Source organism: Mauremys reevesii, linkage group 15, assembly GCF_016161935.1.
Source record: "Mauremys reevesii isolate NIE-2019 linkage group 15, ASM1616193v1, whole genome shotgun sequence".
Lineage (NCBI taxonomy): Eukaryota > Metazoa > Chordata > Testudines > Geoemydidae > Mauremys > Mauremys reevesii.
Window position 1 is genome coordinate 18117647 of NC_052637.1, and position 70711 is coordinate 18188357.

The 70711-nt window shown below is 48.3% G+C and overlaps 2 protein-coding genes and 1 long non-coding RNA gene across 11 annotated transcripts in view; 2 read left to right on the forward strand and 1 right to left on the reverse strand.

The window, feature by feature from the left end:
• LOC120383270 overlaps positions 1-635 on the forward strand; it is a 3500-nt gene extending 2865 nt beyond the window's left edge. The window contains exon 3 of the long non-coding RNA XR_005588393.1: positions 99-635. This is a non-coding gene — a long non-coding RNA (uncharacterized LOC120383270). The remainder of the gene's footprint in view (positions 1-98) is intronic.
• A 7594-nt stretch (positions 636-8229) lies between these two features.
• Positions 8230-22172, forward strand: LOC120383233 (zinc finger protein 665-like). 7 transcript variants are annotated; one of them, XM_039501078.1, is made up of 4 exons: positions 8230-8465; positions 11777-11903; positions 19454-19570; positions 19900-22172. In XM_039501078.1, exons 2-4 carry the CDS (start codon positions 11777-11779, stop codon positions 21612-21614), a joined length of 1959 nt encoding a protein of 652 aa, XP_039357012.1. In that variant the 5' UTR covers positions 8230-8465; the 3' UTR covers positions 21615-22172. The 7 variants fall into 7 exon arrangements, with proteins under 7 accessions (XP_039357012.1, XP_039357016.1, XP_039357015.1 ...); XM_039501082.1 differs by having other exon boundaries at positions 19903-22172; XM_039501081.1 differs by having other exon boundaries at positions 19457-19570.
• A 24015-nt stretch (positions 22173-46187) lies between these two features.
• On the reverse strand, positions 46188-50100 carry LOC120383250 (zinc finger protein 501-like). Of its 3 annotated transcripts, none has more exons than XM_039501118.1 (3): positions 50063-50100; positions 49331-49444; positions 46188-48965 (listed from the first exon to the last, which is right to left on the reverse strand). In XM_039501118.1, exons 1-3 carry the CDS (start codon positions 50094-50096, stop codon positions 47683-47685), a joined length of 1431 nt encoding a protein of 476 aa, XP_039357052.1. In that variant the 5' UTR covers positions 50097-50100; the 3' UTR covers positions 46188-47682. The 3 variants fall into 3 exon arrangements, with proteins under 3 accessions (XP_039357052.1, XP_039357051.1, XP_039357054.1); XM_039501117.1 differs by having other exon boundaries at positions 46188-48968; XM_039501120.1 differs by lacking the exon at positions 50063-50100 and having other exon boundaries at positions 46188-49009; positions 49331-49445.
• Positions 50101-70711: the final 20611 nt, after the last annotated feature.

Sequence of the window (70711 nt, forward strand, 5' to 3'; positions counted from 1 at the left end):
CTTCCCAGAGCTGTCCTATTTTTATGCTTCTGCTCCCACGAATAGTGGGATTGTGGCTGGGGCAGCAGGCACTGAGTGGGGCGCACCTGTTGTTTCAGATGCCGGTGACTTTCGAGGAGGTGGCTGTGTATTTCACCCAGGGGCAGGGGGCTCTACTGGATCCCGGTCAGAGAGCCCTCTACAGGGACGTCATGCAGGAGAATTATGAGACTGTGACCTCGCTGGGTAGGGATTTCTTTCCCCGAAGCTATTTGAAGACCAGGGGCCCTGTATTTCTGAATCTGGTCAGGTTCTTCCCCGGTCAGTGAGATTAGAGGGGAATGGATGACACAGTCCAAGTGCAAGAGAGCCATTTGCCTCCATACCCCCTCCAACTGGATAGGGAAGTCATGAACCTAATTGACATAGTAATTCATTCCCGTCCCTCCAGCTGTCGCGAGGGGCAGAAGCAGTGTATTATGCTATATGCATTAATACTCACTCACACACAGGATCTCTGTGCACCTCCCTTCATGCAACTAACTCTATGTGTGGGGAGGGCTCTGGTCTCTGTGGGTTCAGACATAGGCAGGGGTTTAACACTGTTGAGATGAGTTCCTGTCTGCATCCTGTAGAACTTGCCATACCAGTATTGCCCTGGCCTCTTCGTTTGTCATTCAGTGTTAAATACATTCTAAGACAATATGCATTTCCTCACCTTTTGGGGGGCGAAGCCAGACTTTAAGGCACCTGCTCCCCTACATGGTGTTAACTTCGCTTGTACCAATCAGAAACAAACACAAACAGGTTTTGGGCCCCGTCCCCTATGACACTTCTATGATGTCATTGTGGGTACTTTATGGCCTGCCTGCCATGTGCAGGCAGGGAGAGGAGAAAGAAAAACTAATCCTGTGTATACCTGTGTATCCTGTGTATACCCGTGTATCCTGTGTATGCCCGTAACCGAGCCGGATCACCTCGAAGCCTCTCTCTCAGCTCACGTGTTTCAAACAGAGCTTCTACGTTTGCCGGTCGTTATGCGTTGGTTTGTATTTGTAAGTATCAGTTATTACTAAATGCTGCATCTTTGTTTATAAATATTGTTAGTAGATATTTTAGTCATTGTGTGTTTTAAGTTTTATTAACTCTATTAGCTAATCATACACTGCTCCCTTACCCCTTGTAATTATCCCCAATAAAACTTTTAAATTGATTAAGTTTAGTGTGTGTGTGTGTGTGTGTGTGTGTGTCTGCAGTTTGCATCGTGACCCACACTTTCCTTGCATCCCTTACCAATATAGTCTGTTGCCACGTGCAGCCTGGTAAATAACAGGCCTGCATTTTCTTTCGCCCCTGCGAGTCTGTGGCAATCCACAAACACCAGAGCTGTGTGTGCCTCAGAAAGTCCCCCAGGGCACAGAGACCCTGAAAACTCCTAGTGAGTGTGTGACAAGTACCCCTCGCCAAGATATTGGCCTCTCCCAAGGGGACTCAGTGACCATATTCTCATCCCATAGCCCCCAAGAATGTCATGGGTTGAGTTTAAACTCAAGATATGCCCGTTGTGAGAAATACTGCCCCAGTCTTCAGTACACTCTGATCATGCCTGATTCACCCCCTGAGCAGGACTCCCCATTCCCAAACCTGACCTGATCACTCAGCTGGAAGGAGGAGAAGAGCTGTGGGTCCCGGATCTCCAAGCCTCCAAGGAAAGGAAGATCCCAAGAGGCAGCCGCACAGGTGAGGAGCCAGTGACACTGACACAGAAACTATATAGCAAATGAAGGAAAAAGTTTAAAATCCATAAAATGTGGTGTGGCCCCCTCAGTTCTGCCTCATCTCACCCAAGTTGGGCTGTGGTCAGCAGGTGTCATGTCATCATGTCAGATATTGCTCATGGCTTCACACCCACCCTGTTTGCTGTCAGGAGTTTTCTCCTCATCTTCACTTCCCTGTGAGTGTTTGGATGGGTTGTGGAGGCAGAATCCAATTTCTCATTCTTCCAATGGTTATTGAGTTGTGTTTTCTCTTTTCTGCCAGCCCAGGCAATGACTCCTGCCTGGATTTTCTCTCTCTTCCAGTAGGTGATGAGACAATGAGTGAGAACGAGGAGGGGAATCCACAGCAGGAAGATCCTGAGCAAGTGGAACTGCAGGGGACCTTTTTGAGAAAAGTAGATGGGAATTTTTCCCAGTGCTTGGAACAGAGAAAAGGCTGGAGTAATTGGTGGGGGTCAGAGAGGAAGCTGGGAAACTGCCGGAGGAAGAAAGTGGATGAATCAATTGAATGTGGAGGAGGAGGCAAGGATCCCAAAGAAATCACAGCCCAGCAGACAAGTCACAAGGAAAAGAAGCTCTGTAAATGCTTGGACTGTGGGAAAAGCTTCAATTACCCCTCAGTCCTTATTAACCACAAGATAATCCACACAGGAGACAGACTTTATAAATGCCTTGAGTGTGGGAAAAGCTACAGTCAACGCTCAGCCCTTATTACCCATGGGAGAATCCATATGGGGGAGAGACCCTATAAATGCTTGGACTGTGGGAAAAATTTCAGTGTGAGCTCACATCTTATTACCCGTCGGAGGATACACACGGGAGACAGACCATATAAATGCCTTGAGTGTGGGAAAAGCTTCAATCATAGCTCCCATCTTATTAAACATCGGAGAGTGCACACGGGAGAGAGACCGTATAAATGCCTTGAATGTTGGAAAAGCTTCAGTGATAAATCAAAACTCATTACACATCAGAGAATCCACATGGGAGAGAAACCACATAAATGCTTGGATGATGGGAAAAGTTTCAGTTCCAGTTCATATCTTCCTAAACATTGGCGAATCCACACGGGACAGAATCTATAAATGTCTTGACAGTGGAAAAAGTTTCAGTCAAAGATCAAACCTTGCTTCACGTCAGACAAACCACACAATGTAGAGAACCCATAAATGCTTGGATTGTGGGAAAAGCTTCAATAACTGCAGGAAAAGATACAGTCTCAGCTCACACATGACTCCTCATCGGGCAATTCACACAAGAAAGAGCTTAAATGTGGGGGAATCTGCATTTGTTGTTTGCGCAGCATCAAGCATCAGCAAATCCACACAGGGAAGAGCCTCTCAGATGTCCTTAGCATGGAAAATGCTTCAGTTGGTGCTAACACCACATTGGACATCAGAAACTCCTCCACAGAGGAGAGAAGTTCTCTGTGCCCTGACTAGGGCTGGCCATAGTAAAAACTCCATTTCCTAATTCCCATACACAGCAGTGGCATTTGGCTCCCAGGTATCCATCTGCCCATCTCTGGGGACAGGTTCCAGTAGCAGCTGACCCTGAGTTGATCAGTGACCCCATGGCTTTGCTTGGTCTAAGCTAACCCCGGGCAGAGGCGGAGGAGAAGTCCCGATCAGCCCCTCCTCCCTGCTGCAGCCCTGGCTGCTGAACTGATGGGCCTTCCTCCCTCCTGCTAACCTGCTGTGGGATGGGAGAGAGAATTTCATCCAGAAGCTCCCTCTGCCTGGAGTTCCACCCTCTCCAGTCCCTTCCCAGATGTGATGCCCCTTCCATGGAAAGGGATACTTAGGCCATAACCCACATTTACTCTGGACACCTGTCTCCATCTTTCAGCTGCCCCTGGACTAGGCTCCCCCACTTACCTGGAGCTGGTCCTTGCAGGGCGAGTGTTTCTGGAGCTGGCAAATTGTTCATTCCCTAAATCTTCTGAGGTGCTGGGTTACAGGGGATCAAATGTGGAGGGACCAGGAGGGATGGGTTATGGGGAGGAAACTGGGAAATTGAACAGTTGGGTCTGGTGGATGTGGGATGCAGAGGGTGCTGGGGAAATCAAGTGTTAGGGATCATGGGATAAGAGAGGAGAGTACAGGGAAGAGAGGTGCTGCCTCTTATCACTCACACCTTCTGCCCCTTTTCCCTGCCTCCTTTGCATTCAGAAAGCACCACTAAGAGGGACTGATTTCTACACAGTCTTTTGTGGGAAGTGTAAAGGCTTTGGGGTCCCACCTCTGCCTGTACAGCATCAGCTTTCGAGGGTCTCTCTGTGGTGGGAAAAGTGTTTGGGATTAGCTAGCAAATCTCCCCTGACCCCCCCCCCCCACTTTTCCTAGTCTAAACTGACCCCAACCATCTTACATATTCTGATTCCCCCCATTAGCAGAGTGATTATTAGTGTCACTGAGTTCCCCTTTGGGGAGAGAGTGTCTCATTCCCCCATAGTCTCACATTGCTCCAGGCTATGCCAAAACATTTATATTTTGTACACTGACTCCCTTTGAGACCAGAATTAAATAGATTTTAAATGTCCTGGAGCAGGGTTAGGAAAATGTGGTGTTGGGTTCTGTGTTATTTGAGGACGATGGAGTGAGTTGGAGGGATTCCATCCTCCCCCCCTTCATTGTCATGCTCCACCCCGATACAGCAACCTCTCTCTGAGCCTTGGAGAGTTTATCCTCTCCCCGTTCTACCCTCCACCTCCCAGCACGGCACTCCCAACAATGTTCTTTACTCTCCATGCTTAGGAATCACACTTTGATTTTTTTGAGCCTGACAGACTCCTGAGGGCTAGAGATGAAAGTGTGTCCTGTACTTGGAGTGGGAATTGAAATGAACCTGAAAGCTCTGTTTGAGCTTTCTGAGCTTAAATCCCTGTTTCCATCTATTGGTAAAGTGGCTTCTGGGTTTTTCCAGCCAAGTCCAGAATATTTGTAGATGGATAGATTTTACCTTTGGTTTGTTTTTTTTCTTTTTTGCATTAGGACAATAATAAAACTTTTGTAAATGACACAACCAAATAATGAGGAGGTGCTGAGTACAGCAGGTTTAGCCAGTTCAGAGGAAAATGGATACATTTGTTTTCCTTCTTTTGGGAGTTATGATTCTGTGGGACTTCACTTTATGAACCTGAAAGTGTTTTGTAGCCAATATTGTAGTGTTGGCTTTTCTCTCTTCCTGAGAGAGAACTCAGGAACTATCACATAGTTTGATATTAGTTTAGTTTGATAGGATATAGCGCAGTTTTATTGAGGACTTTACGAGACAAATGATCATTTGTGAGAAGAGTCTTTTTTATTTTAACCTTTCTTAACCCTTTGTCATGAGATTTTTGTGTGTTTGAACAATGAAAATTATCAATATATTTCAGCATGAATGCTGAGGGTGAGTGCTAGATTCACACTCGGAGAGGCCGAGACTGAATGGGGCATGGAGTTACTTCCTGATCCCTGCAGAGATGTGAGATGCAGTCAGGAGCAGGAGAGGGTGGGGAAACAGAGCTGGGAAACTGCAGACCTTTCTCTTGAGAGCCAATGCTGAGAACTGTGAACTTGCTGTGCCAATGCCAGAGAGACACAGGAATTGCCTTGTGAGTACTGGGTGAAGCCATCCCTGAAATCTAAAGGGCTACAAATTATGTCTCTAGATTAAATATGAGGGGATGGGACAGCATCTCCCGATTGCTGAGAGGATGAGCCTGGGCAGAGACAAGAAGGAAGTTGGGGAAGCCAACATGTCTGAGCCAGCCTTGAATTAAGGCTGACCCCCATTATAGAGGCCAGAGGGAGATGAGGAGCCTGACAGCCCAGCTGGTCATCCCTTCCCCATCTACAAGTGTCTTGCATGGGGATAACAAACAGTCTGCCCCACTCACCCCACACCGTACCCCTCTAATCTCAGCTCCTTGGATTCCCTGCTCTCGGAGTGTTTGCTTTGTACCTGGGTCCCAGCATCTTTCCTGCATTTTCTGCACTTTTCTACCAGTTTGTAACTGTTGCTCTGTTGCTGGTGTATGTGGGATTTGGGTGCTGCAATGTGCTGGGTTGGGGATGTAAAGTACCATGCTGAGCGGGCTGGGGGTGGGGAAAGGAAAGGAGTCTGTCTTTGTCCATCCTTTGGAATAATAAAGTAGAATTTAGTTTCTCATACTCCCAAGTGTAGTTTGTTTTGCATTAACTACCCAGCAGATTCAGAGTGGAGGTTAACAGTAAAAGCAACGCTAACATGGTCTGGTATGGAAATACACAGGGAGGTTTCCCATACAATCTCACCTCTGCCCTATCATAGCCTCAACTGCAGCCACTATACTCACAAATTTATGTATGTAAAATATGGCTACAGTGATTCTGGTCTCTGAGCTGAGTTTCAGCCCAAGATCCCCACTCTCTCAATCTTACCACCTGCTTATTTCTATCTGAGACCCATTTAAATCAATTAAACCTGTGAATAAGGTCTTGCCACACTGTGAGTTTAGATTGGTAGGTTTGGGAGTCTCTCTTTGTTGATACTCAGGCTGTTCCTCATATCACACTTTCATCCAAATTCATTCTTGTCTGATCACAGCGTAATTGTATCTCAGTTAATATCATGATTATTTGTAATACAACAGCAGCCAGGCGCTCCACAGAAGACTACGGCCGTATTGTGCTAGGTACTGCATATACATATCATGGGAGATAGCTCCTCAGGAAAAGAGTTTACAGTCTCAATATGCAGATCGGCCAATGTAATGATTTTGTAACTATCAGGAGCAATCCTGAAATCTAAAGGGCTACGAGTGACGTCCCAATAGGAATGATAAGGGGAGGGGGCAGCATCTCCTGATTGCTGAGAGAACGAGGCTCTGCACTTCATTCACCTTCTGTTATATGTAAAAAAACACAGATTGTTCTCCCCCATAATGACAGCACTTACCCCTAGAGTGCTGAACACATTTTCTGAGCAAAGTCAGTCTGTTACTGGCTTTAGCAATAATCATTAACAATGAGTCTGTTCAGACATTTAGCACCGACTGTCAGACCCTGCCTTGCAGTGATACCATTCAAAGCCCCATATTATTCCAATTAAGGTATTTTAGTGCTTGTGGGCCCAAATTATATTAAACCGATTTTTAAAGCCCATTAGCTTTTGGGTAAGTTTTTCAAAAGCATCTTTCCCAAAATGACTTAGGGTTGTATTTTTTAAGGTATTAGGTACCTGAGGATGCAGATAGGGGCTTACTGGCGTTACCAAAGAAGGTTAGGCACCAGGGGCTAGATGCACAAAAAGATTTAGGTCCCCAGCTGCTACTTTTACTTTAGGTACCTGCATCTGACATTTAGATGCCACCAATCCTCAACTGACAGCCCCCCCCCTCAACTATTGCCTAACTCTGATGGTGTCTAAAGATCCTGTGCACCTAAATTTCTGTCATTTAAATCATCCAAGAGCCTACAAATCTGGTTCTGGGCATGCTCCCAGCTGCCTCAGGTTAGGCACACAGATCCCTATTTCATACCTAAGCACCAGCACGCTCCTCACACTATGTTTTCCCTGGCCTGTCTCTAATGTGGCTGCCCCACTGCCCACTCTGGTTTGTCTCAGGCCCGTGCCCCATTATGGGCTGGGGGAGGCTAAATTTGGTGTTTCAACTCACATGGCACAATGCCACTAGCTCAATTTTGGCCCCAGATGCTCCCCTCCCTCCCCCTCGCGCAACCATGGTGGGACATTCCGGCCTATCCAGAGTGCTCAGAGCACCAGCCCCAGAACCAGACCAGCTGGTGCTTCACTGCCAACATTCAGGCACAGCATGGGGAGCTGCTGTCAGTGCTCACATGAGGGAGCCAGCCAGGAGAGGGGCAGAGGGGGACTGGCAGGGGGCAGACATGGTAGGGGTTGCCTAGAGCCCAGTAATGGGTTAATCCAGCCCTATGAATAACCAGAGGAACCTGATGGCAAAGCCCTGACAGCTCCATGGCCTGAGCTAGGGGAGCAGAGATTGAAACTCCAGCCCAGGGCTAGTAGCCAGTGAGCCTGGTGTGGAGACAAAAGACCATCTCTGAAAAACTGCTCCCTGTGCCAGTCTGTGATCAGAGTGACACTCACAGAGTCAGTGTCACCAAGAAACCTGTCTCCTGCTGTTCCCGGTTCTGGGCAGCCTGTCTAGGACCAGGACCTCCATGTGTCCCTGTTAATACTGGGGACTCTGTGGAACAATGCCCAGTTTCCATGGAAATGCCCCTTCTCCCCTCATTCTGGGATCTGGACGTCTCCTTCCTGCCCATTGACAGAGTGGCTCCTATGTATGATGCTCCCTTAATGCTGAGAGAAGCTGCCTATGCCCAGGGGAACTGGGGCCCTGGGAGGCAGGCTCTGTGGTAGGGGGTTGCAGTGCAATCCCTTGATCGCTAGGACCCAGGAGCAGCTGGGATGCGGCTCTGGGAGCGATCGCTGGGGTCACTCAGTCTAGGCAGCAGGAAGTGAATCGCACTCCCTGCAGTGACTCTGGGGCGCTGCCACGCGTCTTGCAAGATCCCTGAGTCCCGGCGGCTGCTGGGACCCCGGAGCCCTGGCTGCAGCCGGGAGAGGTGAATCTCGAGCAGTAACATTCCGGCTGCTCCCAGGAGCCTCTCCCAGGGCAGAGCCCCCAGCCCGGCCAGGACCCCCATTCCCGGGCCCCAGCCCCTGCTCCCAGGGCGGGCACCGCTTGGAGGGAAGGTAAGAGAGACCCTCCCCCAACCCCACCCGCAGGGAGCGGTGCCCCCGGTGCTCCCCGGGCTGCAGGGGGAGGGTTTGGCCCAGGCTGCTCCCAGCGGAGCTGGCTGCGATTCCTGCCCTGTGCCCAGGGGAGCTGCCGCCAGCTCCCATTGTTTGCAGGGCGGGTGAAGCCAGCGCGCGCCGTGGGGGGTGGGGGCGGGGGCTGGGACAGCGACACGTGGGGGGATAAAGGCGGGTGGGAGCCGGAGGGGGCTGAAGAGGGGCAGGGGTGTGTGGCAGGAGGGAACTGAAGTATGAATTGGGTTGTGTGGGGGGGGGTAGAAGGGGCTGAACTGGGATGCAGGGGGCGGGATGGGAGTAGGGGCAGTGGTTGCGCTGCAGGAGGATGAAGCAATGCGGAGACTCGGGCGGGAGGAGAATCCTGGGGCGGGAGGGAGTAGGGCTGGGATAGAAGGAATGTGTGTGTGTGTGTGTGTCGGGGGGGGGGGCAGTGAGAAGGGAAGAGGGGGGGTGAGACTGGGGGCTGGAGGGAGAACGGCGGTGCACGCGGAGGCTGGCTGGGGAATGGGGAGAGAGCCTAGTGATAAAGGAGAGCGATCGTGAGAGATACAATGGCAGCTCCTCCAGCGCATAGTGCAGGGAGGGGAGGGGTGGGGGCTGCCCTGCCCAGCCGTGAGCTGGGCATTTTGTTTTTAGAGGAAATGGTCACGCGGGGGGGGGGGGGGAGGAGCGGACTAAGCCCTTAGGGCTGCAAAGCTACAAGGCAAATATCCCCACAGAATTTGCCCCCAACAGATACACTATTGCATTATTTTCTTAAACCAAACTCATGATTTCTGGGCTCTGGGACTGTCTGGGGTGGCAGGACGGACCAGGGCTTCTCTTGGATTTCTGAGCAGGATTCAGGGCTCAGAGTCACTGCCAGAACAGCAGGGGATAGATCCGAATGGGTGAATGAGAGCAGCATCTGCCTGGCTGCCCCTGGGACTGCTGGAGGAGACCTGGGGCTCTCAAAAAGAACAGGAGTACTTGTGGCACCTTAGAGAGGAACAAATTTATTTGAGCATAGGCTTTTGTGGGCTACAGCCCACTTCATCGGATGCATGTTGTGGAAAATACAGTAGGAAGATATATATATACACAGAGAACATGAAACAATGGGTGTTACCATGCACACTATAAGGAGAGCGATCAGTTAAGGTGAGCTATTATCAGAAGGAGAGAAAAAGAACTGTTTGTAGTGGTAATGAAAATGGCCCATTTCCAGCAATTGACAAGGAGATGTGAGGAAGTGTGTGTGTGGTGGTGGGGAATAAACATGGGGAAATAGTTTTACTTTGTGTAATGGACCATCCACTCCCAGTCTTTATTCAAGCCTAATTTGATGGTGTCCAATTTGCAAATTAATTCCAATTCAGCAGTCTCTTGTTGGAGTCTGTTTCTGAAGTTTTTTGTTGCAATATTGTGACTTTTAGGTCTGTAATTGAGTGGCCAGGGAGATTGAAGTGTTCTCCAACTGGTTTTTGAATGTTATAATACTTGACATCTTATTTGTGTCCATTTATTCTTTTACATAGAGACTGTCCAGTTTGGCCAATGTACATGACAGAGGCACATGATGGCATATATCACATTGGTAGATGTGCAAGTGAACAAGACCCTGATGGCGTGGCTGATGTGATTAGGTCCTATGATGGTATCCCCTGAATAGATATGTGGACAGAGTTGGCAACGGGCTTTGTTGCAGGGATAGGTTCCTGGGTTGGTGTTTTTGTTGTGTGGTGTGTGGTTGCTGGTGAGTATTTGCTTCTGGTTGGGGGGCTGTCTGTAAGCAAGGACTGGCCTGTCTCCCAAGATCTGTGAGAGTGATGGATCGTAGGTGACTTCTGGATGTAGAAGCTCTCTACACCAACATTCCACACAAAGATGGACTACAAGCCATCAGGAACAGTATCCCTGATATTGTCATGGCAAACCTGGTGGCTGAACTTTGTAACTTTGTCCTCACCCATAACTATTTCACATTTGAGGACAATGTGTACCTTCAAATCAGCGGCACTACTATGGGTACCCGCAGTAGGGACCGTCTGACTAGGATGGTGATAGTGACTGTGAAATGCTCAGAGAGATAAGAGGCTATAAAAATAAAAAACTCAATAATAACAGGGGATTTCAACTATCCCCATATTGACTGGGTACATGTCACCTCAGGATGGGATGCAGAGATAAAGTTTCTTGACACTGTAAATAACTACTTCTTGGAGCAGTCAGTCCTGGAACCCCCAAGAGGAGAGGCAATTCTTGATACAGTCCTCAGTGGAGCAGAGGATCTGGTCCAAGAGGTGAATATTGCTGGACTGCTTGGTAATAGGGACCATAATATAATTAAATTTAACAACTCTGTGAGGGGGAAAACACCACAGCACCCCAATGTTGTAGCATTTAATTTCAGAAAGGGGAACTATACAAAAAATGAGGAAGTTAGTTAAACAGAAATTAAAAGATATGTGCCACAAGTCAAATCCCTGAAAGCTGCATTGAAAGTTTTTAAAGATACCATAATAGAGACTCAACTTAAATGTGTACCCCAAATTAAAGAGATGCAATAAAAAGTGCCACCATGGCTAAACAACGAAGTAAAAGAAGCGATGAGAGGCAAAAAGACATCCTTTAAAAAGCGGAAGTTAAATCCTATTGAGAAAAATAGAAAGGAGTATGAACTCTGGCAAATGAAGTATAAAAATATAATTAGGAAGGACAAAAAAGAATACACAGGGTCAGGTAGGGAGGAGGATAGGGTCTGAAAAACCCACTGGGACTTGCTCAGGCTAAGGCCTGATTTATGAACAGGCTCATTGGGAGGTGAACATTCTCCCATTTCTGAAACAGGAACTGCCGCTCCCCTGGACAGGGCTGGGAAAACAGACCAGAGTGTGGAACTGAACCCACTAGGTAGAGACTGCAGGGGAATACAAAGGGATGATGCTGGGATTCCTGTCCCTGTCACCTGCCCAGATCTCTGCTTCCCACATCAGCCTGTGCCTAGTAGGTTTGTGGTAAATGAGAAGACCCTGCCCTCCTCTGTCTGTTGGGAGGGACATGGAGTTCTCACTTTCTTGCCACTCACTGAAGCTTCCTGGCTGCTCTGAGCAGGGTGGGGGTGAGATTCTGCTTCTCTGTCTCCCCCACTCACCCCCACCCGGGTGAGCTTGCTTGCTTGCTTGCTTCCCTCCTTCCTTCCTTCCTTCCCATGAATAGTGGGATTGTGGCTGTGGCAGCAGGTGCTGAGTAGGGAAAATTTGTTGTTTCAGATGCCAGTGACTTTCGAGGACGTGGCTGTGTATTTCACCGAGGGGCAGGGGGCCCTGTTGGACCCTGGTCAGAGAGCTCTGTACAGGGAAGTCATGGAGGAGAATTATGAGAATGTGACCTCACTGGGTAAGGCTTTCCTGGTCTCTCTGTTATTAGAAGCCATGGGGTCTGCATTTCCAAATCTGTCAGGTGCATCTTTGGAGAGAGAGACTGGAGGTGAACGAACCCTATAATCCACAGCTGCTGTGTGAGAGAGACTTTCATCTCCTTACACCCTCCAATGAGATAAGGGTGTCAAAACCTAATGGACATTCTATCTCATCCCCACCCCTCCAGTTTCAAGGGGGCAGAAGCTGTGTATTGTCCTGTCTGTATTATTTTTCAGGCACACACAGAATCCCTGTGTGACCAGTTCCCCCTGGGGTGCCACCTAGAACTGGGGTACCACTGAGCCCTCTGACCCACAAGGCCTGGGCTCCCTCTCACACTGTGCATCTATGACAAGCTGCAGACCCACTCCTAGTCCCACACTTCCACCAGCATCCACACAGGCAGGGACACACCCCGCTGCAATTACATGAAGGCTCTCTGTCCAGCCCCTGCATGAACCAACAACAGGAATGCTATAACCAGGATAACTCCCAGCTCCCACCCCCTCTGGAGTATGAACCCAAAATTATACCATATTGTGCTGCACAGGGAACTGTACAATGTAAGATCATAGAGTTCACCTCCCCCCTCAGTGTGGGGAGGAAATGCAACAAACTTGTGTTAAATCAAACTAAGGCCTTGTCTACACTACAAGACTATTTCGAATCAACTTAGTTCGAATTTGTGGATTCGACCTTATGAAGTCGAATTTGTGTATCCATACTAAATACACTAATTCGAATTTCTGAGTCCACATTCACGGGGCCAGCGTCGACTTTGGAAGCGGTGCACTGTGGGAAGCTATCCCACAGTTCCCGCAGTCCCCGCTGCCCATTGGAATGCTGGGTAGAGCCCCCAATGCCTGCTGGGGGGAGAAATGTGTCGAGGGTGGTTTTGGGTAAGTGTCGTCATTGAACCGTCAATCACAACCTCCCTCCCTCCCTCCTTGAAAACGCCTGCGGGTAATCTGTTCGTGCACTTTTCTGGTCAGTGACAGCGCGGACGCCACAGCACTGCAAGCATGGAGCCCGCTGCGATCATCGCCGTTTTCTCCTCCTCGCACTTTATCGTCCACCTCTTCCACAGTCAGCTGCTGAGAAATTGGGCCACTTTTCAATGGTGCTGCAAGCACTGGGGGACCATAGGGGACGTTTTACAAACATCAACGTCGGGTGGCCGGGCAAGGTTCATGATGCGTGTGTTTTCAGGAACTGTGTGCTGCTCAGACGCCTGCAGGAAGGTAGTTTCTTCCCGGACCACGAAATAACTGTTGTGGATGTGCAGATGCCTATAGTCATCCTCGGGGATCTAGCCTGCCCGCTAATGCACTTGCTCATGAAGCCCTATACAGGCGCCTGGGACAGCGACAAGGAACTCTTCAAATACCAGCGAGCAGCGTGACCTGTGACTGTTCAGTTTCTTTACAGAGAAGCTGAACCTGCCCCTGTTTCTTTACCCAGTTACTGTTGACTCTCCTCTTCGGTTACATACCCGTTCACCCGTTACCCCCACTTCCAGCACACGTGTAAAAATAAAATACATGTCCCATTATTACTTAACAAAGGTTTCTTTATTCATGACTTTTCGTGAAAGGGTTGAAACTGGGACGCAGGCTGTGCTGGGTAGGGTGTGCGGTGATGTAAAGACCGCCTCTAAACTCAAGGAATGACAGGCTCCTGCTCCTAGAGCGGTCCGCAGTGCCGGAATGCTTCTTTCAACGGAGCCTGCCATTCCTCTTTATGGAATTCTGTGTGCGGGCGGATATGTGACCTTGTGGTGGAGGAGGACGGATACAGATTCCTCAGCTGCGTGACTCAGCGGTCCAGGACAAGGACCGCTGTATAAGATCTGTAACCGCCCTCCCCCGCTGCAAAGTCACATCTCCCCCCCCCACACAGAACCAGGAAACCACCACCAAAAAACGACCAGGGTGCCTACTGACTGCACCGTGTGTGTGACCCGCTGCTGATCCTGCCCCCGTGTCTGTACCCTGGGAAAGGTGACTGTCCTATGCAATTAACCACCCCCTTCCCCACGCCCCCCATTCAAACACAGTCTTCTTTGAAAAAACATAACGGAAACAGTAATTAACAGCAAAGCATTTTTATTAATTAAATACACAGTTAGGGGATGGGATTGGGATTGGGACTACTGTGAGTGTGGAAGTGAAGGACTTCGGCAAAGGTAGGGTATGAGAGCTTTTGGGTACTTGAGCACTGTGCTGTGGTGCAGTGACAGTATTCACGTCCCCGGCCGCCCCTCCTCCTGATTACTTTCGTTGAGGGGGGTATGGGACTTTGTGGCAGGGGAGTGCGGTTGCAGATACACTGCAGGGTGTCTCTGTCCTCCTGCGGTCCTGCAGAACATCCACAAGGCGCCTGAGCGTGTCCGTTTGCTCCCTCACTAGTCCAAGCAGCGTTTCAGTAGCCTGCTTGTCTTACTCACGCCACCTCTCCTCCCGTTCGCTGTGTGAGCGCTGGCACAGAGAGACGGTCTCCCTCCACTGGCTCTGCTGGTCCGCCTCTGCTAGGTAGCAGCCCATACGCCTCGAACATCTTGTCCCTTGTCTTTTCTTTTCGCGCCTAATCTTTGCCAGCCTCTGCAGGGATGCTGTGGCAGGTCTGGAGACAGTGGAAGCTGTGAGATGGGAAACAGGGAGTGAATTCCTTGCAAAGATACATTTTGGCGAACAATTAACTGAGTCTAGGCTGTCTCTGTGAATTCTGGGTTGAGACCCCTGTGCCTGCTGGGGCACAAATCATTTTCGCGGTGGATTCTGGGTAAATGTCGCCAGTCATTCCTTCCTCCGGGAAAGCAACGGCAGACAATCATTTCAAGCCCGTTTTCCCAGAATTGCCCTGGCATACGCCATAGCGTGGCAACCATGGACACTGTTTTGCCTTTTGTGTATGTCCCCGTATGTGTACTAGATGCCGCTGACAGAGGCGGGCCAGCAGCACTACACAGCAGCATGAGTTTGCTTTTGCATGACAGCAGAGATGGTTACCAGCCATATTGTACCATCAACCATACCATAAATTGGTAATAAGATGGTAATAAGATGGGCATGGTTACCTGTCCTTTTGCACTGCACCATTTGCTGCTGTCATAAGTGCCCCTGGCCGAGCAGCCAGGGGCACAAAAGCAAAAACTGGGAATGACTCCCTGAGTCAATCCCTCCTTTTTGGTATCTAAAAATAGAATCAGTCCTGCCTAGATTATGGGCAAGTGTACTAGAGAACCACTGTATCATAGAACCAGAGAGCACAGCTGCTCTGTGTCCGATCCTGCATAAATTATGAGCTGTATGCTATTCACAGGGGGTGCTCCTGCAACAACACCACCTGTTCATTCCGTTCTTACCCCGGCCTTCCTGGGCTACCATACCATTGTCCCCCCACTTGTGTGATGAAGTAATAAAGAATGCAGGAATAAGACATAGTGACTTGTTTGTGAGAAATGACTGGAAGGAAGCCTCCAGCTGCAATGATAGTCCAGGCAGGACATTAAGGAGTGTGGATGAAGGAGCCCATCATCCCTCTGCTAGTCCAGGGGCAATTGAATGTTTTGGTTCAATGAAGGGTGGGGCTGATGGAGCTCAGCCCCCTGTTGCAATGATGAGGACGGTTACCAGCCATATTGTACCATCAGCCATCAAAAATTAGGGACAGGTGCCCTTGATCGACCTTACTGATACTAGTCGGCATGGTTACCAGCCCTTTTGCACTGCCCCATGTGCCAATAGGCTGATGATGAGGATGGATTTCCATCTTATTGTACCATCAACCACCCATGGCGGGGGGGGGGGGGGAGCAAGGATGTTGGTGTTGAGTGCTGCACCATCGCGTCTATCTGCAGCATTCAGTAAAGATAGGGTGACATGTAAAAGAGTCAACAGAGGATTGTTTTCACTTCTGGTGGTGGGTGGGGTGAGTGCGCAAATTGCCGAACTATGCCCTGACCCACCGCAGACACTGTGTTTGACCCTAGAAGCATTTGGAGCTCATCCAAGAATGCAAATACTTTTCGGAGACAGCAGGAACTGTGGGATATCTTGCGTCCTCATTCCCCCCTCCCTCCATGAGCGTCCATTATATTCTTTGGCTTTCCGTTACGCTCGTCACGCAGCTGCGTGCTGAGTCTGTGCTATGCCGTCTGTCCGTAGATTTTTTAAAAATACTTTGGACCAGGCGTAAAAAAACAGTAATTACCCTAATTAGATGCAGGAGTCTCTGAGCGAGATCACCCTGAGGAGGGTCACTGAAGGAGATAGAGAGCGCATGCTGCGTGAAAGCTAGCACGAAGCAGGGCCCGATGCAGCCGTGCTCGGGGAGGCAGTGCTCCCTGAGTTCCTCATGAAAGTCTTGCGCGGAAAACTGTGCTACCACGGAGCACCCAATAAGGCAGCTCTCCCCAGGAACCTCCTGCTGATGCTTTTCCATTAACGCAAGGAGAGCTTCGTGGAGATCTCCAAGGATGATTTCTGTTCTATCCCCATATCTAGAGAGACCTCCTTTTCACACAGTTAAGATTCCTGTTATATTAAGAATAAAAGTTAACATGGTTACAGCACTTACCGACTGCTCCTTCCCCTGATTCAGGGTCCGGGTTAATGGCCGGGGAGGGTTGTTGGGGGATCTCCGTGACGGTGATGAATAGATCCTGGCTGTCGGGGAAACCAGCGTTGTAAGCGCTCTTGCCTGCCTCGTCCTCCACAAACCCTTCCTCATCTTCCCCGTCCGCGAACATCACCGAGGAACTGGCCGTCGACACTGTCCCATCGTCAGAGTCCACGGTCACTGGTGGGGCAGTGGTGGCAGGCTCCGTAGCGTCCGTTTGCCGCTTTGATTTTTTGGTAGCCTTGTCTGGGGTCCTTGATTTTCACGCGGCGCTGCATTGCATCCCGCCTGTATCCTCTGTCTCTCATGGCTTTGGAGACCTTCTCATAGGTCTTCGCATTCCCTGTTTTGGAGCGCAGCTCCGAAAGCACAGACTCCTCGCCCCACACACTGATCAGATCGAAGAGTTCCCAGTCAGTCTATGCTGGGTCCCTCTTTCTATTCACAGATAACATGAACTCCTCTGCTGGAGAGCTCTGCATCGTTGCAGGTGCTGCGGAGCTCGCCCCGATGTCCAGCCAGGACGTCAGATTCAAAGTGCCCAGACAGGAAAATAAATTCAAATTTTCCCGGGTCATTTCCTGTGTGGCTGGTCAGAGAATCCAAGCTCGGACTGCTGTCCAGAGCGTCAACAGAGTGGTGCACTGTGGGATAGCTCCCGGAGCTACTAAGTTCGATTTGCATCCACACCTAGCCTAATTCGAGCTAGCCATGTCGAATTTAGCGTTACTCCACCTGCCGGGGTGGAGTACCAAATTCGAACTAAAGAGCCCTCTAGTTCGAATTACCCGTATTTTTCCATGTATAAGACGCCCCCACTTTTCTAACCCCAAATTCAGGTTTTTGTTTTTTTTTCTCCCCTGCTTTGCCGCTCCGGCCATGCCCCAGGTTTTTTTGTTTTGTTTTCTTTTCCCTCCAGCCGCACTGCAGCTGTCCCCCCGACTTTGCTGCTCAGGCCCAGGAAGAGGACGCGGAGGTAGGGGTAGAGGGAAGGAGGAGGGCCGTGCGCCTGGCTGGTCTCCGGAGGCAGCCCTGCCCGGCTCCTGCCGCGTCCCTCCCCGGCCGCGTGACTCCTGCCGCCCGGCTCCCCGGCTCTCCCGGTCCCCAGCCGCCCGACTCTCCCGGTCCCCAGCCGCCCGGCTCTCCCGGTCCCCAGCCGCCTGGCTCCCCCGGTCCCCAGCCGCCCGGCTCCCCGTGTCCCCGGCTCCCTCGGTCCCCAGCCGCCCGGCTCCCCGCGTCCCCGGCCGCCCGGCTCCGGTAGTGCGGTCCGGGCACTGCGGCGGCCGCGACCCCACCTACCCGGATGCCCGGCTCCGAACACTGCCCGTCCCCGCGCTCCCAGCTCCAGCCGCGATGGATTGTAGCGCCACCAGCCACGTGCAGGCAGCGCGGTAAGGGGGCAGGGAGGGGGTGTTGGAGAGAGGGCAGGGGAGTTCCGGGGTGGGGGGGGGTGGATAGGGGTTGGGGGGGTCAGAGGGCAGGGAACAGGAGGCTTACTTCCGTGTATAAGACTACCCTCAATTTTTAGGCTAAGGATTTTAGGAAAAAGTATAGTCTTATACACGGAAAAATACGGTAAATGGCTTCCTCGTGTGGACGGCTGAGCGGTTAGTTCGAATTAACGCTGCTAAATTCGAATTAAAGTCCTAGTGTAGACCAGGCCTAAGATTTTTTCCCCCAAACACTTCACTTAAAGGCACACTGGGTTTAGATTAAAACATAAAACACGTTTATTAGCTACAAAAGATAGACTTTAAGTGATTATAAGTGATAGCAAACAGATCAAAGCAGATTACCTAGCAAATAAACAAACACAAACTAAGCTTAATATACTAAATACATTGGATATGTTAGCAGATTCTCACCCTAACTGATGGTACAGGCAGACTTGTAGATTCTTAAGGCACAAGCTGCATTAGCTTTACAGCTTGTTTTTCTCGGGTCTTCATACACAGGCTAGAAATCCCTTCAGCCTGGATCCAGCACTTCCCCCAGTTCAGTCTTTGTTCCTCAGGTGTTTCCAGGAGTCTTCTTGTATGAGGAGTGAAGAACAACAGATGAATTCACTCTCTGCCTTAGATAGCTTTAGCATGCAGTGGGAACCCTTTGTTTCAAAACTTGGTTCCCAGACCAGTTTGTGGAAAAATACTGACATCCCAAGATGGAGTCCAGAGACGTGTGGTCTGGTCACATGTCCTTGTAGAGTTATAGCAGCCACTGTTTACTGGCTGGCCAAAATGCCCACAGGAAGGTTAAGCTATTCCACAGTTCATTGTCTTTGCTGATAGACCATCAGCCCCGTCTGGCTTCTTCATTGTTGTACCTGAAAGGCTGGCCGTGGGTGTTTTCCAGAGTAAGCCCATTTGAATTACAGATCCCTAGTCAATAATCATAACTTTAGATACAAAAATTATACTTGCATACAAATTGGATATTCCTATTCAGCAAATCACAACTTTTCCAATAACATCTTACATGACTCGTCTTGCAAAAAAGGAATAATAATTACGCTATAATTATATCATAATAATATCACTATGAAGAATATGCGGTGCAGTGTCACATCCTGTTCACCTCCCTTCTTGGGACCAGCTCCAGCCATGATGAGGGGTTTGGGCACTGCAGATTTAGAAATAGACAGGGGTTTAACTCCAGAGCTGTGTGTGTGTCAGCAAGGCCCCCAGAGTACACAGATCCTGCAAACTCCTAATGAGGGTGTAACAATTCCTCTCACCTCCCCAGACATCTGTCTTTCCCAAGGGGGCTCAGTGACCACATTCCCATCCTCCTGGATTCCATGTTCTCCCAGCACAGCACAGGCACAGGTTCAACTCCAGGAATGTCCTTTGTGACAAATACTCTACCAATCCTTCATGCACCCTGATCTTGTCTCTTTTCATCCCCAAGCAGGGTTTCCCATTCCCAAACCTGACCTGATCACCCGGCTGGAACGATGGGAAGAGCCATGGATACCCGATCTCCAGGCCTGCCAGGAAAGGGAGATTCTGAGAGATACCCACATAGGTAAGGTGTTGGTAAAACTGATACAGAAACCATCTGGCGATTGAGGGAAAACATTGAGAATCCCAAAAATGTGGTGTCAGCGAGCACCTCAGTTCTGCCTCATCTCACCCAGGTCAGGGCTGTAGTCAGTATATATCATTCATGGCTTTCCATCCATCCTGCCAGCTGCAGGCGTTTCCTTCCCTATGAGTGTTTGGATGGGATGTGAAGGCAGAATACAATTGTACAGTCTTTGAAAATTTATTGTGTTGGATTTTCCCTTTGTGCTGTTCCTCTTTCTCCTCACCACAGACAGTGACTTCTGCCTGGATTGTCTGTCTCTATCCCAGCAGGTGATAAGCGAGAGAGTGAGAAAGAGGAGGATAATCAACATCAGGAATTTCCTGGGAAAGTGGAACCACAGAGGACCTTTAGGAGAAGAGCTTTAGGGAATTTCTCGCAGTGCTTGGAACAAAGAAAAGCCTCTGGAAATCAGCACTGGTCAGAGAGGCTATTCAGAAACCAGCCTACCAAGAAAGTGACTGAATCTATTAAATATGTGGGAGGATGCAAGGATCTTGAGGAAACCATAGCCCAGCAGACAAATCACAAGAAAGAGAAACCCAATCAGTGCCTCAAATGTGGGAAACAATTCATTCTGAGATCACACCTTCTTACACATCAGACAATCCATATGGGAGAGAAACCCCATAAATGCTTTGAGTGCGGGAAGAGCTTTAGCCACAGCTCATACCTCACTGCACATTGGAGGACCCACACTGGAGAGAGACCCTATATATGCTTGGACTGTGGGAAAAGCTTCAGTAACAGCTCAAACCTCACTAAACATCGGAGAATCCACACAGGAGAAAGACCATATAAATGCCCAGACTGTGGGAAATGTTTCATTCAGAAGTCAACTCTTGTTACACATCAGACAATCCACACTGGAGAAAGACCCCATAAGTGCTTAGACTGTGGGAAAAGCTTTAGCCACAGCTCATACCTCATTAGACATTGGGGGACCCACTTGGGAGAGAGACCCTATAAATGTCTTGAGTGTGGGAAAAGTTTCATTCGGAACTCGCACCTTATTAGACATCAGAGGATTCATACTGGCGATAAACTTCATCAATGCCTCCACTGTAGGAAAAGTTTCATTGAGAGACCAAACCTTATTAGACATCAGGCAATCCACACAGGAGAGAGCCCCCATAGATGCTTGGAGTGTGGGAAAAGTTTCACACAGAGATCAGCTCTTGTTACACATCAAGCAATCCACACAGGAGAGAGACCTCATAAGTGCTTGGACTGTGGAAAAAGTTTCATTCAGAGAACAAACCTTATTTCACATCAGACAATACACACAGGAGAAAAACCGCATAAATGCTTGGATTGTGGGAAAAGTTTTGCTCACAATTCAGGACTTATTGTGCATCAGAGAATCCACACAGCAGAGAAGCCCTATAAATGTTTGGACTGTGGAAAAAGTTTCAGTCACAAATCAAATCTTAATAAACATCAGAGAATCCACACGGGAGAAAGGCCATATAAATGCCTGGACTGTGGGAAATGTTTCATTCAGAAATCAAGCCTTGTTACACATCAGACAACCCACACTGGAGAGAGACCCCATAAGTGCTTGGACTGTGGGAAAAACTTTAGCCACAGCTCATACCTCACTAGACACTGGAGGACCCACACGGAGGAGAGACCCTATAAATGCCTTGAGTGTGGGAAAAGTTTCATTCAGAGCTCACACCTTATTAGACACCAGAAAATTCATACTGGAGATAAACCTGATAAATGCCTCCACTGTGGGAAATGTTTCACTGAGAGAACAAACCTTATTAGACATCAGGCAATCCACACAGGAGAGAGCCCCCATAGGTGCTTGGAGTGTGGGAAAAGTTTCAGTCAGCGATCAAACCTTATTGTACATCAGAGAATCCACACAGGTTATAACCTTCATAAATGCCTTGACTGTGGGAAAAGCTTCAGTAGGAGCTCAGAGCTTACTAAACATCAGATAATCCACAAGGGTGAGACCATAGAAATAGTTTAAAGAACAGGAGTACTTGTGGTTCCCAACCTTTTACGTTTGGCGATGAACCACGGAGGACCGTGGTGGCGGACGAGCATCTGCCGAAATGCTGCCGACAAGTGGCAACGTTAATAGGAGTCGCCGCTGACAAGCAGTGTCATCCATTCGGCCACATTTTGGCGGCAACTCCTCTGGATGGCGCTGCTTGGCGGCGGCATTTCGGTGGATGCTTGTCTGCTGGCCAGTATGCAGGCGCACTTAGACACCCCGGTGGGTGCCATGGCACCCGTGGGCACCACGTTGGAGACCCCTGCCTTAGAGACTAACAAATTTATTTGAGCATAAGCTTTCATGGGCTACAGCCCACTTCGTCGGATGCATAGACTGGAACATATAGTGAGGAGATATACACATACAGAGAACATGAAAAGGTGGGAGTTGCCCTACCAACTCTAAGAGGCTAATTAATTGAGGTGAGCAATTATCATCAGGAGAAAAGTAACGTTTGTAGTAATAATCAAGATGGCCCATTTCAGTTGACAAGAAGGTGTGAGGATACTTAACATGGGGAAATAGATTCAATGTGTTTAATGGCTTAGCCATTCCCAGTCTCTATTCAAGCCTAAATTGATGGTATCTAGTTTGCATATTAATTCAAGTTCAGCAGTTTCTCATTGGAGTCTGTTTTTGAAGCTTTTCTGTTACAAGATTGCCACCTTTAAGTCTGTTGCTGAGTGACAGCTTGACTGTGGGAAAAGATTCAACCTGAGTTCACACATCAGAGATCCACACAACAGAGAGACCTTGAAAGTGGGGAAAACTTCCATTGGTTGTTCCCATAGTATCAGGCATCATCAAATCCACACAGGGAAGAAACCTCTGAGATGTTCCCAGTGTGGAAAATGCTCCTAGTGTAGCTAACACCATATTAGACTGGTCTAAGCAAACCCAAGGCAGAGGATAGGAAGCCCCAACCAGCCCCATCTCCCTGCTGCAGCCTTGGTTGCTGAGCTAATTGGCCACAGGTGGAGGAAGGAAGAGAGGAAAAACTTCTCCAGACACTCCCTCGGCCTGGCTGAAGTTTCCCCCTTTCCCATCCTTCCCAGATGGGATCCCCCTTCCATGGAGATTAAGAGAAGAATACTTGGGCCAGGCCCCACTTTCCCTCTAGACACCTGTCCCACCCCGTCATCTTCCACCAGCACCTGGGCTGGGCGTCTCCAATTACCTGGAACTGTTTCCTGGAAGGGGGGTGTCCAGAAAGGCTGGTAACTCTTTCCCTCCCAAAATTCCCCAGAGTGCTGGGTTCTGTGGGCTCAAATATTGAGGGATCAGGAGGATCGTTTTGTGCAGGAAACTGGGGATTGAATGGTTGGAGCTGCTAGAACTAGGAAGCAGAGCAAGCTGGGGCTATCGAGTGTTTGAGGATCACGGGATAAGAAGAGAGGGAGATCACAGGGGTGGAGAGGTTCTGCCTCTGATCATTCATTCCCTCTTTACCTTCTCCCTACCCCCTCTGCATTCAGAAAGCTCCAATGAGAGGCACTGATTTCCACAGGGCCTTTTGTAGGAGGCCCAGAGATCCCACTTATGTCCCCACAGCATCAGCTTCTGAGGTTCTCTCTATGGTAGGGATTAGCCAGTGAATCTCTTTGACCCTCCATCAGATTCCTAGTATAACCTGACCCTGAGCATTTTATCCCCCCATTAGCAGAGTGAGTTCCCCTTTTGGGGCCAGATTGTCTCATTCCCAGATATTCTCACATTACTGCAGGCCAAGGTGAAAACCATTTATTGTTTGTACATTTTTTACCTTATGGACCAGAATTAACTAGATGCTAAAAAATCACAGCAGTGACAATAAATGTTGTTCTAGCTTCTGTGCTATTCGAGGGTGATGGGTTGAGTTGCAGGGATTCCCTCCTCCCCCATCACCATCACACTTCACCCTTGACACAGTAACCTCTGTCCAAGCAATAGAGAGTTTTATCCTCTCCCCATTCTACCCCTCCATATCCCAAAGGGTCACTTGCCACAGTGGCCTTGGTTCTCCATGCTTACGAACCACAGTTTGATTTCTATGATCCTAAATCAGACTCCTGAGGGCTGGAGAAGAAAGTGTCACAGACCTGGGAGTGGGCAGGGAAATCCCAATGACCCTCAAAGCACAATTTGACCTGTCCAATCTTATAGCCCTGTTTCTGTCTATTGGTAAAATTGCTTCTGGGCTTTTTCTAGGCTAGTTCAGATCATTTGGAGACAGGAAGTTTGGGTTTTTTTGTCTTTCTTTCTCTTTCTTTGGGCATAATGATACTATAACTTTTGTAACTAATACACCCAAATAATGAGGCGAGAAGTAAAGCAGGTTTAGCCACTTCAGAAGAACATGGGTGCATTTAGTTTCCTGATTTAGAGTCTTAAAAGATTCTCTAAGGTTTCACTTTATGAATGTGGAAGTGTTTTATATCCCATCCTGTATTGTGGGTTTTTCTCTCTTTGTGAAGGCCGTTTGGTCACATACTTAAATATTAGTTTAATTTGACACGATGTAGCTCAGATTTGTTGATGACTTCATGAGACAAATGATCATTGCCAGAAGAGCCTTTTTAAAAAATATATATTTTTTTTAAATTTTAAACTAACCCTTTTTTCATGAGATCTTTTGTGTGTTGGAACAATGACAATGATCAATATCTCTCAGCATAAACACTGAGGGTGAGAGCAAGATTCACACTCCAATAGACAGAGACTGAAACAGGGAAAGAAGTTTGTTGCCTGATCCCTGCAGTGATGTATGAAACAATCAGGATGGGGAGAGGATGGGAGGTGGGGGATCAGAGCTGGGAAGCTGCTGGATTTGCTCTTCGGAGACAGACAACTGAGGCTGAGAACTGTGAACTCTCTGCGTCAGAGCCAGAGAGATGAGAATATATGAGTGTCGTGTGAAGCTGCCCCTGACCTCTAAAGGGTCATGAATGACACCCCACAAAGAATGATGGGGGCAGAGGGACAGCGTCTCCCGATTGCTGAGATGATGAAGTTGGGTGCAGGCAAGAAGTGAGCTGGGGATGTCAACAGACCTGGCCAGCCTTGAAGCCAGGCCGACCCCAATCATTGAGGCCAGAGAGATATGAGGAGCCCTAAACCCGGCTGGTCATCCCCCCCAACTGAATCTACTGCAGTGTCCTGTGTTGGGACAAGAGAGGCTGTCTCTGCCCCACTCACCCCCACCCTGCATCCCTCCAACCTCAGCTCTTTGGGTTTCCTGCTTTTGAAGTGTTTGCTTTTGTGACTGGGTCCCTGCATCTTTCATGGCTTCTCTGCACTTTCCTACCAGTTTGTAAATGTTGCTGGTGCTGGTGCATGAGGGAGTCAGGTGCAGCAATGTGTTGAGCTGGGCCAGGCTGCGGGTGGGGAAGGGAGTCTGTCTTTGTTCCTCCTTTGAAATAATAAAGTAGAATTTAGTTTTTCCCATTCTCAGTGTCCTTTGTTTTGCATTAAATGGCTACCAACTCCAGAGTTAAGGTTAAAGTTAAAAACAAGACAAACATTGTGTGGAATGGAAATGCACAGTGAGGTCACTCATACAACCTTATCCCTGCCCTGTAATAGGCTAGTCAAACTTCCCTTTGAGCTAAAACTTGCTGAAATCTTGTCCCCCTCTCCCTGACCCCAGCACAAATCAGGAGTAGTATGACTGGGTTCACAGGGTCATTCTCCTCTCCCTCACCCTGGTGTAAAACAGAAGTAATCCCATTGGAACCCCATGAACTGTCTAAAACAATGTGAAGTTGTTGTGAGAGAAGAATCAGACCACTGGCCTCTAAGCGAGTTAGCAGGAAATATACAGAGAGAGAGCGAGAGAGATTCTGATCTCTGGAATGGGTTCAGCTCAAGACCCCTGTTGTCACAACCTTACCCTCTGTGTCATTCTAGCTCAGGCCCATTTAAATCAATGGGGCCTTTGGCAGTAATACAGTGAAATATGAGTTAGATTTTGCAGGATTGGGAATTTAGATCGCTAGGCTGGGGAGTTTTTTTCTGCTGGTATTTGGCCTGTTCCTCATACCACAACTTTCCCATTTCATTCTTGTCTGACTACACAGTAATTGGTCTTATTAATACCAGTATTAAAAATACTTATTATTTTTAATACAGTAGCAGCTAGAGGCTACACCCAAGAGTAAGGCCCTATTGTGCTCGGTATTGTACTCGACAAACACATCATGAGAGACAGCTCCTAAGGGAAAGAGCTTCAAATCTAAATATACAAAACAGACAAAGTAATGAATCTGTAGGTGTCGGAAGCAACTCCATGATTAAGGCCGTGCATTTAAAGTGGGTTTCCAACTTCCAATATGTGTGAAAAAAAGATTTTTCTTCCCCCAAATTATAGCACTTACACTTAGAGTACAGAACACATAGCCACTGGGAATGAAGAAAATGGGCTTCCCTAGCTTCAATTATCTGTGTATGAGAGAGCTTGGAGGACTCCTCTATATACAGTCTCTTGGTTCATCTCTATGACCCTGGAGGACTCACATTTACACAGTCTCCTGCAAAGACGACGTACCTGCTGATACTGGGGGGGTACAATATAAATGGGGGGGCACGTGACCACCCCATGTGTCGCCTTTGGGAGGGATGTTGCAACCCCACCTCCCTGGGCCAGGGCATCCAAGCCTGCTGGCTCCTGGGGGCTGGGAAGCATGTGCCTCCATGCTGGCGGGGTCTCACCACAACACAGTTTCTCCCTGGAACTCTTAGGCACCCATGGACACCTCAGCAGGAGAGTCATGGGATGCAGGTATTACACAGTACCCCATATTCATCAAGTGGTATCATTTTGATATGATTATGACTTGATGCATCCTGTACAAAATGTGTCATGTGAGGTGTCTGTGGAAAACTTATGATTTGCTGAATATGATTATTTGTATGCATGTATCATTTTGTATCTGAAGTTATTAATATTAACTATTCGTCTGTATTTCAAATGTGCTTACTCTGGGTAACACCCACAATTAGCCTTTTGGGTACAACAATGAAGAAGCTAGATGGTACAAATAGCTCATCAGCAAAGACAATGATCCATGGAAAAGGTTTGTCCTCACCGGGGAACATTTTAGCCAGCCTATGAGTAATGGCTGCTATGACTAAGCAAAACATGCAAGGGCATGTGAGCAGACCACATGACACTAAATTCCATTTTGGTACCTTTATTCTTCCATGAGCTGGGCCTGGAACTTAGCTTGAAACAAAGGGTTCCCGCCATATGCAGAAACAATAAGGTGGGGAATGACATCATGATTTGTCTTCATTCCCTCACAACTCAACACCTGAAAGAAGCTCTGGAAGACAAAGTACTGGGATTGGGGAAGGGGAACCCAAGCTGCAAGGCAGATGCAGCTTGTGCCTTAAGAATCTGCAAGCCTGCTTGTATCATCAGTCAGGGTGAGATATTGCTAATTCAAATCCTATCTATCTAGTAATGTAGTCTTAGTTTGCAGTTTTGTTTATTTGTTAGTTAATCTGCTTTGATCTCTTTGCTATCATTTATAATCACTTAAAAATCTTTCCGTAGTTGTTAAACTTGTTTTATAAGAACATAAGAACAGCCGTACTGGATCAGATCAAAGATCCATCTAACCTAGTATCCTGTCTTCCGACAGTGGCCAATGCCAGGTGCTCCACAGGGAATTAACACAACAGGTAATCATCAAGTGAGCCATGCCCTGTCGCCCATTTTCAGTTTCTGCCAAACAGGCTAGGGACACCATCCCTGCCCATCCTAGCTAATAGCCATTAATGGATCTATCCTCCATGAATTTATCTAGTTCTTTACTGAACTAGATTATAGTCTTGGCCTTCACAACATCCTCTGGCAGAGTTCCACAGATTGATTTTGTGTTGTATGAAGAAATACTTGCTTTTGTTTGTTTTAAACCTGCTGCTTATTAATTTCATTTGGTGACCCCTAGTTCTTGGGTTATGAGAAGGAGTAAATAACACTTCCTTCTTTACTTTCTTCACACCAGGCATGATTTTATAGGCCTCAATCATATCCCACTTTAGTCATCTCTTTTCCAAGCTGAAAAGTCTCAGTCTCATTAAACTCTCCTCATATAGAAGCTGTTTCATACCCCTAATCATTTTTGTTACTCTTTTCTGAACCTTTTCCAGCCTGTAATTGCCAGGATCACCTCTGGAGCCCTTTTTAAATATTGGCATCACATTACCTATCCTCCAATCATTTGGTACAGAAGCTGATTTAAATGATAGGTTACAGACTATAGTTAGTAGTTCTGCAATTTCATATTTGAGTTCCTTCAGAACTCTTGGGTGAATACCATCTGATCTTGGTGACTTATTACTGTTTAGTTTATCAATTTGTTCCAAAAACCTCCTCTATTGACACCTCAATCTGGGACAGTTCCTCAGATTTGTCACCTAAAAAGAATGGTTCAGGTTTGGGAATCTCCCTCACATCCTCAGCCATTAAGACCGATGCAAAGAATTCATTTAGTTTCTCCACAATGGCCTTATCGTCCTTGAGTGCTCCTTTAGCATCTCAATCGTCCAGTGGCTCCACTGGTTGTTTAGCAGGTTTCCTGCTTTGATGTACTTAAAAAAAAATTGCTATTACTTTTTGAGTCTTCGACTAGCTGTTCTTCAAATCCTTTTTTTGGCTTTCCTAATTATATTTTTATACTTAATTTGCCAGAGTTTATGCTTCTTTCTATTTTCCTCACTAGAATTTAACTTCCACTTTTTAAACAATGCCTTTTTGCCTCTCACTGCTTCTTTTACTATGTTGTTTTGCAACGGTGGCATTTTTTCTGTTCTCTTACTGTGTTTTTTTAATTTGTGGTATAAATTTAAGTTGAGCCTTTATTATGGCATCTTTAAAAAGTTTCCATGCAGCTTGCAGGCATTTCAATTTTGGCGCTGTACCTTTTAATTTCTGTTGAACTAACCTCCTCATTTTTGTGTTGTTCCCCTTTGTGAAATTGAATGCTACAGTGTTGGGCAATGACCCTAACTCAGGAACCTTCTCCCAGCACCTTCCCCAGCTACCCTGCACCCAGCCCAGGGCTGCTGTGCTCTCCCTGCCAAAGTTACCTGCGGTAGAGGGGCCCTGTCCGTCTCCTGCTGTGCCTGCCCTTGGTATGTTCCTGGCTCACTCAGCCTCTCTTCCTCGCAGCCAGGACCAAATGTGGAGCAGAGTGGGCAAGACAGAGAAGCCTCTCACAGGTGAGGGTGACCACTCCGGATCGCTGCCTTTATGTAGAGAGCCCACCTTTGGAGGCCCACCCCTTCTGCTCCCTGCATGGGCCTGGCTGCCGGGGAAATGGGGCTGGTTGCAGGACCAGAGCCTAGCCTAGTGGTATTGTTTTCACAAATGCCTCCAAGGCTGTAATGTTACCAGGGGGCTTGTTTCAGCTCAGCAAACAGCACAAGTCAGTTCAAGGAAGGGAAACACTCAGGTACAGGTGGGGCTTATTGCTGAGCTCAGGAAAGTGAACCTTACCCCATTACACTGTCCAGAGGGAGCCATGGCTGCAGAGTCCTCTGTGAAAAGTCTCCAGGATGAAGCTACTTGTCCCATCTGTCTGGAGTATTTCAAAGAACCTGTCACTCTAAAGTGTGGACACAATTTCTGCAGAGCCTGTGTCACCCAGTGCTGGGGAGAATCGGATACAGGCATCACCTGCCCTCAGTGCAGACAAGCTGTACAACAGAAAAACCTCAAGCCAAACAGGCAGCTGGTGAATGTCCTAGAAATAGCCAAATGGCTGAGTTTCCAGGCAGCAAAGGGATCAGGGTGGGAGAAGGTGTGTGTGGAACACCAGGAGGCTCTGACACTGTTCTGTGAAGAGGATTGAACCCCCACCTGTGTGGTTTGCCATCTGTCCCAGGCTCACTGAGCTCACACAGTGGTTCTCATAGAGGAGGATGCCCAGGAGTAGAAGGTAGGGAATTGCTATCAAGTTCAATGAATAATGGCTTTGAATTTTTAAGATAGGTGCAAGTTTCCTGTCACAGGTGTGACTACCGGTACATTGTTCAGCTCTGTAAGGCCTTCATTGTATGGGAGATGCTATAAACAGTAAATGAGATGGCTGGGTAGCAGGAAGCACAAACAATGAAGACTTGAGAGATTTCTAATGTGGGAAACTTTTATCTGAGAAGCTGAATCCTTTTCATACTCAGTCCCCTCTGGTGAATTAAGGGAACAATCTATGGATCAGATGCTATTAAATGATCAGTGAGGTTTACATCACAGTACCTGCAGGCCTGTCTATGTAAGAGTGTTGCCTTCAGGCTGGAGAACATCATATTAAAAAGCGGGTGTTGTCATTACTGATTTGTATTGTAGCATTTATTATCATTGTTATTTGCATCCCAGTAGCCACTACAGACCTCAGATCAGATCTGACCTTGATTCTGCTGGACCCTGCATGAAACAGTGTGAGGGACAATCCCTTCCCTGAGCAGGGCTAATCTAATTTATAGGCTAATCTGAGAAGTAAAATGCAGAGCAGGAGGGGAAACTGAGGCCCAGAGTGGGGAAGTTAATTGCCTAAAGTCACAGAGCAGGACAGCGGTGGGGTGGGAAATACACAAAGGTCTTTCAAGGCCCACACCGGTGCCCAAACCATGAGACCATGCTGTTGTGGCCCTAGAAGCACCTAGCAGTGATGAAGTCTGTTAGAAGGGAAAGACTCCTTGAGAAAGATCCCAAGCCCATCAAGAAAATGAAGTTTCTTCTTGAGATTGTGAATTCCCCTGTTGTTCCATGGGAGGTTAAACTGAGATGGACTCTCATCCCTAAAAATAAAAATCAAACCACCCCATCATTTCTGTCGAATCAGGATAAATCCAGATCTATCTGAAGATTCTGAGGAAAGAGAGAGAAAAGCTCCTTGGATTTAAGTTGAGTAGAGATAAGAGAAGCCAGGAGAACCTGATAGGTTCTTTTTGTTATTAACCTGTATTGACAATGGGTGCAAGGTCTATAGGCAGATTCCTTTGTGGCATTAGGGAATGTTGGTTTTTGTCTGTTACTCCATTATCATGGATGCTCTGTGTGTCTGTGCACACACCTCCACACAGATGGCCTGAAAAATCATCTTCTCCATCTTCAGATTCTAAACTTTCATTCTGGTTAATGCATTAATGTCCAGCTTTTGTGGCTTTGATGAAAATCTTGCCAAAATGACCTGAATATATCCAATGCACAGCTCTGTGCCTGAGTCTGCACTTTTTTGTTGACTTGATTCATTCTTTTTTTCCTCCCATCAATCTCTGTCAATGTACTTTGGTATAGAGCTGGGCAAACAACAGAACTTTTCATTGACTGGAAATTGGAAAAAAATTAGTCAATCAAAAATGATTTTTAAAAAATTCAGCAAATCAATGTTTCATTTTTTCTTGGGCAAAATACTTTGTTTCAATTTTGACCATTAAAAAAAACAACTATTTTTAACAAAAACGAATTTCAGGTTGAAAAATAGAAACATTTTCTTGATTTGTTTTCAGGATTGTTTGTTTATTAATTTATTTATGCAAAACATTGGGTGAAAATTTACAGGAATTAATGAAATATTTCAGACACAACAAATCTCCATTTTCCTTGCATAAAAGTTTACTGCAAAAAATCTAACCTACTTCTAGTGCTGAGTCCTGACTCTGGCTGCTTTGGATCTGCATTTTTAAAGGCCATTGGTAATGCAATGTCCTAACTATGTCAGACATGGGAATATCCTTTTAAGAGATATAGGGGCCAAATGGTAAGGTGTGAGAAAATCCTCTTTCTAGTAACCACAGGTCACAGGCAAGTGTTAGATGTCTTAGAATTTGCAAAGAAATTCTCCCTCCTGCATAGTCCACACTCCATGAAAGGATCTCAGTTTCCATTCACGTCCTTGACCAGCCCTTTCCCTGTTTTTTTTTAACAGAAAAAGACACAAGATAAAAGGCAGACAATTGTATTTGAATTTCAGCAACTGCGACAGTTTCCGGAGGAACAAGAGCGACTCCTGCTGGCCCAGCTGGAAAAGCTGGATAAGGAGATTATGAAGATACAGAATGAAAAAGTCACTGAATTCTCTGGGGAGATTTCCCATCTCAGTGAGCTGATCAGTGAGATAGAGAGGAAGGATCAGAAAACAGTAAGTGAATTCCTGGAGGTGAGACAGATTTAGAAATACCCTAGATCCCACCAAAGGACAGGACGGCATATGGGCACTGGAGTCCAGCAGTCTGTGAAACTCAGTGTGTGAATTCCTGAAACACACACATCACAGTTTGAACAATCTCAAAACCCACTAAAGGACACAGAAAATGTGAATTTCAGAGAAGACCCCATGGAATGGCACAGAATTTAAACTTCAGGAAATGGAAGAAGCCCCAGTGACAGTGGAGAGAGAAAGAGGCAGGGAGAGAGAACTCCATGTCCTATTATTACTGAAAAATAAATGTTGGTTATATTGTTTAATTGCGCTAACTCTCTATAGTGAAGATAAAGGGTACATCTATGCTCCAATCATAGGGTGTGACTGCAGCTCAAGTAGATGTCCAAGCTAGTTATAATTTAGCGAGCTGGGCTATAGAGCATGGAAGCCGTGACAGCACGCATTTCGGCACAGGCTGTATAAGCCAACCTGAAACTCTGGGTAATTTCTGCAGGGCTAGCCCATTTGGATATTAGGAAAAACTTTTTCACTAGGAGGGTGGTGAAGCACTAGAATGGGTTACCTAGGGAGGTGGTGGAATCTCCTTCCTTAGAGGTTTTTAAGGTCAGGCTTGACAAAGCCCTGGCTGGGATGATTTAGTTGGGAATTGGTCCTCCTTTGAGCAGGGGGTTGGACTAGATGACCTCCTGAGGTCCCTTCCAACCCTGATATTCTATGATTCTATGATAAGTTTGTAAGGGCACTGAAAGAGTTAAGATCAGCTTAGAATCTATTTTGCTTTTATTTCATTTGACCAAATCTGACTTCTTGTGCTTTGACCTATAATCACTTAAAATCTATCTTTATAGTTAATAAATGTATTTGTTTATTCTACGTGAAGCAGTGCGTTTGGTTTAAAGCATGTCAGAGTCTCCCCTTGGGATAACAAGCCTGGTACAAATCAATTTCTTTGTTAAATTGACAAACTCATATAAGCTTGCACCATCCAGCGGGCATCACTGGGCACTGTAAGACGGAGGTTCCTAGGGTTGTGTCTGGGACCGGAGATATTGGCTAGTGTCATTTGGTTGCACAATCCAAGGAGCAGCTTACATGCCATTGGCTATGTGTGAACAGCCCGGGAGTGGGGGTTCTCACAGCATAGCAGGTTAAGGCTGGCTCCCAGAGTCAAGGATTGGAGTGACCTAGCAGATCACTGGTCCAAATAACACCAGAAGAGTTGGTGTTGACAGTAAAGCACCATACAAATTTTGTAGCCCTGATTTATGTACATCATGGGGTTGTCACAGTGTGCTCTTCCAGTCATGGAAGTTGATGGCTTAATACTGTTCATCCAAGGCTCCCAAGTCACCTTCAGCATGGTGATGGTCACTACTTGAGGTTTTCCCTGAGAGAGAATAGCTGACAGACTGAACACTGACATAGATTTTCACAGATTAATATGTGTTGGAAGTCTCGACTGTACTTGTTTAGCAGCTTCAGGAAGGAAGTCTCGGCATCTAGACTTTAGATTAGCTTCAACAGCATTGTCAAGCTTTGCATCCCCTAAAGCAACCGTAAACACGACACAAAAATTAACAGCACATAGTGGCAAGTGACTGGCTGGGTCACTCAAATTGACTTCAAGGAGTTTACCATCAGATACAGGGATCCAATCTGAAAACAACACTCTTGATATAAGAATATGAAATAAAGACTGGAGGCAGCCCAGCATTCTGAAGGCATTACCACCAGATTTGAGTTGGAACAGTTTATTGATTCTTGCAAATTCCTGCAGAATTGGTGTTAGAAACTGTAAATACAGTTTATTAACAGGGTCACAATTCATCTGCTACAGAACTTCTGCATCATAGCACTGTTGTTGATCTTTGCTTAGTTGGAAATGCAACTGTAACGCATCCCACTGATCTAGAACTCACACACAACAATCATAAATGGAGAGCCATCTAGTGGCTGATAGCTGAACAAGTTTTAGTGGCATGTTACAGTGATTTATCAGTTGTTATATCTTCCCATATTCACAGTCTCAGGCGGCTATGAGAAAACCAGCTGTAGGAATGGGAGACTAAAAACTCTAGATTGCATGGCAGTGTTTCTACAGCTTTACTGGCACACAGCTGGATTGAGTGACATACACATTTGATCAGCCTGAGATTCTCATTCCTTTCAAGGAGATATGTGTAGATGGAATTTTTCTTCCTGACCATGACACTACAGCTGTCAGTCCTAATCCCGATATATCTGCTGAAATCCAGATCAGCACTGTCAAGAAACTGAATCACTGCTGTGGCAATTGCTTCTGCTGTTTCACCTTCCAAACTGACTAGTCCCAAAAATGTAGATACACATTTGTTTAAGGACGAGCTGAAGTAGCGCACTACAATGCAAAGCAGCTTTACTGCACCAACGTCTGTGCTCTCATCTATAACCAGTGAATACTGAGACTCGCCAATGTCTTTGATGAGGTCAGAGAACATGTATCAGAGGGGTAGCCGTGTTAGTCTGGATCTGTAAAAGCAACAAAGAATCCTGTGGCACCTTATAGACTAACAGACGTTCTGCAGCATGAGCTTTCGTGGGTAAATACCCACTTCTTCAGAGAACATGCAGGGAGGAAGAACATTGTTTATTAATGTTGTGCATTTTGTGCGATGCAGACTTACATCTCTCTTGAAAGCTAATCCAACAAGTTCCCCAAGGTTAGGGTGACCAGATGTCCCGATTTTATAGGGACAGTCCCAATTTCCTATATAGGCTCCTATTACCCCCCACCCTGTCCTGATTTTTAATACTTGCTGTCTGGTCACCCTACCCAAGGTGATCCACGGAACTAACCATTGAGTGGCAGGCAATGTAGCAGGCACATTTTAGCTCCACTTGGTGCATCGTGGTTGAAGGCTTTGATACTGTAAAACCAACATCTGTCAGGTGCATAGAAGAAAATGGTGTTGCATTTCTTATATGTTTGTTAGTCCCTGCATGTTACACAAGAGCTGCATGATGTTCACAAATCAGGGCTACAAAATTTGCATGGTGCTTTACTGTCATCACCAACCACAGGCCTTAACCCATCTTTCCATTCCTTTTCTTTTTTCCTATGCCTTTCTATATTTTTTTTCCCATACTTTGCCCATTTTCTTGGTGACATACTGGTCTTTCATTGGCTGAGCCTCAAAATGGCATCCAAGCGTGCCTAAATTGGAGCATGACAGTATGCGTCAAGTGGGTTGGCCAAAAAGTTCACAAATTTCCCCCCATCCACTGTCACGGAGTCACCGGGTGATGCTCTGGAACTACTCCATATGAAGCTGGTCAGGATTCTGGTGGAGCATGCCTCCTCTCTCTGAGCAGACTGTCTCCAGGGCAAAAAGCTTACACAGCTTCGACCTTCCTGGGTCTGACCTCGGAGCATTCAGCATCCCCTTTTCACACCATGTGCTTCCCACAGCGAGTCTGCACAGGCAGGGCTCCTGGGGAAGCCAGAGGGCCCTGTACTCCAACTCTGCAGTCAGATGTGACTCTCAGCCAGCATAAAACAGAAGGTTTCTCTGTCGACAGGACCACAGCGTAGAACAGAGCTTGCTATTACAGACATCAGTGACTTTTAGCCAAGTCCATCTTGGGAATCCTGGGCCAGACACCCTGGATTCCCCCTCTTCCAGTTCCCCCACGCAGACTACCAGGCTCCATCCACCTGACCTCCGACACCCCCACTTCATTCCCCTCCTCCTTCTCTTTGTCTCGCTTCCCAGGCCAAAGGTGTCACCTGGTAACACACCCCTCCTGGGTCTCAGGTTACATAGGTGCAAATCATAGAATCATAGAATATCAGGATTGGAAGGGACCTCAGGAGGTCATCTAGTCCAACCCCTTGCTCAAAGCGGGACCAATCCCCAGACGGATTTTGCCCCAGATCCCTAAATGGCCCCCTCAAGGATTGAACTCACAACCCTGGGTTTAGCAAGCCAATGCTCAAACCAAAATAGCTGGGCAGTATCACCTGCCCTGAGGGCCTCAGCAAAATCACACACCCAGTTCCCACCACCTAAGTACTGGTGCAGTACACAGGGTAACTAAGGTACACGCAGTATTAGTATAGGACAGTAAGACTCACATGCAACATAACAAGATGAATAAAACCCCACTTCGTCACATCTCTCCCCCCTACGAGACCGAAGTGAGCAGGGCCACTTTAGCCAGTGGCCTGGGGACGTTCCACCCCCCTTCTCTGGGACTCATAGACTCATAGACTTTAAGGTCAGAAGGGACCATTATGATCAGCTAGTCTGACCTCCTGCACAATGCAGGCCACAGAATCTCACCCATCCACGTCTATAACAAACCCCTAACCTATGTCTGAGTTATTGAAGTCCTCAAATTGTGATTTGAAGACCTCAAGCTGCAGAGAATCCTCCAGCAAGTGTCCTGTGCCCCATGCTGCAGAGGAAGGCGAAAAACCTCCAGGGCCTCTGCCAATCTGCCCTGGAGGAAAATTCCTTCCCGACCCCAAATATGGCGATCAGTTAAACCCTGAGCATGTGGGCAAGTCTCACCAGCCAGCACCCAGGAAAGAATTCTCTATAGTAACTCAGATCCCAACCCAGCTAACATCCCATCACAGACCACTGGGCATACTTGCCTGCTGATAATCAAAGATCAATTGCTAAATTAATTGCCAAAATTAGGCTATCCCATCATACCATCCCCTCCATAAACTTATCAAGCTTAGTCTTAAAGACAGATATGTCTTTTGCCCCCACTACTCCCCTTGGAAGGCTGTTCCAGAACTTCACTCCTCTAATGGTTAGAAACCTTCGTCTAATTTCAAGTCTAAACTGCCTAGTGTCCAATTTATATCCATTTGTTCTTGTGTCCACATTGGTACTAAGCGTAAATAATTCCTCTCCCTCCCTGATATTAATCCCTCTGATATATTTATAAAGAGCAATCATATCCCCCTTCAGCCTTCTTTTGGTTAGGCTAAACAAGCCAAGCTCTTTGAGTCTCCTTTCATAAGACAGGTTTTCCATTCCTCGGATCATCCTAGTAGCCCTTCTCTGAACCTGTTCCAGTTTGAATTCATCCTTCTTAAACATGGGAGACCAGAACTGCACACAGTATTCCAGATGACGTCTCACCAGTGCCTTGTATAACTGTACTAACACCTCTTGATCGTTGCTGGAAATACCTCACCTGATGCATCCTAAAACTGCATTAGCTTTTTTAACGGCCATATCACATTGGCGGCTCATAGTCCTCCTGTGATCAACCAATGCTCCAAGGTCCTTCTCCTCCTCTGTTACTTCCAACAGATGTGTCCCCAATTTATAACTAAAATTATTGTTATGAATCCCTAAATGCATGACCTTGCACTTTTCACTATTAAATTTCATCCTATTACTATTACTCCAGTTTACAAGGTCATCCAGATCTTCCTGTATGATATCTCGGTCCTTCTCTGTGTTAGCAATACCTCTCAGCTTCGTGTCATCCGCAAACTTTATTAGCACATTCCTGCTTTTTGTGCCAAGGTCAGTAATAAAAAGGTTAAATAAGATTGATCCCCAAACTGATCCCTGAGGAACTCTGCTAGTAACCTCCTTCCAGCCTCACAGTTCACCTTTCAGTACGATCCGTTGTAGTCTCCCCTTTAACCAGTTCCTTATCCACCTTTCAATTTTCATATTGTTCCCCATCTTTTCCAATTTAACTAATAATTCCCCATGTGGAACCATGTCAAATGCCTCACTGAAATCGAGGTAAATTAGATCCACTGCGTTTCCTTTGTCTAAAAAAATTTGTTACCTTCTCAAAGAAGGAGATCAGGTTGGTTTGGCATGATCTACCTTTTGTAAAACCATGTTGTATTTTGTCCCAATTACCATTGACCTCAACGTGGACCACTTCCATGTCATAATCCTGAAGCTGGAGACTCCACCTCAGGAGCTTGGCATTGGCCCCTTTCATAGACTCATAGACTTTAAGGTCAGAAGGGACCATTATGATCATCTAGTCGGACCTCCTGCACAGTGCAGGCCACAGAATCTCACCCACCCACTCCTGTAACAAACCCCTAACCTATGTCTGAGTTATTGAAGTCCTCAAATTGTGGTTTGAAGACCTCAAGCTGCAGAGAATCCTCCAGCAAGTGACCCGTGCCCCATGCTGCAGAGGAAGGCGAAAAACCTCTAGGGCCTCTGCCTTTCATCTGGTGTAGCCACGTCAGGGCGAATGGTCGGTGTACATGGTGAAGCGCCACCCAAATAGATATGGCTCCAGCTTTTTAAGGACCCATATCATGGCCAGACATTCCTTTTCTATGGCTGCATAATTCTGCGCCTGGGGCAGCAGCTTCTTGCTCAGGTACACGATGGGGTGTCTCTCCCCCTTTCTGTTAACCTGCACTAGCACCGCACCCAGACCTGTGTCTGAGGTGTTGGTGTACACCAGAAAGGGCTTGTCAAAGACCAGGTTTACCAGCACCGGGCCCTTGACCAGGGCCTCCTTCAGAGCACAGAGAGCCCTCTGGCACTGCTTGGTCCAGACCTCCTTATCTGACTTACTCTTCTTACATAGCTCAGTGATGGGTGTGGCTATGGAGCTAAACTGGGGCACGAACCTCTGGTAGTAGCCCACCATCCCAATGAAAGCCTGGACCTGCTTCTTAGTCTGGGGAATGGGCCAATCTCTGATCACTTCCATCTTGGCTGGCTCTAGCTTTAGGCAGCCGCCCCCCACTTTGTGGCCCATGTATGTCACCTCTGACATCCTTGTTACCGGAAATTGGGCCAGATAGTAAGCTTAGGGAGGACTAATGACCCAAAGAGTTTGGCAGAAAGCAGCATGTTTATTATATTGATAGTGAAGCTCAAAAGAAGGAGTGCGGGTCACACTCACACTCGCATACTCATGCTCCCAGGACAGGCACGGCACTGGAGATGTTAGGATCCTTGAAGGTAAGTGTCCCACAGTGCAGTGATGGACGGTGCAATGGAGGTAAGTCTTCCCAAGGCACGATGAAATGCAACACAGCGAACCACGGCCAGGTGGTCCAGGTGAAGGGCCTTCAGGGGAGGTACAAGCTTGTGAGTGCACAGCTGAGCACATGGCCCCTTCCCCTTTTAAGGACCCGCTCCTCATTGCCTGCGACTAGAGATGACTTGGATGCATCTGGCTGGTCACACTCCATCTCGGCCAGTGTCCATGCAGTGTCCATGCATTGGGTGTGTGATCGCTGCCTAATCAGAGTCCCAGACACCTTGTCTACCTGGGAGCTCTTCTGATCTTCCAGCTGTTCAACCAGCCCATTCATCCCACAAGCATTCCAGGAGGGAGGGGGAGGGAGAAAGCCACTTCACAGGTATTCAAAGAGGGAGAGGAGACAAAAGGGGTGGGAGGAGTGTAACAGATCTTTTGAGCATACAGGTTATACATAGCATAGTCATACAGAGCATACAGACCACTGCTGCTCCTACAACAATCCCCACCTTGCACTTCCCAGCTTTTATAGTCAGACCTGCGTCCATGAGCCAGCCCAGCACTTTTTTAACCTGGGACACATGGTCCTCCCAGGTCTGGCTAAAAACACAGATATCATCAATATACTCCAGGGCAAAATTCTCCATCCCCTTGAGTAACTGGTCCACCAGGAGCTGGAAGATGGCAGGTGCCCCGTTTAGGCCGAAAGGTAGGACCAGGAACTCGTATAACTCCATAGGGGTGATGAAAGCAGATTTCAGTCGGGCATCCAGATCCAAAGGTACTTGCCAGTAGCCCTTGGTGAGATCCATAGTAGTAAGATAAGGAGCTGCCCCTAGCATGTCTAGAAGCTCGTCAGGCAACATAAGATGAATAAAACCCCACTTCGTCACACCCAGAAAGGAACTTGGGGTAGAGGAGTGGGACTTGCATGCAGCATCTGGCCCGCTCCCCCTCCACCCACCCAGCAAGTAGCTCGGGGAGGCGGGGGGAATAGATTCATAGATTCTAGGACTGGAAGGGACCTTGAGAGGTCATCGAGTCCAATCCCCTGCCCTCATGGCAGGACCAAATACTGTCTAGAGTAGACCAGCCCAGATAGACATTTATCTAACCTACTCTAAAATATCTCCAGAGATGGAGATTCCACAACCTCCCTAGGCAATCTCTTCCAGTGTTTAACCACCTTGACACAGTGGCGTAGCCAGGTTTTCAGTGTAGGGGGAGCAAAAAACATAAAAAAGGAGCCCCCCCTTGGCTCCTCCTCTGGCCACGACCCCAGACCGGACCCCCGCCCCCCGTTCACCTTCCCTCCTGCGCTGCCGCCTGTGACTGTCCCCGGCTGCTGTCCTAGTGTTTGGCTGCACCGGCCAGCAGGGGCAGCTTCCGCTCCGGCCTGCAGCCCCACGGCTCCTCCAGCTGTGTGGGTGGCAGCGCCGGCAGGCACCGCTGCTGCACCGGCCTGTCGCTGCCACCCCGCGCTTCTCCGGCTGTGTGGGTGGCAGCGCTGGTCGGCAGGCGCCACTGCCACACCAGGCAACCGCTGCCGCTGCCGCCCCATGGCTCCTCCGGCCGTGTGGCCGGCAGGCACCACTTCCGCGCCTGCCGGCCTGAGGGGAAGCAGCTGCTTCCACAGAACCCCTCCAGCTACGCTACTGCCCTGACAGGAACTTTTTCCTAATGTCCAACCTAAACCTCCCTTGCTGCAATTTAAGCCCATTGCTTCTTGTTCTAACCTTAGAGGCTAAGGTGAAAAAGTTTTCTCCCTCCTCCTTATGACAGCCTTTTAGATACCTGAAAACTGCTATCATGTCCCCTCTCAGTCTTCTCTTTTCCAAACTAAACAAACCCAATTATTTCAGCCTTCCTTCACAGGTCATAGAGGAATGGGAATGCATCTGGCCCCTTCCTCCCACCCAACCAGCAAGGAGCTGGGGAGGAGAGGGGACGGGACGGGAATGGGACTTGCATGCAACATCTGGTCCCCTCCCCACACACACCCTGCAAGGAGCTCAGGGCGGTGGTCATAGGAGAGTGGGACTTGAATGCAGCATCTGGCCCCCTTCACCCACCCAACAAGGAGCTCTGGGAAGGGGAGTGGGACTTGCATGCAGCATCTGGCTCACTTCCCTCCACCCAGAAAAGAACTCCTGGGTGGTAGGGGATTTGGACTTGCATGCAGCATCTGCCCCCCTCCCCCCACCCAGCAAGGAGCTCAGGGCAGGGGTCATAGGGGAGTGGGACTTGCATGCAGCATCTGCCCCCCTCCCCCTACCCACCCAGCATGGAGCTCAGGCTAGGGAAGTGGGACTTGCTGTACCTCATACTGGCCGTTGTAGTGTGAGATTCAGTTCTCCCGGCTGCCGCCGGGGCTCAGGGATCTTGCAAGGAGCGCGGGCTCCCCACAGCGCCCCAGAGTCACTGCAGCGAGTGTGATTCACATCCTGCTGCCGGGACTGAGTGACCCCAGCGATCGCTCCCAGAGCCGCATCCCAGCTGCTCCTGGGTCCTAGCGACCAACTGATTGCACTGCAGTCACCTGCCCCCAGACCCTGCCTCCTGGGGCAGCTTCTCACAGCATTAAGGGGCATCATGCATAGAAGCCACTGTGTCAATGGGCAGAAAGGAGACGTGCAAATCCCCAGGAAGTGGGAGAAGGGAGGTTTCTATGGAGACTGGGGATTGTTCCAGAGAGTGCCCAGTATCAACAGGGGCACATGGGTGATGGGTCCTGCTCCTACAGTGGCAGCCCAGGACCAGGAGCTGCAGGTGGCATGTTTCTCAGTGACACTGACTCAGTGTGTGATTCATTCTGGTAACAGACTGGCACAGGGAGCAGTTTGTCAGAGACAGTCTCCTGTCTCCACACTAGGCTCACTGGCTACTAGCCCTGGGCCAGAATTACAAGCTCTTCTCCCCCAACTCGGGCCCTGCATCTGTCAGCACTTTGCAATCAGGTTCCTCTGATTATTTGTAGGGCTGGGTTACATCCCTGAGCAGAAGGCAAAATCCCCTCCTGTGTGCCCCTCTGCCCCCTGGCTCCCATGTGGGCACTGACAGCAGCTCCCCATGCTGTGCCTGGATGTCTGCGGTGAAGCACCAGCTGGTCTGGTTCCAGGGCTGATGCTCTGCACACACTGGATAGGCCCGAATGTCCCACCGCAGTTATGATGGAGGGAGAGGAGGCTCTGGGGCCAAAATTGAGTGAGAGGCATTGTGCTATGTGCGTTTCAACACCAAATTTTGCCTCGGTGTCCCTCCCCCCCAAACATAGGGCAGGGGCCTGGAATAAACTTGAGTGGGCAGTGGGGCAGCCCCATGAAAGGTAGGCCAGGGAACACTTAGCGTGAGGAGCGTGCTGGGGCTTAGATATGAAATAGGGATCTGTGTGCCTAGCCTGAGGCAGCTGGGAGCATGCCCAGTACCAGATCTGTAGGCACTTGGGGGATTTAAATGACAGAAATGTAGGTGCATAGGCTCTTTCAACACCTTCAGAGTTAGGCAACAGCTAAGTGGTTGAGGATCAATGACATCTAAATATCAGAATCAGGTACCTAAAGCAAAAGTAGCAGCTAGGCACCTAAATTAGCCCCTGGTGTCTAACCTCCTTTGATAACCCCACTAGGCCCCTATCTGCATCCTCAAGTGCCTAATACCTTTAAAAATCCAACCCTAAGTCATTTTGGAAAAGATGGTTTTGAAAAACTTACCCAAAATCTAATGTACTTTAAAAATCAGTTTAATATAATCTGGGCCAACAAGCACTAAAATACTTTAATCAGAACAGTATGGGGCTTTGAATGGTATCACTCCATGGCAGGGTCTGACAGTCAGTGCTAAATGTCTGAACAGACCCATTGTTAATGATTATTGCTAAAGCCAGTAGCAGATTTACTTTTCTCAGAAAATGTATCCTGCGCTCTAGGAGTAAGTGCTGTAATTGTGGGGGAAGAACAATCTGTATTTGCCAATAACAGAAGTTGAATACCTGCTTCAAGGGCAGAGCCTCGTTCTCTCAGCAATCTGGAGGTGCTGCCCCCTCCCCATATCATTCCTCTTGGGGCATCACTGGTAGCCCTTTAGATTACATAATCACTCCTGACATTTACAAAATCATTAAGTTGGTTGTTCTGCATATTGAGACCGTAAGCTCTTTCCCTTAGGAGCTCTCTCTCATGATGTGTATATATAGCACCTAGCACAACATGGCCTTAGTCTTCTGTGGAGCCTCTGGCTTCTGCTGTATTACAAATATTCATGGTATTAACTCAGACATGATTATTTTGTAGCCAGACAAGACTGAATTTGGGGAAAGTTGTGGTATGTGGAACAGGCCGAGTATCAACAGAAAGAGACTCCCAAACCTACCACTCTAAACTTCCTGTTCTGCTAAACCTCACTCACATGTTCAATTTTACTACTGCCAATGGCCCCATTTGATTGAAATGGGTCTGAGCTAGAATTAGGTAGGTGGTAAGGTTGAGAGAGCAGGAGTCTTGGGTTGAAACATACACACATTGTATGGGTGACCTCGCTATGCAGTTCTGCACCAGACCATGTTTGCATTGCTTTTATGATTAACCTCCACTATGAATCTGCTGGGTATTTAATGTAAAACAAACTACAGTTGGAGTGTGAGAAACTAAATTCTACTTCCAAAGGAGGAACAAAGACAGACTCCTCTTCCCACGCCCATCCCAGCTCCATACTTTACATGCCCAGCACATTGCTGTGCCCAAATCCCCCATGCACCAGCAACAGAGCAACATTTACAAATTGGTAGAAAAGTGCAGAGAACCCATGAGAGATGCTGGGACCCAGTCACAAAGCAAACACTCCGAGGGCAGGGAATTCAAGGAGTTTAGATTAGAGTGATGCAGTGTGGGGTGAGTCGGGCAGAATGAGTCGCTGTTGTCCCCACACAGGACAGGGTGGTAGATGGGTGGGCAGGGGGAGGGACCAGCTGGGCTGTCAGGCTGGTCGTCTTCTTCTGGCCTCAATGCGGGGGGTCAGCCTGGCTTGAAGGCTGGACCAGATGTATTGGCTTCTCCAGCTTCCTACTTGTCTCTGCCCAGGCTCATCCTCTTAGTAATTGGGAGACACTGCCCCCTTGCCTCATCATCCCTCTTGGGGTATCATTTGTAGCCCTTTAGATTTCATGGATGGCTTCACCCGGCACTCATAGGGCAATACTTGTCTCTCTCTGGCATTGGTGCAGCAAGTTCACAGTTCTCAGCCTCAGCTGTCTGTCTCCCAATAGACAAGACTGCAGTTTCCCAGCTCTCTCTCCCCACCCTCTCCCCATCTTGACTGTATCTCATATCTCTGAAGGGGTCAGGGAATAACTCCATGCCCTGATCAGTCTCGGCCTCTCGGAATATGAATCTAGCACTCAAGCTAGGTATTCGTGCTCAGAGATATTGATAATTTTCATTATTCAAACAACACAAATATCTCATGACAAAGCATAAAGGTTAAAATAAAATAAAAAAGACTCTTCTGAAAAATGATAATTTGTCTCATAAAGTCCCCAATAAACTTGTGCTACATCCTGTCAATCTAAACTAATATCAAAGTATGTGACCAAACAGCCTTGAGGAAGAGAGGAAAACCAACAGTACAAGGTGGGCTACAAAACACCCAGGTTCATAAAATTAAATCCCACACAATCATAACTCCCAAAAGAAGAAAAAGCAAATTTATCCATTTGCTTCTGAACTGGCTAAACCTGCTTTACTCAGCACCTCCTCATTACTTGATTGTGTCATTTACAAAAGTTTTACCACTGTCCTAATGCCACAAATCATAGAATATCAGGGTTGGAAGGGACCTCAGGAGGTCATCTAGTCCAACCCCCTGCTCAAAGCAGGAACAATTCCCAACTAAATCATCCCAGCCAGGGCTTTGTCAAGCCTGACCTTAAAAACCTTTAAGGAAGGAGATTCCACCACCTCCCTAGCATTCTAGTGCTTCACCACCCTCTTAGTGAAAAAGTTTTTCCTAATATCTAACCTAAACCTCCTCCACTGCAATTTGAAACCATTACTCCTTGTTCTGTCATCTGGTACCACTGAGAACAGTCTAGATCTATCCTCTTTGGAACCCCCTTTCAGATAGTTGAAAGCAGGTATCAAATCCCACCTCATTCTTCTCTTCTGCAGACTAAACAATCCCAGCTCCCTCAGCCTCTCCTCATAAGTCATGTGCTCCAGCCCGATAATCATTTTTGTTGCCCTCCGCTGGACTCTTTCCAATTTTTGTACATCCTTCTTGTAGTGTGGGGCTCAAAACTGGACACAGTACTCCAGATGAGGCCTCACCAATGTCCAATAGAGGGGAATGATCACGTCCCTCGATCTGCTGGCAATGCCCCTACTTATATAGCCCAAAATGCCATTAGCCTTCTTGGCAACAAGGGCACACTGTTGACTCTTATCCAGCTCCTTGTCCACTGTAACCCCTAGGTCCTTTTCTGAACAACTGCTTCCTAGCCATTCGGTCCCTAATCTGTAACAGTGAATGGGATTCTTCCATCCTAAGTGCAGGACTCTGCACTTGAACTTGAAACTCATCAGGTTTCTTTTGGCCCAGTCCTCTAATTTGTCTAGGTCCCTCTGTATCCTAACCCTACCCTCCAGCGTATCTACCACTCCTCCCAGTTTAGTGTCATCTGCAAACTTGCTAAGGGTGCAGTCCACGCCATCCTCCAGATCATTAATGAAGATATTGAACAAAACCGGCCCCAGGACCAACCCTTGGGGCACTCTGCTTGATACCGGCTGCCAGCTAGACATTGGACAAAAGGAAAAAAGAAACAAAAACAAACCAAATCCAAAATCTGCCCATCTATGAATGTTCTGGACTTGGCTGGAAAAAGCCCAGCAGCCACTTTACCAAGAGATGGAAATAGTGATTTTAGCTCAGAAAGCTCAAACCGAGTTTGGAGTTCATTTGAATTCCCCCCTCCAGGTCTGGGACACTTTCATCTCTAGCCCTCAGGAGTCTGAGTCAGGAGCAAATAAATCAAAGTATGATGCTTAAGCATGGAGAGCAAAGAACACTGTTGGAAGTGCCATGCTGGGAGGTGGGGGGTAGAATGGGGAGAGGATAAACTCTCCATGGCTCAGACAGGGGCTGCTGTGTCAGGGTGGAGTGTGACAGTGAAGGGGGAGCGAACGGAATCCCCTCTACTCACCCTATCACCCTTAAATAACACAGAGCCCAAAATACCACATTTTCCTAACCCTGCTCCAGAACTTTTAGAATCTATTTAATTCTGGTCTCTAAGGGAGTCAATATATATATATATAATGTTTTTTGGCATAACCTGGAGCAATGTGAGACTATGTGAGAATGGGACACTCTCTCCCCAAAGGGGGAACTCAGTAACTCTAGCAATCACTCTACTAATGGGGGGGGGGAGGGAGAAGGGTGAAATCAGTATATACAAGAAAGTTGGGGTCAGTCTAGATTAGGAAAAGTGGAGGAGGGTCAGGGGAGATTTGCTAGCTAATCCCAACCACTTTTCCCACCCCAGACAGACTCTTGGAGGCTGATGCTGTGGAGGCAGAGGTGGGATCCCGAGGCCTTTACACCTCTCACAAAAGAGATTATGGATATCAGTCCCTCTCATTGGTGCTTTCTGAACGCAGAGAAGGCAGGGAAAAGGGGCCGAGGATGTGACTGATAAGAGGAAGCACCTCTCTTTCCCATACCCTCCTCTCTTACCCCATGATCCCTAACATTTTATTTCCCCTGCACTCAGCACCCTCTGCTTTCCACATTCACCAGACCCAATCATTCAATCCCCCAGTTTTCTCCCCAAAACCCATCCCTCCTGGTCCCTTCATATTTGATCCCCCGGAACCCAGCACCTTAGGGGATTTAGAGAGGGCAAGTATTGCCAGCCCCAGGGACACTCACCCTGCAGGGACCAGCTCCAGGTAAGTGGGGGAGCCCAGCCCAGGAATATTACTGGAAGATGAGGGGTGGGGACAGTTGTCCAGAGTGAATGTGGGGCCTGGCCCAAGTATCCCTCTCCTAGTCTCCATGGGAGAGGAATCATGCCAGGGAAGGGAAGGGAAGGGAAGGGTGGAACTTCATCCAGGCAGAGGGAGCTTCTGGAGGAATTTCTCTCTCCTCTCCCCCAGCAGGTTAGCAGGAGGCAGGAAGGCCCATCAGTTCAGCAGCCAGGGCTGCAGCAGGGAGGAGGGACTGATCGGGACTTCTCCTCCTCTTCCTGGGCTTTGCTTAGACCAGGCAAAGCTAGAGTTTCCCTAATCAGCTCAGGATCAGTTGCTGCTGGAACCTGCCCCCAGACATGGGCAGCTGGATAACTGGGAGGCAAATGCCACTGCTGTGCAGGAAAATTAGGAAATGGAGTTTTTATTATGGCCAGCCCTAGTCATGGCACTGAGGAATTTCTCTCCAGTTGGAGCTAACACCACAATGGACACACAGAAGCATTTTCCATGCTAAGGACCTCTGAAAGGCCTCTTCCTTTTGTAGATTTGCTGATGATGCATGCCATGTGAGCACCAAATGAAGGTACCCACACATTCAAGCTCTTTCTTCTGTGCATTATCCAATGGGGACTAATGTGTGAGCTCAGATTGAATCTTTTCCTGAAGTTACCGAAGCTTTTCCCATAATCCAAGTTTTTATGGGTTCTCTGTCCTGTGTAGATTGTCAGGTGTGAAGTGTGGTTTGATCTTTGAATTGAACTTTTTCCACAGCTGAGGCATTTATAGATTCTGTTTCATGTGAATTCTCCAATGTTTAGAAAGGTATGACGTTGGATTGAAGCTTTTCCAATCATCCAAGCATTTATGGGGTTTCTCTGTTGTCTGAATTGTCAGATGTCTACTATGGTGTGAATTCTGACTGAAACTTTTCTCACAGTGGAGGCATTTTCACAGTTTCTTCCCCTTGTGGATTCTCCCATGCTTAATATGGCTTGCGTGCTGACTGAAGCTTTTCCCACAATCCAAACATATATAGGGTCTCTCTCCCGTGTGCAGTCTCTCATGGGCAATAAGATTTGAGCTCCAACTGAAGCTTTTACCACAATCCAAGCATTTATAGGGTCTCTCTCCTGTGTGGGTTCTCTGATGTGTAATAAGGGCTGATGCTGCAATAAAACTTTTCCCACACTCAAGGCATTTATATGGCCTCTCTCCCATGTGGATTCTTCCATGGCTAATAAGATGTGAGCTCTGACTAAAACTTTTCCCACAGTCCAAGCATTTATAGGGTTTCTCTCCTGTGTGGGTTCTCTGATGTACAATAAGGGCTGATGGTGCACTGAAACTTTTCCCACACTCAAGGCATTTATAGGGTCTCTCTCCCGTGTGTAGTCTCCGATGGGTAATAAGATTTGAGCTCCGACTGAAGCTTGCACCACACTCCAAGCATTTATAGGGTTTCTCTCCCGTGTGGGTTCTCTGATGTGTAATAAGGGCTGATGCTGCAATAAAACTTTTCCCACACTCAAGACATTTATATGGTCTCTCTCTCATGTGGATTCTTGCATGGCTAATAAGATGTGAGCTCTGACGGAAACTTTTCCCACAGTCCAAGCATTTATAGGGTTTCTCTCCTGTGTGGGTTCTCTGATGTACAATAAGGGCTGATCGTGCACGGAAACTTTTCCCACACTCAAGACATTTATAGGGTTTCTCTCCTGTGTGGGTTCTCTGATGAATAATAAGGACTGATGATACAGTGAAACTCTTCCCACACTGAAGGCATTTATATGGTCTCTCTCCTGTGTGGATTCTGCTATGGCAAAAAAGTCCTGAGACATTACTGAAGCTGTTCCCACACTCAAGGCATTTATAGGGTCTCTCTCTCGTATGCAGTCTCCCATGGTTAATAAGATTTGAGCTCCCACTGAAGCTTTTACCACAGTCCAAGCATTTACAGGGTTTCTTTCCTTTGTGATTTGTCAGCTGGGCTGTGGTTTCCTTGGAATCCTTGCCTTCTCTACCACTTTCAATGGATTCATCTACTTGCTTTCTTTGGCAATTTCCCAGCTTCCTTTCTGACCTGTGCCAGTTACTCCAGGCTTTTCTCTCTTTGAAGCATTGGAAAAAATTCCCATCCGCTCTTCTCAATATGCTCCCTTGCAGTTCCACTTGCTCAGAACATTCCTGTTGTGGATTCCCCTCCTTGTTCTCACTCATTGTCTCATCACCTGCTGGAGGGGAGAGAGAATTCAGGCAGGAGTAATTTCCTGGGCTGGTAGAAAATACAGAAAGGGAAATAGCAGAGAGGGAAAACAATGCATAAGCTGTTGGAAGACTGAGAATTTGGATTCTGCCTCCACATCCCATTCAAACACTCACAGGGAAGTGAAGTCAGGGATAAAAATCCTGACAGCTAACAGGGTGGGTGGGAAGCTATGGGCGATATCTGCCATGATGATGCCATATGACACCTGCTGACCACAGCCTAACCTGGGTGGGATGAGACAGAACTGAGGGGGCTCACACCAGATTTTGGGGATTTTCAGCTTTTTCCTTCTTTTGCAAGATAGTTTCTGTGTCACTGACTCCTCACCTGCGTGGTTACCTCTTGAGATCTTTATTTCCTTGGAGGCCTGGAGATCCGGGACCCACGGCTCTTCTCCTGCTTCCAGCCGGGCGATCAGGTCAGGTTTGGGAATAGGAAATCCTGCTCAGGGGACGAAATCAGGCATGATCAGAGTGCACTGAGGATTGGTGAAGTATTTGTCACAATGGGCACATCTTGAGTTTAAACTGACCCCATGAATTACTGGGGGGTTATGGGATCTGAATGGATGGGAACATGGTCTCTGAGTCCTGTTGGGAGAAGCAAATGTCTGGAGGAGGGGGGAGTTGTCACACCCTCATTAGGTGTTTTCAGGATCTGTGGGCTCTGGGGGACTTGCTGTGGCACAAACAGATCTGGTGTTAAACCCCTGGATACATCTAAACCTTCAGAGGCCAGAGCCCTCCTCACACATGGAGCTATTTCCAAGAAGGGAGGTGCACAGAGATCCTGTGTGTGAGTGAGAATTAATGCAGATAGGATAATACACTGCTCCTGCCTCGTGAGAGCTGGAGGGATGGGGATAAATTAGCATGTCCATTAGGTCCATGACTCCCCTATCCCATTGGAGGGGGTATGGAGATGAATGGCTCTCTTACACTGGAGCTGTGGACTATGAGACTCAGTCCCCTCTAATGTAACTGGCTAGAGAAGAACCTGACCAGGTGCTGAAATGCAGGCTCCAGGGCTTCAAATAGCTGAGGGGCCAGGAATCCTTACCCAGCGAGGTCACAGTCTCATAATTCTCCTGCATGACGTCCCTGTAGAGGGCTCTCTGACCAGGGTCCAGCAGAGCCCCCTGCCCCTCGGTGAAATACACAGCCACCTCCTCGAAGGTCACCGGCATCTGAAAAAACAGGTGCTTCCCACTCAGTACCTGCTGCCCCAGCCACAATCCCACTATTCATGTGGGAAGAAGCACACAAATAGGACAGCTTTGGGAGGGCCAGAGGAGCAGAATCCCACCCCCACCCTGCTCAGAGTGGCCAGGAGGCTCCAGGGAATAGAGAAAAGGTGAGAGCTCCTTGTCCCTCCCAGCAGAGGGAGGAGGGAAGGGTCTTCTTATTTACCACACACCTACTGCATATGGGCTGATGTGGGAAGCAGAGCTCCGTGCAGGGAACAGAGACAGGAATCCCAGCACCTTCCCTTTGTATTTCACCGCAGCCTCTACCTAGTGCATTCAGGCTCCAGCACTCTGGTCTGTTTTCCCAGCCCTGTCCAGGGGGTTGTTTCCTGTTTCAGAAATGGTGGAATGTTCACTCTCCTCCCCCCATTAGGCCTGTTTATAAATCAGGCCCTAGGCTGAGCATGTCCCAGCAGATTAAACACACCCTGTCCTCATCCCTGCCTGTCCCTATGTATTTCCTGTCCCTCCCCCTCTACAACAACCCTCCCCAGCAGCTCCCCCCAAAATCCCCTACCTGAGCTGGCTCCACCACAGCCATTTCCCTTCCCCGTACCCTAGGAAAATGGGATAATCTGGAGCAACACGTTGTCCTTATTCTGCATCCTGTCAGGGTGAGAAGGGAAATTTTCTGAATAGTGTTAGTCCATTTCACACCCCGATTCCCCCCAGAGTCTTTCCCTGCAGACAGACACTCTAGACTCTGCCATGCAGGGCAAACCCTCAGTGACATTATTACAACACAGACCCGACCCCTTCCACAGGGACTAAACCCAGAAGATACTTTTAAACAGTCTCAGTAACAGAATTTCTGAGCCAAGCACTAGAAAAGAGCAGAATCAAAGGACCTACTTTGGTGATCCCCCAGACAGTGTCCCCAGGAAAGCACATTCCCCCAGCAGCGCGGGGACTAGGTAGAGGCAGGAACTGGCTTTTCCTCTCTCTGCTCCTCACCTTCTTCCCAGGAAAGTCAATCTGCCCAGGGGTGCTGCAGGAAATGGAGCTGGACAGGGCTGGGTGCTGGGAACCTCCCTCTCCACTGATTGGCAGGGGCAGCAAGAGCAGTCTCTCCCCTTTCCCTTCTGCATGGAAGAACTGGTTACTGTCCTGCCATTCCTGTGAGCTTTCCTCTCTAATAGCTACTGCCAGGGCTAACAGGTGTGTGACAGGATGTATCAAGGGCAGCAGCTCTGGTGTAGGAACTTTACACTTCTCAAGCACTAAGGGGGTTGGAAAACCGCCCCCGGATTTAGAGCGGCTGAAGTGGTTCCCACCCCCCCACACTCGATCAGGAGACACACAGATTAAGCGCTGACCAGGTGTTTACCACTGGAACACGCAGTGCATAAAGCACCAATCAGGGGAGGTTGGATTATGTTAGCACATGCGCATAATAGAATGATTTATGTAACCATTATAATAACAGGACGTGGAAAACCCCCGCTTGGGGCGCTCCACGGGAACAGACTGACAGACTTGGCTTCATTCATTGCTACACTCTGGGACTCACAGACAGCTGGGAGCAGAGATGGGGTGAGGAGGGGCCATTTGTGCAGAGTCACTTTCCTGTCCATCCCCAGCACTTTACCCCAGGTCTCGCTCATCACCTGGAGTCTCCGACAGAGCCTGGGGCTGCACTAGGGGCTAGTTTCAGCCACAGGAGAAAGTCCTCCCTTGGCTGGGCACACAGGGGCTTTAATGATGGTCTATCCCAGCACAGACCCTGCAGGGCACCTGCACAGCCTGGGCTACCAGATCACAATGGAGGCAGCAGCATTTGCCCCAGGAAGCCCAGCTAGCTCCAAGGCTCTAGTATCCTGAGCACAGAGACTGACACCAGCCTCCTCTGCTTTAGCTACCAGAGCCCTCTGGTGTGGGCCACTAATGACCGAGCCTCCATGTGCTGCTCCTGCAGCCCCCAGGGACAATCAGGCCAATGCTGATCTCATTTGCCATCTGGACTCACACTGGAACCAGAGAATCAGTCCAAACTGGAATTTCATACTGGAACCAAAACTGAACCATAGTTTTTATTTACTGACTGAACTGAACTGAAAAAAAAAGTGGGTGGGACAGAGAGGACCAGTTAAAATAAAGATTCAGCATGATTTTAAGCTCAATATAAAAAAAATGCAGTGATCTCATTTTAATTTTAAGAGAAGAACCTAATTAGCCAATGGGCTGGTGATGGCTCCCAGAACAGCCTGCCCCAGGATAGTGAGAAGAGAATGAGAATAGAAGTGGGCCAGCCCACAAGCACAGGGAGGACGAGGGGAAGCTTGGGAGCTTCCTGCACACCATGGGAGGCAGAAGGGGGGCCCAGAGGTAGAGGAATCATCTCTGAGATGCCCCCCCCCCGGAGAGAGAAGAGGGGGGATGCTCCCTGGGCCCTGAAGTTCTTAATATCTCTTCAAGCCCAAGGGCAAAAGTAATGGCTCCCCAACCTTCTCCCCTTAGACAGACCTCCGCCCACCATCTCCACCCCCTGGGGCAACTCCTCCCTCCCACTTGAGGCAGGGTTCATGCTCCAAACTCCCTTCCCCACTGAAGCCAGCTGCAGGGCCCACTCTCAACTCCTTCCCCCCACCCCGGCACTGTCTGAGGCCCACCTCCACCCCCAACTAGCAGAGGAGGACAAAGTCAAGGCAAAATTTCATTACACCAAAACATGGAAGAAGATGGAAAAGCTTCAGTCAGAAGTAATGATGTCATAGAATCTGTCAGACACGTCTGAAATTGAAAGATACATTGGAACTTCTTCTGAAAGCTTCTGAAATCTCTAAAAAGGAAGTGATGTCTGGACGAAGGAAAGCCCAGAAAAGGATTGGGCCAATTCTTGATTCATTCGCAAATGAGCCATTTCTCAATAAGAACAAACTACTGGGAACATCCAAAAAATGTCTTGCCCAAGCTGAATCAACTAGCAAAAAATGTACTGGTAGTTCCAGCAACACAAGTGAGTGTTGAAAGAAAATTTCCAGGCCTCAAATGAATCCTTTCACTGCAGAGGTCCAATATAGCAAAGTAAATGTTGAAAGACATTATTTTAGGTTGTTCAGCCAAATTGTTCATTAAAAAAAATCGTATTTATTTGACAACCAAAAAATCCAGGAAAATTCATGTAAAGTTAAAGTTAAAAAATAAATAAATCGTCAAAAATCAAAACAGGTTCCATTTTAAGCTGCAGCTCTCTTTATTTAATTTACCTTCACTAAGATTGAAATAAGATTTAAACTGGTAACTGAACTTTTATTTTTGTTTCTTTGTGTGGCTAGAACCAGAAATGAAACCCAATATATTGAATGGAACTGAATCTGAACCAAACCAAAATAAATACCAGTTGGATTCCCAGCCTGCTGTCGCTAGCAGCGACTCTGGTTTGACCCAAAATCCTGCACAGAAATCTGAGTAGGATGCTGCTGAGTCCTGTGAACTCCAAGCATTTAACATACAGGAATCAGACCCCTAAATAGTGAGATTGTCTTAAAAATATCCAAAAATAAATTGGGAGCAGGGTGTATGTTGGGGGAGCAAATTTCCCTTATAAATACTGAGCCCTTATGGGTAAATGCCCTATCCACACACACACCCCTCTTGTTTAACCATTCATTTCTGGGGGAAAAGATTCCCCACCAGGGGCTGGGCTGGGCAGCCCCCCACCCCATCCCAAAGGCTGGGGGAGCTGCCATTGTATCTCTCACCATTCCTCTCTCTTCTCTGACCCTCTGCTCTCCCTTCCACAGCCAGTATCCTCTTGCTCTCATATTCTCCCTTCAGTCTCCCCCACAGCCCCTCTCCCCACATCCCCCCTTTTCCTTCTTTTTCTCCCCCCAGAGCTTCCCTCTTTTCCAGCTGTTCCCCCGAGCCCCAGAATTCTCCCCCTGCCCCGATTCTTGTGTGTTCCCTCAGCCTCCCTACATCCCCATCCCGGCCCCTGCATCCCTGTTCTCCCCCCCCATCCCTCTTCAGCCCCCTTCCTGCTCCCATGCCCCGCCCTATCCCTATTCACCTCTAAATCCCTCCGGCCCACACACCCCTGTCCCTCTTCAGCCCCCTTCTGGCTCCCACCCCCTCTGTGCCCCCACGTGTCGCTGTCCCAGCCCCCCCAGGGCGCGCGCTGGCTTCACCCGCCCTGCAAACAATGGGAGCTGGCGGCAGCTTCCCCGGGCACAGGGCAGGAATCGCAGCCAGCTCCGCTGGGAGCAGCCTGGGGCCAAACCCTCCCCCTGCAGCCCGGGTGGCACCGGGGGCACCGCTCCCTGGGGGGATGGGCCGGTCTCTCTCACCTTCCCTCCAAGCGGTGCCCGCCCTGGGAGCAGGGGCTGGGGGCGGGAACGGGGGTCCTGGGAACGGGGGGGCTGGGGGCTCTGCCCTGCGAGAGGCTCCTGGGAGCAGCGGGACTGTCAGTGCTGGAGATTCCCCTCTCCCGGCTGCAGCCAGGGCTCCGGGGTCCGCAGCAGCAGCCGCCGGGGCTCGCGGACCTTGCGTGGGCTCCCCAGAGCGCCCCAGTCACTGCAACGAGAGCAATTCACTTCCTGGTGCCAGGCGTGAGTGACCCCAGCGATGGCTCCCAGAGCCGCATCCCGGCGGCTTCTGGGTCCTAGCGGTCAAGGGATTGCACTGCAGCCCCCTGCCCCCTGGGGCCCCACGTCCCATGGGCACCGGTAGCTTCTTTCAGCATTAAAGGGGCGTCGTACATAGAAGCCACCATGTCCCTGAGCAGACAGGAGACGTGCAGAACCCGGGGGGCGAGGGGGGGGGTGAGATTTATATGGAGACTGGGGATTGGTGCACAGAGTCCCCAGTATCATCAAGGACAAGGGGGTGTTGGATCTTCTTGGTCCTAGAGAGGTTGCCTAGAGCCCGGAGCAGCTGGGGACACATTTCTCAGGGCAGGCCACCCTAGGCAAAGGAATGTAATTTCCCTCCCCGCCTTCCCCCGGAGTTACTGCCATAGGACTTTGAAAGACCATGAGAATGTATTTACATCTGGCTTACACAGACCCATCAAGCTAATCAGGGTTGGAGCAACCCCACCAATTGCACCAGAGGGGGAAAAATTGGTGCTTCACACCCACTGGCAGCCAAGCTCCTCCTGCCGCCCCCCCCAGCACGCCACGTCCCTGCTCCTCCCCCTCCATCTCCCTCTCAGTGCTTCCCGCGGCCCCCCCACCAAACCATCTAACAGCTGTTTGGCGGTGCTTAGGACTTTCCAGGAGGGGGAGGAGGCGGAGAAGAGGCAGGGCAAGGACAGGGACCTGGGGGAAGGAGGTGGGGAGGGGGCTGGGGTGGAAAAAGGCAGTGTGGCAGTGACTTTGGTGAAGGGGTGGAATGGGGGTGGGGCAGGGGCAAGAAAAGGCAGGGCTGGGGGGGGGGTCGAGCACCCACTGCGCAGAAGGGTAGTTGGTGCCTATGGACACAGCTCCCCTGGGGAAGAAAGCAGCAAGACTCAGCCTTCAAGACAGACCCCCTCTTGCCTGCCTCACAGCTGGAAATAGACTTTTGTCTGGAGATCACCCTCAGAAGAATCCAGTTCAAAGGTTCACTGGACTCTGAAAGAGATCGATCCAGGGCTGCCTTTAAACTGAATTGTTTGGTGACTCCCAGGAAAGTAACAAACTATTGTAGATTGACTCCTTAAAGGGAGAACAACCCTTAACATTCCTCTGACTGTTCCAGGACAAGGCTGGACATTTCAGAACACCCCTGTGATGGTGTACACCATGAGGCTTTATGGAAATATGCTTATGAATGTATATATAACCCTTCTGCCCCTCTGACTTGGCAGCAACAAGGGCCGGTTTCAGTATCCAGGGGTTCCGTTTCAATAATGCAATGCAAAACGAGCTCAAGCCCCCACCCAGTGACCTGGGACAATTACATACCCCCCCCCCGGGGCGCCTCTAGGAGGCAATACTTCCCTCTCGCAAGCGCAGAGTCTGAGTGTAGCAAAAGCCTTTTAATAAAGGAGGGAAACATGTGGCTTCATATTGGGGAAACACCAAAAACAGGATTCATAACATATACCATGAGCAAAAGACCCATCAAGTAAGTTTTGGCAGTGTCCTTTTCCCCTCAAGTATCAGAGAGGTAGCCGTGTTAGTCTGGTTCTGTAAAAGCAGCAAAGAATCCTGTGGCACCTTATAGACTAACAGATGTTTTGCAGCATGAGCTTTCGTGGGTGAATCCGACGAAGTGGGCATTCACCCACGAAAGCTCATGCTGCAAAACGTCTGTTAGTCTATAAGGTGCCACAGGATTCTTTGCTGCTTTTCCCCTCAGGGTCTTAAGTCCAATCACCCCAAAGTCCAACAACCCAAAAGTCTCTGTCCCTGGTCAGTGCCTCCCCAGAGTTCAAAAGTTTATCTGCAGAGTTTTACCCCCACCCCCAGCCTGGGTAGAAATGGGGGGGCACACAGGGTGTTAAGGGGCACCTTACGTGGGCCGGGGCTGACTGTCCCACCTCTCCATGGAGTTCTGCTGTAGCCTTCACCACAACCAGCTCCACTGCTCCTCCAGCTGACCCATGAGCCACTCCAGCCATCCCCACAAACCACTCCACTCACTGTTCCATGGGCTGCTCCAACCATGCTGCAAACTGCTCTGCTCTGCCAGCTGCTTAAGAATAGATCTTCAGGCTCCCCCACTAGTTAACACAGCACTCGGCTCAGTAAATTTAGCTCTTTTAGTGATTTCAGCTCATAGCAGGGGAGCCCTAGTGCTGGTGCACCATTGGCCCAAAGTGAATCCAGCTCAGCAGCCTCTAGAGAGGCTCCTAATGGAATCAAAATTAGCTCTGCTCTTTAACAGTGGAGGGAGGGGGGGGGGAGAGGGAGAGGGAGAGAGAGAAGTCAGTGCAACTAGTGCTCCAAGCCCTCAAGAGGTAGGCCCCATACCATCAGGTACACATACCAATCCCCCACCTCTCTCAATTCACTGGGTTTTGGAACCCATGTCCCTTGTCTAGCAAGAGCTACAGAGTAGATGGTGAGACCCTCTGTCATAAAACAGTTTCATAGTCCTTCATTCACATAATCAGGGTAACAACACTTTATTCCTCCTGCCCCAATAACAGAGAAATTTGGGATCCCACAGCTGTCAAAGTGACCATTTCGGGCCGCCGTAGACTCATGCTAGGCGGGGTGGGTGTGCCTATGCAAACAAGATCAGCCCCTGAAATTCTTTTCCACACTCGCCATAATTCACCACCAGATGTCAGGGTAGAGCTCATCCTGACTCTGCTTACATATATATGACATAACTGGAATATGTTTTATGCTACATAAGCCATGTAACGGCTATAATCTACTGATTACATTCCTCCTATTTGTATGCATGTATCATTTTTGTACTGGAAGTTATGAATATTGGCTGCATACTTGCTTGATTTCTAAGCAGCCTTAGTAGAGCATCTGGTCAGCTTTTGAGAAATGAATGTGTAAATATATGCCCAATCAAGAAACACTTAAAGGACAATGAATCTCAGAAGGCTCCAATCCACATAAGAAATCTACCTGAGGACATTCAAGGTAGCATGTAAGCAATGGCTGCTGCCTGTAAAAATGGAGTCAGGCATGGACATGTGACTTGCCCATGTGACTCCAAAATTCCATCTTGGAGCTGGACTTTGCATAGGAGAGAGGAGGGGGTCTCCACCCACAAGAGAAAGTCTATTTAAGCCCATGGGAGAGCCTTCCATTTTGTCTTCAGCTGGCTAAAGATAGAGCCTCTCCACCCCCAAGGATACCTGAAAGAAACTGGAACAGAGGACAGTAACTACAGGGGGTGTGAGTGATTGCTGGACCCAGACTAGAAGGAGACTACTCTGTAAAAGGAAGCTTACTGGAATTCCTCTAAGGGTGAGGTTTTCATCTGTACTCAGTTTTCTTATTGTATTAGACTCAGACTTGCGTGTTCTATTTTATTTTGCTTGGTAATTCATTTTGTTCTGTTTGCTATTAGTTGGAACTACTTAAATCCTACTTTCTGTATTTAATAAAATCACTTTTTACTTATTAATTAACCCAGAGTATGTATTACTTGGGCGGTGGGGCAAACAGCTGTGCATATCAGTTTTACAGAGGGCAAACAATTTATGAGTTTATCCTCTATAAGTTTTATACAGGGTAAAATGGATGTATTTGGGGTTTGGACCCCATTGGGAGTTGGGCATCTGAGTGTTAAAGACAGGAACACTTCTTAAACTGCTTTCAGTTTAAGCCCGCATGTTAGGGGGCTTATTCCTTCACCCTCTCACTTCCCTGGTCCTTCTCGCATGAATAGAGAGCAACAATACCCAAAGTCCGAAGGTGCAAACAATTCCATGTTTATTGGGGTGAACTTCCAGCAAGCATGATTCCAGTTTCCTTCCTTAGTGTCTCCTTTCCCAGCTCTGACACCACAGAGCCTTGCCTGTGTCCCTGTTCCTGTTCCCATCCCCTGTTCCCATTTCCCCCCTTAGCAAAACATGATCTCAATTCCCCCAACCCCAGTCCCTGTTCCCATTCCCCCCTTACTTCCTGATTGACTGCAGACTATATAGTAAAATTTGAGTTCTACTTAGCTATACCTTAACCAATCATTTTACTGAAATTTAACTAACCAATCCTAACATATTGTAACATGGTTATTTAACCAATTATATCCCACCACCTTAATTGGTTTACACCCAACAAAATTAATTATACAGCAGACAGAAACAATCACAGAACCAGACAGAGATTATACAGACAAACAATAGGGAAGTGGAGACTACAGTGACGGAACAATACAGAAATGAGGATTTCACATCCCAGCTATTGATAAGTGAGTTCTTGCCAGACAGGATGCTATCAAACTAAGTTTCCTTTTACATCTTCTAGGCTCTTCCCTTTCTCTGGAGGTGATAGGAATACAATCCTGTCCTGATATTCCTAACAGCCCAATAGCACCTTATTTCAATGTGACTAGTTTGGAATATAAGGATGTGACCATACACTTCCCAGCTTATGGCTGCCTCTGCTGCTTAGCTGAAGGCCTTAGCCTAAGAACCAGGCCTCAGACTGTCACAGTAAGAGAAGGCCATTACACAGACAGTGATTTTGATTCTTTCTTTTATATCTCTATAACTAGCTTAGTGGTAAGAATACACCTAAGTTCTTAAAGTATAGGCCTTTGCAGACAGGCCTGAATACCTATATCCTAACATCACAGCTGTTAGGGGACATGGTTCAGAGCTGGGTCTGGGTTTTCAGCAGGCTAGCGGGTCTGGCTCAAACCAGGCAGGGCACTGAATTCCCAAGCTGGGAGGGCAGGGAAAGCAGGTTTGTATAATTTTTGGAGGTGGCCAGAACAGATCCAAGTCCTGCCCGCCACACCTGCCTTGTAAGCCAATATACAGTAACTCCTCACTTAAAGTCGTCCCGGTTAATGTTGTTTTGTTATTACGTTGCTGATCAATTAGAGGGTTGGTTCTCAAACTTTTTTTTCCCCGGGCCACCTGAAAATTGCTGATGATCTCGGCAGACCACTTAATGATCTTTCCAAATGTTGTTTGTACCATTAGCTAACTGTTGTAAAGCACTTTGGATAAAAGCGCTGTATTCTACACATAAAAGCACACAACTCATATTTTAATAGCAGCAGTTTTACCTTTCTAATGTGATGGATGTGCCCTCTCTCCCCCGCCATGGCAGCCCCTGAGCTGAGGCTGGGAAGGAGGGGAGTCTCTCCCTCTCTCCCCTGCGGCAGCAGCCCCCAAGCTGGCACTGGGAAGGAGGGCCATCTCTCCCTGGCAGCTGCAGCCCTGGAGCTGGGGAAAGTCGCCTTTCTCTGGCCACCAAAGCCCTCATGACCCAAATTCCCCCCACCCCCTCTTCTCACACCACTGCACCCTCCAACCTACCCTCTATTCCCCTCAAGGCCACCACCTGACCTTACATTTGCATCTTCTTCAGGGTCCAGGCACCTAATTAGTGGAGCCATGCCTGTAGGCGTGACCCTTCATTCTCTCATCTGTGGCCACCCAGGTGCACACCTTAGAGGGAACTATCCGTGGACCACCAGAATGGAGCTTGCGGACCACAGTTTGAGAACCTCTGAATTAGAGAACATGCTTGTTTAAAGTTGTGCAATGTTCCCTTATAACGTTGTTTAGCAGCTAATTGCTTTGTCCACTGCTTGCAGAAAGAGCAGCTTGTTGGAGCTAGTGGTGGGGCTTGGAAACAGGGTGGACCGGCAGCCCCACAACAGCTCCCCGCTCCCTTAAGTTCCCTGTGGGGCAGCTGCCCAGCCGACTATCAGTTCCTGGGCAGTTCAGCTGTCCCTCCCCCCACTGCAGTGTGCTGCTCTTGCCCTCTGCCTTGGAGCTGCTCCTGGGAGCCTCCTGCTTGCTGTGGGGGTGGGGGAAGAAGGGTGCTAATGTCAGGATGTCCCCCTCCCCAGAGCGGGGAGGACGGACACATGACAGGGCTCAGGACGGAGCATTTTTCAGGAACATAACTACAATGTTAAGCAAGGAGTTACTGTATATTTTTTAAAATAATGTAAAAATGTGAGGGCTCTGGGGTGGGGGTGGGGATGAGGGGTTTGGGGTGGGGGGACTCAGGGCTAGGGCAGAGGGTTGGGGTGTGGGGGGATGAGGGCTCTGGCTGGGGCTGGGGGTTTTGGGGTTGGGGGCTCAGGGCTCAGGGCTAGGGCAGAGGGTTAGGGTGTGGGGGGTGAGGGCTCTGGCTGCGTGTGTGGGCTCTGGGGTGTAGTGGGGCTGGGGATGAGGAGTTTGGGATGCAAGCAGGCCACAGAGGAGGACTCTCCCCAGCCCTCTCACTTCGGGCAGCACCGAGCTCTGGGGGAGGTTTCCCCCTGGCCCCCCCCGCACCACACTCACCTCACACCACGGTCACTGCATGTGCTCCTAGGGCCCCTCTCAGGTCCAGGAAGCCCCTCACCTCCCCTGTGGTGGGTGCCGGGGGCTGCCATCACGTATGCACCTTCTACCCTGCTGCCGCCCCTCATTGTAGCCTCACTGGGGGTGGGGTATGCGGCTTCCCCTTGCCCTGCATGGGGCAGGAGCAGTGACTGCAGGCAGGGGGGGGCCCTGTGCTGGTGGAGGGTCCCACCAGAAAATGAAAGGGTCTGAGGCGGAAGGGCAGGGGCAGGGTCAGTCTGCCCTGGCAGTCGAGATGGGGGGCACTAGGACCCTGTGGGGGCAGTTGACGCCCTAGAGCCAGCAGAGTGGAGGCAGCAGGGAGAGGCAGGGATGCTCTGGAATCCAGGGGAGGTGCACAGGGGCAGCAAATGGGGGCTGGGGGACACTTGGGGGAGGCACGCACGGGCGGCAGGTGGGGCCGGGGGAGAGACCTGACCCCAAACATTAGTGGAGCTAGGCCCACGGGCTCTGAATATTGCTGGAGCCCGGGCACCACAAGCCGTATGACTCGCTGCCCCGGTCCAGAGTACTGGAGGCAGGCACCAGGATCCAAAGCATTGGGCCAGGGTTGCCCAATACACAGAGTGCAGGCTTGGTCTGACTGTGGGCATCCCAGACAGAGGGACATGGAGGCCAAGCGTTGTGAGACACTCAGGTTCTAGGGTTAGAACTGACCCAGCGCTTCTCCAGTCTGGATTGCACCCAGGATGTGACAGAAACTGAAGAGGGTGTGAAGGGTTGGGTCACAGACACCCTCTTGGGACTGCCACCTGATGGGCTGAGACTACCTCTGAGCCCATTTTCCCTGGCATCTTGGCACTTCAGTACCCTGTCTTGTTGAGCCAGAGCCGCTAGCCTGCTGCAAACACAGACCCAGGTCCGAACCACATCCCCCAAAAGCTGCAGGCTTAACTGAAAACAGCTTAAGAAGTGCTCCTGTCTCTAGCACCCAGATACCCAGTTCCCAATGGGATCCAAACCCCAAATAAATCAATTTTACTCTGTATAAAGCTTATATGGGATAAACTCATAAATGTTTTGCCCTCTATAACACTGATAGAGAGGTATGCACAGCTGTTTGCTCTGGGTTAATTAATAAGCAAAAAGTGATTTTATTAAATATAAAAAGTAGGATTTAAGTGGTTCCAAGTAATAACAGTCAGAACAAAATGAATTTCCAAGCAAAATAAAAACACGCAAAGCTAAGCCTAATACAGTAGGAAACTAAATGCGGGTAAATCTCATCCTCAGAGATGTTCCAATAAGCTTCTTTCACAGACTAGACTCCTTCCTAGTTTGGGTCCAGCAATCACTCACACCCCCATATTTACTGTCCTTTGTTCCAGTTTCTTTCAGGCATCTCTTTGGGGTGGAGAGGCTATCTCTTGAGCCAGCTGAAGAAAAAATGGAGGGGTTTCCAGGGCATTTTATATTCTCTCTTGTGGGCAGAAACCCCTTTATTTTCCTGTTCAGAAACTACAGCTACAAAATGGAATTTGGAGTCACATGGGCAAGTCACATGTCCATGCATGACTCAGTTCTTTCCGACGTCATTGTTTACATGTTAGTTTGAACGTTCCCAGGAAAGCTCAGATATGGATTGGCGTCTCCCAAAGTTCATTGTCAGTTACGTGTTTCTTGATTGGCCACTTACTGAGAATATTTCTTTCTCAAGAAGCTGATCAAATGCTTCACTGAGGCTACTTAGAATAAAAACACATTGAGATGCAAGTACATAGCCAATATTCATATCTTCAACTACAAAAATGATACCCAATACAGATAGCATAAACATAACCAGCAAATCATAACCTTTCGACACTTCATACGACAACATTGGTACAATATTTGCTGCAAATATATAACAGTGGTTGCAACAATGATCAATACGGTCACAGTTTATGTCAATAACGTCATAGAGGGATTTTATCTTTCATGGGGAATCTGTTTTATTATTTCCGAGTCTGCAGGTCACAGCTCAGCCCATACAAGGTTCCAGATAAGCCCCAGAAAATGGATTTCAGTTTTAAAGGTTCCAACATCACAAACAGAGAGAGAAAAGGAATAATTTGTGGCACAGACAGAGAAGTAACTAACACCACACATGGTTTGTCTGAGGGAGTCAGGGTGGTTTTCCCTGACTAAATAAGACAGAGCAGAGAGGGTGATGCAGAGGAGAGGGGAGAATATTTGCTTTGGGAGCGGTTAGCCATTTACAAATCTAACCCTATTACTGTCACTGGGACAAGCCAGGGGGTCCTGTTTAATTCAATAAAGATGGATCAGGGACATGTGTGCTCCATCATAGACCCCCAGAGTCTAAAAAGATTTCGGGTATGTCTAAACTGCAAATAAAGACCCATGACAACTTTCAGAGCCCAGGTGAATTGACTTGGCTTTGGGGCTAAAATAGCAATTTCAATATTTGGGTTTGGGCTGGAGTCTGGGGTCTGAAATTTGGCAAGGGGGCGCAGGGGTGAGCTCAGACCCCAGGATCCAGCCCAAGCATCTACACTGGTACTTTAGCCCTGCAGCCTGAGCTCCCCGCTGCGACCCTGAGTCAGCTGCCTCAGGCTCAGAGACTCACTGCAGTGGTTTGTTTGTTTTTTTCCCCAGTGTAGACATACCCTGAATGAGACAGGTCCTGTGTTAATGAACACTGACTGCAGTGTGTGATTCGCTCATTAAAGATTACATAGTAAGGCACAGACACAAGGGGGCTGAATTAACAAGGCCCAGACATCCTTGATTCTGCAATACTTAACTGAGACTGCTTAGCTTTGCACCCTTAAGCGGCCTGTTCTTTCTGCCAAAATTCTAAGTTATGCCGAGTGCCTTCCTTGTGAGGGTGGCTTGTTGGTCTGGGGTAGGATTCTTGCTTTGGGTGCTTGCAGCTGACCTTTTAGGTTTTTTGCTTCTGTTTTTCTCCAACATCCTGTGGGGGGAGAGCTGCATTAGGGTCTAAATTGGATTGGTTGGTCGAGGTGTATCATTCTCATTTCGGGAGGAAGAGAGCACGGAGAAGACCTTGGAAAAGTGAAGTCAGGGGCAGTACTTTTTCAGGTGCCTGTTGTTGTGGGGGTTGGTTTGGTTTGTGTTGGGATATGTAAGGGTTAAGTAGAGACCTGGGAAACTGCTAGTGTGTTGGTATGGTATTAGGGAGTAAATCACAGGCAGGCACCATTTCTCTGCTTGATAGATAAGTGTCATCCCTCACCCTCCCCATCAGCTTTTTGGGGTTAGATAAGCTCACAACTGCATAAGGAATGTGGGAATCTAAATTATACTTTTTGTGTAAAGCAGTATTATTTCCCCCTCCCTTCCTTTCCCAGCTACATAAAAGAGCCCTTGTTCATGGCCCCTTCCTCCCTCCCCTGAGAATTGCTGACCAGGAAGATTTGTGGCAACAAATTCTTGCAAAGAAATGTATTTTCAAGGTAAAAATGACTGTGTGATATGTGTAATGCTGTTCACAATAGATAGAGGTGGGTTTACTAACAGAATGGGTGTTTTCAATACTTAATCAGGGTTTTTGGGGTGTTGTAACGGCTGCAGGCATGAACATACTATCTTAAACAAAAAGAGTGTGCTGTAACTAATTCAGTGCTTAGTGGACAATTCGGTCCAGGGAAACAAGTATCACAATAAAGAAGCCTCTACTCATATCTGCCTCTGGGTGAACCTGCTCCTTTTTCTTCTAAGAGTTTGATTTTAGTTTTTGGCAAAATTGTGAGATATGATGTTCACCTTCGTTCCAAAGCATGGTTTGTTGACTGTTGGGAGTCAGAGTGTTGCTTAGGGTGCACGAGGTCCTGGGGTCAACTCCCTGACAATCCCTCGCCAAAGCGTGTGTTTGCTGCTCTTGCTTTCTTTGTTGTCCCTACTTTTGCCTGGATTTTTCTCCCAAATAGTGTGGTGTGAGAGCTGCTTTAGGGCGTGGAGTTGGTTTGTTGTTCCAGGGTACAACAGACCATGGAGATGACCTTGGAAAGGTGAAGTTAGGCACAATACTTTACAACTTTCTGGCTAGAGTGGCCTGTTCTTTCTGCCTTCCTTGTGAGGGTGGCTTGTTGGTCTGGGGTAGGATTCTTGCTTTGGGTGCAAGAGATCCTGGGTTCAAATCCCAGATAAACCCTGCCCATGGCTTTCCTCTTGACTGTATGGTGAATGTGGGGGCTGGTTTTCTTTCTGGGAAGTTTTTCTTGCTCTTCTCATTTGTGTTATATCCTTGGGGGCAGCCAGTTTAGGAAGAAATCACTTGAGGCCAGAGAGCAGACAGCTAACAAAACCACCATTTTATTTACAGACCATAATACTCTAACTCAGTTGCCATAGCAACAGAAACCATGACAACCAAATACACACCATATTCCTCCCCCCCCTAATAAGAACATCCCCTAAATAAAAAAAAACAAACACACACTAGACTAGAGAAGGAGGGTAGACTGCCTCCATTCCCGCTAAACCCTGGGGATTATTTTGCCCCATAACCGTGGGTTCGCCCTAGCTAGAGATCCAGCCGATGAGGAGGCCTTCTGTCTCTAGGTGGATTACGGCGAACTTCTGGTGTTATTGCACCCGAAAGCACTAGGGGCTCAGGGTCCGCAGCACAAACGGGTGAGGAGGTGGTATCAGCTCGTGCTGGGCAAAGGGGTATCTCAGCCGCCGGCAGTAATGGAGGAGAACAGTCAGGAACAGGTGACTCGTGATTCGGTGCCTCACCAGAAGAGGTGAAGTCAGACCCCTCAACTGCAGATGGGTCCTGAGGACTGGCATGACCTGGCAACAGCTGATCTACATGTCGCCTCCAGGTAACATTCTCTGCAGTCCGGACTGTGTAGGAAACAGGTCCTGTTTGAGTGATGACTGTGGCTGGGACCCATTTAGCTCTGGAAGTATAATTCCGAGCCAAAACTGGCTGTCCCGGGCTAAAGGTTCGGTCTTTTGCTCTGGGTGCCCGTCTGATGACTTGATATTGCTGCTGATGTTGCACAGTTTGTCGGGGTTCAGAAGGTTTCAGCAGATCAAAGCAAGTGCGCAGCTGTCGTCCCAACATTAGAAAGGCTGGGGATGCCTGGGTCGTAGCATGAGGGGTGTTTCTGTAGGAAAGTAAGAAGATATCAAGACGCTTTTGAATGGAGTGTTGTCCCCTTGCTGATTTCAAAGCGTTTTTCATTGTCTGCACAAATCTTTCAGCTAATCCGTTGGTGGACGGATGATATGGTGCTGACGTGATGTGGTGTATCCCATTTGCCTTCATAAAATTTTGAAACTCCTGAGAAACGAACTGCGGTCCGTTGTCGCTCACAAGTTGTTCTGGCAGACCAAAACGACTAAAGAGTCCTCGTAGTTTTTGGATAGTACTCTCTGCAGAAGTGGACTGCATCATAGAGACTTCTCGCCATTTAGAATGGGCATCTATTGCCACCAAGAACATGCTTCCTTCAAGGGGGCCAGCAAAGTCAACGTGAATACATTGCCACGGGTTTTCAGGCCAGTCCCATGGGTGTAGGGGTGCCCACTGGGGTGCATTCCTCACACCCTGACATGACATACAAGCTTTTGCCTTCTCTTCAATAGCGCTGTCCAATCCAGGCCACCAAAAATAGCTTCGTGCAATTTCCTTCATGCGCACTATTCCACAGTGACCGGAATGTAGCTGTTCTAACATCTGTGATCTCAGTGGTGGTGGAATAATGACACGTCTCCCCCACAACAAACAACCAGATTGGACCGATAACTCCATCCGTTTGGACATGTAGGGAACAAGGTCGGATGAGACCGGAGAGGTTTGTCGAGATTTTCCACGCATCACCAGGTCCATAACTTGGGACAATACTGGGTCAACGCGAGTTGCTTTCTTTATCTGAGTAGCAGTGATGGGTGTATTCTCTACCTGTTCAAAGTAGAAGATTTCCTTTTGGGCGCTATCTTGATGTTTGACCGCAAAGGCAACCTCGAGAGGCCATCTGCATTGCCGTGCAGAGTGGATTTCCGATATTTAATTTCATATGTGTGTGCTGAAAGTAACAATGCCCAACGTTGCATACGACTAGCAGCTAATGGGGGAATGCCTGTGTAGGGTCCAATAATTGACGTCAGAGGTCGATGGTCTGTAAGAAGAGTAAACTTTCGCCCAAAGAGGTACTGATGAAACTTCCGAATTCCAAAAACAATTCCTAATGCCTCCCGTTCGATTTGGGCGTAGTTAGTTTCTGCTTTGCTTAGAGTGCGTGAAGCAAAAGCAATAGGTCTCTCTTCTCCCGAAGGCATAATGTGTGACACGACTGCTCCCACTCCATAAGGGGAGGCATCGCAGGCCAATTGCAGGGGTAAGGATGGATCAAAGTGCGTTAGAACTTCAGAATTTAACAATGCATCCTTAGCTTTGTTAAATGCAACATCACAGGCTTCAGTCCACTTCCAGGCCTTGTTCTGCCCAAGGAGCTCGTGAAGTGGTTTTAGCAGTGTGGCTAACTGTGAGATGAACTTTCCATAATAGTTCAGTAGTCCTAGAAACGAGCGCAGCTGGCTTACATTTCATGGTGGGGGAGCCTCCACAATAGCTTTAACTTTTGCAGGGGCCTTATGAAGACCTGCAGAATCGATGATGTGTCCCAAATATTCAACAGAGGGCTTGAAGAATTCACACTTGTCTTTGCGAACTCGTAGGCCATACTCTTCCAATCTTTGTAGGGTAGCCTCTAAATTCTTTAAGTGATCCTCTTCATTTCTTCCAGTGACCAGGATGTCATCCAGATAGCACTGAACTCCTGACAAGCCACACAAGATCTGGTCCATAGCTCTCTGGAACAGGGCGGGAGCCGATGTTATTCCGAAGGGTAGGCGACAGTATCGATAAAGCCCCTTATGAGTCACAATAGTCAACAGCTCTTGGGACATTTCATCGACGTGCATCTGTAAATATGCTTGACTCAGATCAATCTTACTGAACTTTTGTCCCCCAGCCAGGCCTGCGAAGAGGTCATCGATGCGGGGAAGCGGGTATTGCTCTGCACACAACACTGGGTTGACAGTGACTTTAAAATCACCGCAAATCCGGAGAGCCATCTTTCTTCACTATTGGAACGATAGGAGTGGCCCATGAGCTATGGGTAACTGGTATTAGGACTCCATTGGTGACCAGGCGCTCCAGGTCTGCTTCAACCTTTGGCCTGATGGCATATGGCACAGTTCGGGCTTTCAGATATTTTGGTGGACTGCCAGGTTTAATGTTCAATGTCACAGTGATTCCCTTCATACTTCCCAAATCATCTCCAAAAACAGCAGCATGTTTCCTTAGTATAGGGGTTAGACTGGTTTCTTCTTTAGTCATCCGGTGCACTTCTGCCCAGTTCAGTTGAATCTTCCCAAGCCAAGACCTACCCATTAAGGCTGGGTAGTTACCTCTCACCACAAACAGTGGCAATCTAGCGGCCTGTCCATTGAGCTCCACCTTAACATCAATAGTGCCGACCATGGGCACAGCTTCTCCCGTATACGTCTTCAGAACAGTTTTTGTTGCCTTAAGCGGAAGATGCTGTAGCTTTTCTTTATACACAGTCTCAGGAACCAGCGAGACAGCTGCACCGGTGTCCAGTTCCATGCGTATAGGTTTGCCCTCCAATAAGGGGGTTACCCAGTATTCATGTGAGCCCGCTGCCAAAGACAAAACATGCAGTGGCACTTCCTCTTGTGATGAGGTGTCTCCTTGATCATCCTGGGTCTGCTCTAGAGTATGCAAGGTTCCTCTTTTTGTCGGCCAGACCACAGGCCTCTTTTTCTTTTGTTTACAGGCATACTCAATGTGTCCCTTTTTGCCACAGTGTCGACACACCAGGTCCTTACACCAGCATTCTGATGCCTGGTGTCCTGGCTTACCACAGCGGTAACATTCTTGACTCTGCACAGTTTTGTGGGTCGGTTCTTGTGACACTTTTTGCACCCTAGGGGGTGCACCGATGTATTGTGCCTCCCTTGTAGCCAGTTCCATGGAGACAGCAATATCAACAGCCTTCTGTAAGGTAAGCTGAGCCTCTGTCAGTAGGCGCTTCCGTATAGCTTCACTGTACAGGCCACACACTAACCTGTCACGCAGGGCATCATGTAACATTTCTTTAAATTCACAGTGTTCTGCTAGCTTTTTTAGAATGGCTACAAATTGTACAACTGTTTCATCTTCCTTTTGGTCTCTTTTGTGGAACCTATATCTTTCAGCAATTACCAGTGGTTTTGGGGAAAAATGGGACCCCAGGATTTCCACAATGTCACTGTAAGGTTTAGTTGCTGGCTTAACAGGGTGTAGTAAGCTGTGTAGCAGGGAGTAGGTTTTAGCTCCTACAACACTTAAGAATATTGGCACCTTCTTTGCTTTTGTAATGTCATTTGCAATAAAAAAAAGCTCAAAACGCTCAGTATACACATGCCACTGCTCTGTATTCTCATCAAAAGGCTCCAGAGGCCTGGTCAGAGTAGCCATGATTTTAGTTTCACTTTCACAGTCAGTGCAAAGAAGCAGCTTTTTTGTTTGTTTGTTCTTTACCTTGACTTCTACTTCCTTCTGTTACTGGAGCAGCACCGGAATCCCATCCTCGTCGCCACTTGTTATATCCTTGGGGGCAGCCAGTTTAGGAAGAAATCACTTGAGGCCAGAGAGCAGACAGCTAACAAAACCACCATTTTATTTACAGACCATAATACTCTAACTCAGTTGCCATAGCAACAGAAACCATGACAACCAAATACACAACAATTTGCTTACTTTGATGGCATGATCCACCTACTGCTGGATTGTGCCTCCTTGTGGTTCATCTGGGGAATTGGCTCAGGCCCCTTTCAGCGGCTACACCCCATCAGCTTCTCCTCAGCAACCCCTCTCTCGCTCTCAGGAGCTGCAGCTGTCTTGTTTGTGACTTAGACCTCCTTCTAGGTCACTCAGTGCCTCCCCCACTTCCGGGGACAGTCCTTCAATTCTCTGTCACTACCACAGTGACCCAGGCAGACTTCCCGTTCACTGCCGCACACCTGGTTATGCCTCGCCCCTGGTGGCCGATGTGGGAACCCGGGCCTGCCCTCCACTCTTGTTTCCAGTCCAGAGACCCTACTCCCAGCACTTCTGGGCTTTCCCCTCATAGCCCTCACTGCTCCTTCCCTGGACTGCTTCCTACAACTCCTCCTTTGCCTCCTTGTTTTGGGTGTACCGGCTCCAAATTCTCTTCCCAGGCAGTGACTGCCCTTTCCCATCAGCTGTGTTGCCAGCTTCCCGGTTTCATAGGCTCTGCCTATTCCTGCTTGCAATCAATATCTGTTCCCTGGCTCTTCCTCCAGGTGCAGCCTGTGGAGTTATTAGGCCTACCTGGCCAACTTAACCCCTCTAGTGCTGGGTGGGGTGGACACCCCATCACAATGAGTGTTGGTTTGGTTCATTCTGAGGACTGATGGTTTTTGATGGGTCTGTGTGTGGCGTGTTGGTCTAGGTGCTTGAGTCTTGCTTTGGGAGCAAGAGATCCTGGATTCAAATCCTGAAAGAGGCCTAGCAAAGCGCAACTTTCCTGAT

Bases quoted from the DNA above. Each gene is read 5' to 3' on its own strand.
- LOC120383233 (XM_039501078.1), top strand. From the start codon at position 11,777: ATGCCAGTGACTTTCGAGGACGTGGCTGTGTATTTCACCGAGGGGCAG. The intron at 11,904-19,453 runs GTAAGGCTTTCC...TTCATCCCCAAG, and splicing joins TGAGAATGTGACCTCACTGG to CAGGGTTTCCCATTCCCAAA. The intron at 19,571-19,899 runs GTAAGGTGTTGG...TCTCTATCCCAG, and splicing joins TCTGAGAGATACCCACATAG to CAGGTGATAAGCGAGAGAGT.
- LOC120383250 (XM_039501117.1), bottom strand. From the start codon at position 50,096: ATGCAGGAGAATTATGAGACTGTGACCTCGCTGG. The intron at 49,445-50,062 runs GTAAGGATTCCT...TCCCCTGAGCAG, and splicing joins TGAGACTGTGACCTCGCTGG to GATTTCCTATTCCCAAACCT. The intron at 48,969-49,330 runs GTGAGGAGTCAG...TCTCCCCTCCAG, and splicing joins CTCAAGAGGTAACCACGCAG to CAGGTGATGAGACAATGAGT.